We start from the raw sequence: 66,564 nt of genomic DNA, 5'->3' as shown, positions 1-66,564 counted from the left end.
CCCGTTATGTGGTCCGGAAGGGCCTTTGGCGTCACCCTGGCAAACCCAACCTGAGGACTCAGTGCCCCGGTTTAGGGAGCGATTTTTCCCTTTTCCTCAGGATGGTCCCTCGGCCAGATGAGGCGGAAGGTGGGAGGCCGGGAGCTCCGCTCTGCAGAGACCCGGCCTGAATTCCGCCCGCCGTCGCTGGCCGGTGACTCTCCCCTCTGCGGCCACCGTGTCTCCTGGTCAGTGGGGATGATAAGGGACTCGGGGACATGAGGCTCTCAGGGGGCCTGTGGGACTGGGGAACCTCACCTGGCATGGGTCCCTTCTGCTGCGCTGCCTGTCCGTCCCAGGGCCACACTCCTGGGTGACCCAGGGTGGCCCACACAGGGCTTCCAGGGTGTCCTCCATCCTCTCCAAGTCCGGCCCAGCCTGGGCCGCAGGAACCTGTGCTGCCTGTGAGGGTGGGGGAGGAGCCGGCGTCCCAGGGTCCTGCCAGGCCCTCGCCTCTGCGGGCAGAGGCGGGTGGCTTCCGGTCCCACCACCGAGCTTCCTCCCATTGGTTCACTCTTGCTGTTCTTTGTTTCTGTGCCTGGCCCCCTGAGGCCTGTCCGTGGGGCTCCCTGCTGCATCCCCAGCAGGTGCCCCACAAGTCTTTGGGAGCCAATAAATAAGAGAATGAACAAGTAAGGGGATAAGGGAATCCCCCTTACGAGTCCAGAGGAGGAGCCTGTGGGCCGTATGAAGCCTGCCAGCTGGCCGGAAGTCGGGGGACCATCGGAGGGCCTGGCCTGCTGAGCTGGGTCCACTGCCCACAGGAAGGGACCGAGGGGCTCTGGAGGTCATTGGGAAAAAGTCCCCAGCAGGAATGGTTGACATGGTTCTGTGCAAGCACAGCGGCTGGGGCTGGGGTGGCTCTCCGCATGGACAGCCAGACACAAGAATGCCACAGTCATCGAAACGGGCCAGGCGCAGCCCACCTGCCTGTGGGCCTCAGGGGCCTCTGCGGGTCTGTCTGCCCTCCCTCTCCATTTCTTCTTTTTCCCCTGGAGACCCCCTTCCGGGGCCTGGGCGTCTGAGCTCTTGCCTGTGCCCCCTGTGTGCATGCACACACACACTCACTCAAACGAGAGGGTGGCGCTGGGGCGAGGAGCAGCTCCCCAGGATGGGGGGTGAGTCAGAGTCCCATCTCCATTCATAAACCGCAGTTAAACTCCAGGTGAATTCATGACCTAAATAGAACCAAGGAGCACAGGGGCCGTGGTGGGAGCGGAAGCCAGGCATCGGAGATGAGGGAGAGCACCTGGGTGAAGAAGGAAGCAGAGACACTGCCCAGGACCGCTGGGCACGGTTATGCAGGCTGTGCACTGCACAAGTCTAGGGAGCGCCAACAGCACTGACCACGACTAGAGCCATCCCTTCTAGAGTGAGCAGAACCCATTCTCTGACCTTTGACCCTCACCACCCCCTCCACCACCCAGAGGCCTGGACAAATATATGAGTCTTGAATGAAGATGAGGGCCCTGGGGGCCGGCCGGTGGCGCAGCAGTTAAATTCGTACGTTCCGCTTCTCAGCGGCCCAGGGTTCGCCGGTTTGGATCCTGGGTGCAGACATGGCACCGCTTGGCACGCCATGCTGTGGTAGGCATCCCACATATAAAGAGGAAGATGGGCATGGATGTTAGCTCAGGGCCAGTCTTCCTCAGCAAAGAGAGGAGGACTGGCAGTAGTTAGCTCAGGGCTAATCTTCCTCAAAAAAAAAAAAAAAGATGAGGGCCCTGCTGCCTCCAGATGAGAGGTCAGAAGCAAAGTCCCCGAGCTCACTGCAAGCTGCTCGGCCTCTCCCCGCCTCTGCCTGGATGTCAGCCAGGTCACTGCCAACATCCACCTGAGTCACAGCTCAGGGCAGGTGTGGCTGCCTGGTGACCCATCCGGACACCAGTTGCCGAGCTAATGAGCTTGGAACGTGAGCTGCAGCCCCACTCACTCCTCCTGCTACCCTGCAGTTGTCCCGCCCCGTGCTGTCCCCTGGGAGGGCCGCCAGGCCCAGCAAATAAAAATACAGGACGCTGGGCACAATTTGAACTTCAGATCAGCAAGGAATAATTTCTTTAGCATAAGTATGTCCCGTGCAACATTTGGGATATACTTATACTAAAAAGATGTTATTCATCATTGATGTGAAATTGAAATCTAAGAGGGTGTCCTGTGTTTTATTTGGCGACTCCTTCCCCAGACTAGGCCAAGTCCCCTACGCCTACCCCGGATTCTCGGCATTCTCCGTGCCACCTGCCAAGCTCGCCTGGCCTCGGCAAACGGCTGGGCAGCACTGCCCTCTGGTGGACGGATCCCAGGAGGGTGGAAGCAGCTCGCTTCTGTGGCCCGGTTGATGGGCACAAAGCTGCCCCTTGAACTGTGAGCAGGGAGTGGGCTCTGCTTGGTGCCCACTCTAGTGGTCGGCCTGGAGCATCCCTGAGATGGTGCCCAGCGACTCAGCGGCTCAGCCTGGACCAGGCTGCGAAGTTGCCTCCAGGTGTCCTGTGTTTAGGGGGTGGGGGCTGCGGCAGGAGCATCTCTCCCCCCAACTTCCGCCCCCATGAGCTTCATTCCCTTCCTCCCACTGCCCACCCCAGTGGATGAGTCCACCAGACGGGGTGAGAGCTGCTGCTCCCAGGGCCTCGGCCGGTCCCCCGGGGGCACAGGCTGTCTTCTCCTGTCCCCTCAGTGCACACGGTGGCTGCCAGTGTCGTGTGCCTGTGGCACACGGTCGGCTCCTTGGAGGCTGGGGGCAGCAGAGCCCCACAACCAGCCACCACGGCTGTGGGCACACAGTGCTCTGTCGGCTCCTTGTGTCTAGCACGTGGGAGGTAATCGTCCTCCCACCCCGCTTCCTTCTGTCTCGCTCTCTCTTCCCTCCTCCCTCCTTTGTTCTGCACTGATGCGTCTGTGCCCGTCCGTCCTCTGCCAGTCAGTGCTGGTCCCCCCAGCGTGGGCCTGCAGTGGAGCCTGTGGGGTTTCTCAGCACGTGGCCCCACGGCTCCTTCCTCCATAAAAACATAAGGAAGATGACGTTCTGTGACGGCGTTGGCATAAAGACGGATGTTAACATTCAACCCTAAAAGTTCACTTTTCCCCTTCTGATTTGAAAGGAAGCGAAAACACTTCCGAAGGCCCCCAAAAGTCTGTGCGCCCTGGGTCCTGAGCTACGGGCCTGGTGGACCATGGGCCTTTCACAGGCACGTGGGAGGGTCCTGGGGCGTCACACCAGCCGTGACTGCACCCTTTCAGGTATGTGTGTGGTCAGACCGGTTGGGCAGCCTCTCTGTGCCCAGAGGCATCCTAGCCAGCAGAAGGGCTCTTCCCAGTTACCCTGGGGGTCCTGACCCACCGCACCCCTGGGCCCTGGGTTTTGTAAGACCAGCTCGGTGTCCAGGTAGACCCAGCAGGGCAGCAGCCGTGACGCTGTCCAGAGACAGGTGTCACTGGAAACTAGGGGCAGAGTGTGCCTGCAGGCCAAGGGGGTGAGGGCTCTGTGGCGAACCTGTTCCCCTCTGCCTGAGCCCCTGGGGGAGGGGGAGGGGGGTCCCCTGCCTGCCCCAGCCACAGAAACCCCTCTAGGGGCCAGCGTCCGGGAGAGGGCCCCACCTGCTTTGCTGGGGATGATGACCCTGCCATCTGAATAGAATAACCACCAAGGACAGTGGCTGTTTGTTGAGTCCCAGCCGCCCTGGTGCTCACTCTCAACACACCAGCTCCCTAGGGTTAGCCGGGCACACCCCAGGAAAGCGAGGAGCTAGAGTCGTAGACGGGAGGGGGCGTGCGTGAGGGCCTGCAGGTGCCCAGCCCAGGGGTCCGTCCTGGTCGGGGCCTCCCAAGGGCACCCAGAGAGTCTGAACGCCGTGCTGCACTGCCCAGACCCAGGTGAAGCCAGCCCGGGGCGCAGATCCTGGGCCCTGCGTCATCCCCACGTGTCCAGGAGAGCTCCGTCCCCGCCCTGTGGCAGGCCCAGGAGGAACAGAGGGTGGGTCTGTTTTCCTACCTTCTTCGTGTGTGGCACAAGCCCAGGCCGGCCCAGGGAAATGTGGCCTGGCTGGCAAGACAAAACATAAAGAGGCTTGGCAGGCACCCAGCCTCCAGCCCATGGAGATGGCACTGTCCCAGGAGCCCGTCCTGCAGGCTGCAGGGCTCCGTCGGGGGCCCGGCCCACATGCTGCGCCCTTGGGGGAGAGCCCGCCTTCAGAAAGCAGAGCCCTCACAGAGCAGCCTTGTGGGCGAGGCCTCAGCCACCAGGGGAGGATTTGTGGGTTCTGATCCGTCCGTGGTTGTCCCGCGGAGGAAACTCAGGCCACCACCTTTAGGGAAAATCTCCCCTTCCCGCACCGGCCCAGCCCCAGCCCGCGGGGCCCGCGGATGACGGGGCAAGCTCTGCCCTCTGAGTTTCTCTCGGTGGGATGTTCACCACGAGGCCAGGATGCCCACACCAGGGAGTTCACCCCATCACTCTGCCTGTTGGAAATTGGAGCGAGCTGGTCTCCCCCGGCAGGGGCTGGGCGACACGTTGTCCCGCAGTCCACGCGCACTTATAGTCCCTGTGTGTTTGCACGCGCACCTGCACACGTGCTCAGCTCCCCTTTCACAGAACAGGACCGCGACGTCTGTTCTCCACCTTGCTCTGTCGCCGCCACAAAGTGCCTGGGGGTCTCCTGGGGTCAGGCCAGCCGGCACCAGCTGCATAGTGTGCCACCGTGCGGGGATCCAGCCAGCCCTCCCAGGGGGTGCCCCCATTTTCAATGGGGCAAATGATGGTGCCGTGGGCCCCCCGCTGGGGCAACTTCGCTGTGCTGAGAGCCCCCTTCCAAGGCCAGTTCCCCGGAGTGGCTCTGCTGGCTGTCCTCGAGTGCCGACGGCTCATGCGGAATGGTGCTGAGAGAGCCGTCCCAGATCGAAAGCCAGGACTCGAACCTGCACACCCACAACAGCCGAGGGGTGGACACAACCCAAGCGTCCATTGGCAGAGGAACGGGTGGACGAAAGGTGGCCCATCCACACAGTGGGTTATTACTCTGTTCTGACGCACGCTACAACGCGGGCGAGCCTGCAGGACATGGTGCTGAGTGCGACAGGCCAGACACAAAAGATCTAATCCTATAGGACTCCACCTACATGGGGGTCAAACCTGTAGAGACAGGAGGTGGGGTGCTGGCTCCGGGGCTGGGGGAGGGGAGGGGGTGCGTGTTCAGTGGGGACACAGCTTCAGTCTGGGAAGATGAAAGTCCTGGAGATGATGGTGGGGACAGCTGCACGACAATGGGAACGAGCTTACTGCCACTGAACTGTGCACTTAAAAGTGGCTAAGAAGACGGGGCCGGCCCCGTGGCTGAGTGGTTAAGTTCGCGTGCTCCACTGCAGGCGGCCCAGTGTTTCATCAGTTTGAATCCTGGGCGTGGACATGGCACTGCTCATCAAGCCATGCTGAGGCAGTGTCCCACGTGCCACAACTAGAAGGACCCACAACAAAGAATATACAACTATGTACTGGAGGGCTTTTGGGAGGAAAAGGGAAAAAAATAAAATCTAAAAGTGGCTAAGATGGTAAAATTTCTGTTACGTGTATTTTACCGCAATAAAAATAATAATTAGGTGCCGGCCCCGTGGCCTAGCGGTTAAGTTTGGCGCGCTTCACTTCAGCGGCCTGGGTTTGGTTCCCAGCTGTGGACCCATACCACTCGTTGGTGGCCAGCTGTGGAGGGGACCCACATATGAAATAGAGGAGGATTGGTGTGGATGTTAGCTCAGGGCGAATCGTCCTCAACAACAACAATAATAACAATTTAAAAGTGTGGTCAGGTGTTATCCCCAGCAGTGGGGCCGCCTTCCCCACCCCACCCCAGCCCAGTGAGCTCAGAACAGTCTGGGGCGGCTGTCCCCACCTGCAAGTCGGCTGGTTTGGGAGGTGGTCTTGCGAGGTCGTCTCACCTGCAGGCGTGTGGCGGTGCCCTGCCTGGCGCATCTGCATCTCCACGTTCCTCGTGGTTCTCTGACTCCCGTGAACGGGGTGTACCCCCTGCCTGGCTTCCTCGTCTAACACCGAGTCAGAGAGCGTCCAGCATGTCTTCACCTGTATCTGCACAGCCACGGTTTTTCATCCTTCAAGGATGTTGTCATTTAACAGAGGAAGCCCCACCCAGCAGCCAAGGACTGCTGGCCCCTGTGGGGCAGCCAGGAGCGGTGGGGAGGCCAGGCCGGGGGAGCAGGGCCCGGGCGTCACCAGCAGCCGCTCCTCCTCCCTCTCCTCCAGCAAGGCCCAGGGTTGCATCAGGAGAGAGAGACAGAGAGAAAGAGAGACAGAGAGAAGGAGAGACAGAGACAGGGAGAGACAGAGACAGGGAGAGACACAGAGAGAGACATACACACACAGAAAGAGACAGAGACAGACTGGGGGTCCTGCCCCGGCTCCGGCCTCTCCGCCAACCCCATTCCTGACTGATGCCTCCTCACTCTGGTTCCCCTGGACCTCCTTTAGGACTCAGCTCTGGAGCCCCCTCCTCCAGGAAGCCCTCCTGGGTTTCCCAGCTCAGGTGCCCCTCTTCTCTGTGCACATGTCTCTCTGCCTTCGCACCGGGCGTGTAATCCCCGGTTGTGTGTGTTTGGTAAGTCTGGGGCCGGGTAGTAAGCATGCTTCCATCCTGAGCGCCCACCAGTGGCTTCTTGATAACTGACTGACTGAATTCCAAGAGCAACAAGAAATTCCTGTCTGTTGCTCTGGGCAGACTACCTCCCTCCTGCCCTTGTTCAAGCTGATTCATCTCTCTACTGGTCCCTGGATCTGGGGGTCCTCGGCTCTCCAGGACACCCCCTCTTTGGGAAAGGTGAGCATGCTCGCCAGGGCATGGAGCCGCGAGGTGAGGTAGGAGCAGCTCGTCTTAACTGATCCCGTACTGAGGGCAGCCCTGGACGGTGGGGCGGTGGGTGCTGGGACTCAGCGGCCTGAAGCCATCTGTCTCGAGATCGTGGACAGGCCAGCAAGCAGCAGCTGCACATTCTCCACGTCCCAGGAGCCCTGGGAGGGCCAGGGGAGACCCAGGCTGGCCACCTCCCTCAGGGGCACCCCCTTCCTCCCCCTCGTCCCCACGGCCATCTCCTCCCTCCTCCACGTCCACCTCCCCCGGGGCGTCCTCCCTCCCTCTCCCCCATTCCCCCATCCTCCCCTAGAGGGTGAAACCCAGATCTCTCAGCTTCCATCCCCTTTACAGTCTGGGCTCTGCTCACCCACCAAGTCACCTTGTCACCTGCCCCAAGCCCCCAACTCCCCATGTCACTGGACGCTCCCTCCCCATCTTCACACAGGCTGCTCCCCAGGCCTGTGGGCCCTTCCTGGCCTAGAAGACCCCTACCCATCCCTGAGGCCCAGCACGATGTGCCTCCCCGGATGAGACCTTCCCCCACCTGCCTCGCCCCCAGGACTCCACCCATGGCGCCCCCTCATCGCTTGACACCACAGCTGGACTAACGTGAGCTGTCTCTGCCGCATCATGAGGGGTGGGCTTTGATTTTGGTTTTTAGGGCAGAGGTTTGGCTTCCTCATCTTTCTATCTCTAGCTCCTGAGTCAGGGTGAAGTCCTCAGTGAATACTGAATGAATGAATGAATGAATGAACATCTAACTTCTGATCCTTCCCAGGGAACAAAGCGTCCTAGAGCTGCAGGGTGTGTGGAGTTCACAGAGCACGTGTCTGGCACACACACCTCCACCTGCCTTCTGGAGCCCAAGGCAGACATCACTAATGGCTCACACCACTTGGCTCTGGCCTCAAAACCCCTGTGAGCACAGCCCACCATGCAGACATCACCAGTCGATCAGCCAGCGCACGTGGTGAACTGGATTTCCCTCCACCCTCTAGAAAAACACGTGGGGGCCGAGGGAGGACCCGAGCTCCCAGAGAAGCAGCAACGGAGCTGCTCACCCCTCTCCACGGTCCCGTCCTTCCTCCCTTCGCACGTCCACTTGGCTGCTCTGTCCCCACGAGTCCAGCCTAGGGTTCCTGGGGTCCACAGCTGCCGTTTGTCACCCCGTCTTCTCGCTGCCCGTAAGCAGGTCAGTCTTTGAGTTGAATTCCTGTTTGCTTGACCTTAATCTGTGGGAATCCTGGCGATGGAAGTCAGGGTGAGGGGAGGGATGGTCCCCGTGCTGCCAGGGAGCCAGGAGCCCCGTGGAGCTGGAGTCACCGTGCTCCCGACTGCCTGCAGTGGGCTGGATGATGGCCCCCGAAAGACGCGTCCACATCCGCACACCCAGAACCTGTGAGTGGAAACCTCGTTTGGAAAAAGGGTCTTTGCAGATGTAATTAAGTTAAAGCTCTTGAGAGAAGGAGACCATCCTGGATTATCTGGGTGGGCTCTACGTCTAATGACCAGTGTCCTCATGAAAGACACACAAGGACAGACAGACAGACACAGGGAGCAGGCCATGGGTAGACAGAGGCAGAGACTGGAGTGACACTACCCCTAGCCCAGGGGCACCTGGAGACAGCAGAAACTGGGAGAGGCAGGAAGGACAGCCCCCCGCCCTCGAGCCGCCAGAGGGAGCACAGCTCTGCTGATACCGTCAGTTTGGACTTCTGGCCTCCAGAACTGGGGGAACAAATTCCTGTGGTGGTCAGCCACCTTTGGCGCTAATTTGTTGCGGTGGCCGCAGGACACTCACTCTTGCCAATCTCTGCTGGTTCCAGAACACGGAAGATAAGACAAGCCAGCTGCCAGTCCCGGGGAGCTCAGAGTTCATGGGTATAAGAGGGAAGCAGACAGTGTGCACCAGCGTGGGGACAGGAGCGGATGGGCTGGGGGCGCAGGAGCAGCAGCTGGCTCAGCCTGGGGTGTGCTGTAACCAGGGCTGGCTTCCTATAGGAGGTGAGGTCTCACCTAAGACCCAAAGGCTGAATACCAGGGCGAGAAGTGGGAGAGGAGTATTTTAGGCAGAGGCACGGCACGTGTGTGGCCAGAAAAGAGAGGAGGCTGCTTTTGAGAAGCGACGAGTTCTCTGTGGCTGGAGTGTGGGGTCCAGCAGGGCCCCTGGAGAGACAGGGCAAGGGGCTAGTCCCGGGAACCTTCCAGCTCCTGCCAAGGAGTGTGGACTGGTCGTACTTTCCAGAAGCTGAGGGATTTTTTAGATGCCTTTTGGACTCCTCGTCACTTGCTCGTCTTCCTCCCGGAACGTTCTCCTCATGGGAGAGTCTGCTCCATGCGCCCAGTTCCAGGAGCACCCGTGTCGGTGACCTCTTGCTGCAGAACAGAGCACCCAAAATTCGCAGCCAGAGACAACAGACAGCTGGGCGGGTCTGGGATCCAGGCCGGCTCAGCTCTGCGGTCCTGGCTCGGGGTCTCTGCTGCCAAGACGTCCGCTGGGCCCCGGTCCTTCTCAGGTGACATTATTTATTTATTCTTGCTTACCTGAATGTTTTTAATTGAGATGAAAGTCATATAACATACAATTAACCATTTTAAACTGTATGATGCAGTGGCATCTAGTACATTCACAATGTTGTGCAACCAGCCCCTCTACCTAGTTCCAGAACATTTTCATCACCCAAAGGAAACTCCACACCCGGTAAACAGGTGCTCCCCGTCCCCCCTCCCCCAGGCCCTGGCAACCACCCATCTCACTCCTGTCTCTACGGATTTGCCTGTTCTGGACATTTCATATCAGTGGAATCAGAGACCGTGCGGCCTGTCGTGTCTGGCTTCCCTCACTCGGCCTCATGTCCTGGAGGCTCATCTGTGTTGTGGTAGGTGTCGGAACGCCACTCCTTTTCATGACTGAGTAATATTCCATTGTGTGGCCAGACAAACACCACAGACTGCAGGGCTCAGAGAACAGACATTTATTTCTTACAGGTCTGGAGGCTGGAAGTCCGAGACCAGGGTTGGCTCCTGGTGAGAGCTCTTTCTGGCTTTCCGACGGCCGCCTTCTTGCTGTGTTCTCACGTAGTGGGGAGAGGGGGAGGCACAGACAGACAGACAGACAGCGACAGAGAAACCAAAGAGACAGAGGGAGAGAGAGAACTCTGGTCTCTTCTCATAAGGGCCCTACGCCCATCAGGGCCCCACCCTCACGACCTCATCTAACCCTGGTCACCTCCCAAGGCCCCGCCCCCAGCACCGTCACATGCGGCTTAGGGTCTCAGCATGGGAACTGGGGCACCACGCAGCCCACAGTGAGGTTGCTGCCCACTTTTTACTTAGCAAATAGCAAGAGCGGGTACCATCAGCTAAAAAGGAAACGAACACAAGAGGATCTACACACACACCCCCCCTTAAAAAGTCCTGCAACATGACCAAAATTTTGAAAAGACACGTGGAAGCTTGCCAGATTGTCCCCATGTGACACCAAAATTATCACTGTGAAAACAGTTGCGGGCATTTATTCTTTGACCCATCCTTCTCACCACACTGCTTTCTTCCAAGTTACTAAGCATCCTCTCAGCAAGGAGGCCGCCCCTCCTGCCCCCCGCCCCGCCCCGGCCTCATCGGCGGCCAGCTCGCCCAGTGGTCAGGGAGGGGCTTCCCGAGAAATTCCAGGGAGCGGGCGCTGAGCCTGCTTCCTCCCTCGTGCCCCCCTTCTTAATTATAAAAGCAAGTTTCGATCATTTAGAAATGCAGAAATACACATGCCTGTTATTGTAAACTGAACACGAGCCCCTCTCCTTCCCCCAAGCCCGGCCCCCAAAGTACCCACTGTCACCAGCCTCTTTCTGAACATAAACATGCACACACGTATGCTGGTGTGTGTGCACACGCACACTCACATGCACACATGCTTTGTAATAATAAAAATGGTACCAGACCGGCCCCATGGCTGAGTGGTTAAGGCTCCATGTGCTCTGCTTCGGCAGCCCGGGTTCGTGGGTTTGGATCCCAGGCACAGACCTTCACCACGTGTCAGCCGTGCTGTGGTGGCATCCCACGTACAAAGTAGAGGAAGACTGGCACAGATGTTAGCTCGAGGATAATCTTCCTCAAGCAAAAAAACAAAAAAAGAGGAAGATTGGCAACGGATGTTAGCTCAGGGTAAATCTTCCTCACTAAAAAAAAAAAAGAAAAAAGGTACCATACTACGCATACTGCTGTGTAACTTGTTTTTGTCGTTTCCTGGGTTGCATGGTGCTCCCTCATCCAGCTGGAACCTATGAGTGTGACCTTAAGTGGAAATAGGGCTTTGCAGACATAATTAGGTAAGGATCTCGAGAGGAGGTCACTCTGGATGACCTGCTGGGCCCTGGGGCCAGTGACCGGCGCCCTTAGAAGAAGAGGGGAGACATGCAGGGGAGAGGCTGCACTGCTGTCCAGGGATCAGCAACGCTCACCCCTGCAGAGACACTGTCCCGTGCCTGGGGAGGTGGTCCCGGGCCCTGACACCCTAGGTGCCCCTCTCACCTCACCTCCACCTGGGGAGGTGGTCCCAGGGCTCTGAGAGCCTCTAGGCTTCCTTCCCCTGAGAAGCCCCCACCCGTGCTGAGAAAGTGGCCCTGGGCCCCTGAGAGCCCTGGATGCCCTTCTCCCCTGTACCCCACCCCTGCTGGGGATGTGCCCTGGGCCCCCAGAAGCCCACGCAGGCCCCCTTGCTTGGACTCTCTCTCCCGGCCGGAGTGGCCTCTGAACTGCACATCCACCAGGCGGGCTGGCCGTGCACTTGTCTATGGCGGTTCTGGCGGCTCGGAGCTGAAGTTCAAAGTCCAAACCCCTCACTGGGTCCCCCCTCAGGACCCTGCTCCCTACCTCAGGCCTCCATCCCGACACTGCACACACCACAGCAATGCATGCTGTTCCACGTCTGCCTACTCTGTTCCTCTGCCTGGAACACCAGTCCTCCCCCGGCCCCACTCCCATCCTCTGGGCCTCAGTGCTGACACTGCCTTCCCCAGGCCTGGCCTGGGCCTGATGGCGTCCCCACGATGCACTGGGCTCCCCATTCTCCACACATTCCAGAACTGTCTGAATGGAACTGTGTGACCCCTGACCTCAGCCCAAAGGTCATCAGGGCCTGGGCAGTGGGATGGGCCACATCTGGAAGGGCAATCTGCCTGGGGGCCTAAGTCTCCATTTCTCCACTTTCCTGCAACATACTTGTGCCTGAGACTGAGGGACATCAGAACCCTGGAGTTTGAGGGGTGACACGCGGCTACTCAGAGAAAGACTACGTTTCCCAGCCTTCTTTGCAGCAAGTAAGGTCATATGACTAAGCTGTGGCCAATGGGATGTGAGCAGAAGCAATGTGTATTTCCAGGTCCTGTCCTTAAGTGGAAAGGCATGCTCTTCACTTCCCCTTTGCCTTTCCTCCTTTGCCTTTCTGGAGTGTGGAGGTGATGGCCGGAGCTGGAGCAGCCACTTTGGACTGCAAGACAAAAGCCATGTCTTGAGGATGCCACACAACAAAGCAGAAGGAATTTTATCCCTGACAACGTGGGGTCTCAGTCCTTGGATGCTTATATTCAGAGTGTTACATGAAAGACAAATACACTGCTCTCCTGATTAAGCCAATTTTATTGGGGTCCCTTGGTGAAATGTGTTTTATTTTCCCTGACTCTTGGGCTGTTTCCAACGTGGCCACTTGGTCTGTGTAATGTGTTGAAAAGTGTCTCCCAGATGCATATTCCCTGGAACTTCAGAATGTGGCCTATCTGGAAGTAGGGTCTTTGAAGGCCATGTGAAGACACGAAGACAAAGAGGAGACACACGGGCGGACAGCCATCAGATGACAACGGAGGCAGAGACTGGAGCCACGTGGCCACAAGTCAAGGAGCAGCAACGACTGCTGGCACCCCCGGAAGCTGGGAGAAACAAGGAAAAATTCTCCCTCCAGCTTTCGGAGTGATGGCGGCCCTGCAGACACCTTGATTTCGGACTTTTAGCCTCCAGAACTGTGGGAGAACAAATTCCCTGTGTCCTAGGGCACTTGGTCTGCGATATTTTGTTACGCAGCCCTAGGAAACCAACGGAGTTCACCGCATGGAAAATTACAGGTTAAAGACTCCTCTCTTTGGGCCACGGCCCCGGGAAATGAATAACAGCTGCTGGCTGAACTGTCTGGGTCACGTGTAGATGCTCACGGCGGGACCTGCTCAATGGGACCGACTAGAATGAAGCTGCTGCTGCGGCCTGCACCTCCCAGCCCGCCACCACTGCCCCCTGCACCCATCATGGCTCTGCGCGTGGTGACACCCAACATCACAGATGGGGCGCAATGTAATGGACTTGGTAATCCTGCTGCAGAGGCAACCGCCGCCTCCCAGACAGGACTCTTCATTTGTCTCGCAGTGGGGGGGGGGGGGGGGGGGGGGGCGGTCACTGCATGGGGCGTGGACCCCCGGCTCCAGGCTAACTGGCTCCATCAGACCTCGACCCCCCTCAGGGCTACAGGTTGTGCCTCCCCACCTCCCCACCCACTCGTCACGGTGCTGCCGCTGCAGCCAAGCAGCTGACTGGCCGCACCATCGCGGCCTGAGACCAAGGGGGGTCATGTTCTCGGCTTCCTCTGCAGTCTGACAATGGTGCTTTTTTCATTGCCAAAATCACCCAACAGGGGCTGGTGCTCAAGGTGTCACGGCCCGCAGAGCCTGGCGTTGCTGAGCTTTGCAATGGCCTTCTCCCAAGTTCGCTCAAGAAAATTTCTGACTTCACCTCTGTCCCCTCCTCCTGGCCCACACTGCTTAGTCAGGCAGCTCGGTCACTGCACGTGGCTCTCCCCGGCGAGGAGCACCTCCGCTCGGCCACCTCCTTGGTAATGACCAGGATGAGAGGGGGCTGTCGAGGTCCTTTGTGGATATTCAGGATTCTACCCCGACCCTCGTGAGCAAGACGCCGTTTCTTTCTCCTAAGGGTGCCCTTTGGCCAGCCAGCGTGGTCCAAGAGGGGGCCAGGAGATGCAAACTGAACTCTGGTCAGCTACCTGGACTCTCCCGTGGGACCGACATGGCCTAGTTCCCAGGATGACAAACACTGGGTTGAGGACATTGGGCACCCAAGGGTGGGCCATGTGGTTCAAAGTGTGGGGTGTAGTGGGTCTCGGCAAGTTTTATAAAAATGCCCATGTCCCTTTTGCACTTGACCTGTACCAGCTGGGGTCCCATCAGGAGACAGAAGCCACACAGCGATCTGAATGGGGACGTTCACTACAAGAATTATGGACGACGACAGAGGAGCCGAATTATACAAGAATTATGGCCATGCGGAGCAGACACAGGAGTCCCCTCCAGGGCGGAGCTGGAGTCCCCTGCCCCAGGATGAGAACTTGCTGGGAGGGTGCCACTGTGGCTCATGGGACAGCAGAGAAGTCCCTGTGGTGCCGGCAGAACTGGGGAAGTCTGCCCTCTGGAACTTGCTGGAAAACCCCCTTCCAGGAGGCTGGGGAAGCAGCTCACAGGGCAGAGCCTCCCTGGAGACTCAGCCGCAAAACCACAGATGCGCTGGAACCACTGGGATCCGTGTGCAAAACACTCGACAAACAAAACCCCAAAACGAAACCACTACTTTGACCCATAGCCTTGTGCCAAAATTTTAATTTCACTCAAATTGAATCGTTGACCTAAATGTAAAAAGCTAATACTATAAAATTTCCAGAAGAAAACACGTGAGAAGATCTTTGTGACCCTGGTTAGGAAAAGGTTCCTTAGAAATGATACATATGAACTGCACAAACTGTGAAAGTAAAGAACGGACACACTGGACCTCATCAACATGAAGACCTCGCGCCCTGTGGAAGACACTTAAGAAAACGAAAAGACAAGCCACAAGCCTGGGAGGACATATTTGCAAATCACATATTTCTGAATGTACTGGTTTCCATAAGACATAAAGGACTCCCAAAACTCAGTAACAGGGAAACAATACAATACAAAAGAAAAAAAAATGGGTAAAAAATTTGAATAGACACTTTGCCAAGGATGATAATACGGGTGGCAACTAAGCACATGAAGAAAGTGTTCACCATCATTAGTCGTGGGGGATATGCGATGACAACCACAGACACCACTGCACACCCCGTAGAACGGCTAGAATGTAAAAACTGACAATACCGAGTGCTGGCAAGGATGTGGAGCAACCGGAAGTCCCGGCCCCCGCGGTGGACAGCGTCTTCGCAGTGACACCTCCCCGGCCACGCATCCGAGCAGTCCCTCCTCCTTCTGCACCGAGTAAACGGAAAACTCACCTTCACACAGAAACCTGGACGCAAAAGTTTGTGGCACTCTGTTCCCAGTCACCCCAAGCCTGAAACAGCACAACTGTCCTCCAGCGGGGGGCCGGCTGAGCACGCGGGGCATCTGCGCGGGAGTGGCGCTCGCGGCGGGAAGCGGGCACCGGGTTTCCACGTGCTCTGCCGGGGCGCAGGCCACCCCCGAAGGCTGTCCCCTTTTTATTCCATTTCTGCGACCCTCAGACGAGCCAGAGCTTGTCAGAGCCGGGGCTGGGGGACGCTCGAGGAGGGGGCCCGACGTCTTCGGGGTGGGTGCTGTTCTGTGGCCTGGAAGCGGAGGGGCCCGCGGGTGCGTCTGCAAACGCGCCAGAGTCACCGGTCAGGAAGGCGCACGGTGCTGGGCTCCCGAGGCAGACGCCGCCGCTCCAGGCCAGGTGGTCGGTGCGGGACCCCCGCTCGCGGCCTCGCCCCGACAGGGCCCCATCCCTGGGCTCGCTGCCCCTCCCGTCTCCCCCCGCGCGGGGCCTCTGCAGGCTGCCTGGCTCGCCTGCCGCCTCCCTGCGCGGGGGCGCCCGCGACAGCCCCGCGCGTGGCAGCCCCGGTCCCTCAAGGGTGCGGGCAGGGGCGCAAGTGACCCGGGCCTCGGCGTCCTCCCTCTTCGCATCGGCGCGGGGGCGCGCAGGGGGAGAGCGGAGAGGGGACGGGGCCACGGGCGCCCCCCAGCCCCGCGGCCCTCCCTCCGCGCCCCCGGCCCCCACCTCCCTCTCTCCTCCTCCCTCCCTCCCTCCCGCGCGCCCCGCCGCGTCCCCTCCCCGTGCAGCCGCGCACCGCCCTCTCCCCGGCCGGCCCGCCCCTCCCTCCCCCGCGCGCCCCGCGGCGTCCCCTCCCGGTGCAGCCGCGTGCCCCCGCCGAGGCCGGCCCGCCCCTCCGTCCCCCGCGCCCCGCAGCGCGCCTCCTCTCCCGGTGCCCGCGCGTCCCCGCCCCGGCCGGCCGTCAGAGGCGCGCGCTCTCGCGCGGACGCGGGCGGGCGGGGGCGCGGAGGGGAGGAGGAGCGGCGGCCGTTGCGGGCCGGCCCGCGGGGCTGAGGCTGAGCAGAGCGGGGCCCGCGCACCGGCCGGGCGCCCACCATGCGGCGGCTGCGGCGCCTGGCGCACCTGGTGCTCTTCTGCCCCTTCTCCAAGGGCCTGCAGGTAGGCGCGCCCCCGGGCCGGCCCGGCCAGGCGCCCACCCCCGCGCGCGGGGCCCGGGCTGCGGCGGGGGCGTGCGCGGCCAGCCGGCGTGGGGTGGGGGGCCGCGGCCGGATTCGGGACCGGAGGGGAAGGAGTGGTGGGGTGCGCGGACCTCGGCGTGGCTGGGGGCTGGGAGGGGGCTGTGGGGGCCGGGGTGGCGGGTGCTGATGGGGCGAGCGGAGGGTCCTGGTGTCGCGGAGGCTGCGCAGTGGCGGTCCCTGCCCCCGGGGCCGAGGAAGGCCTCCCCCCGCCCCTGCGGGCGGGACCCTGCTCCCAGAGGCCCAGAAACCACACCAAGTCCGTTCCTTTTTCCTCTACTTAAAAGATAATGTTTGTTTTTTTGGTGTGGAAAACTTGGGACACATCAAAAGCCCTAAGAAGGACATAGCCTCCCCCGCGTCCTTCTCCAGCCACTGAGCTTAGGGGTGTGTCTTGACCCCACCATGACCTTGGCCAAGTCCCCTTCTGCAGGGGAGGCCCTGGCTGCCTTGGGTGCCAGCTGTCGGAAGCCCTGTCACCTCTGCTTTCCGTGGTCCAAGCCAGGCCCGCATCGGAGTCTCAAATCTTCGGGCCCACCCGATGACCCAGATGCCCTCCAGGATGGCCTTGTCAGAGCAGCCCGCACCTCCCTGGCCTTCCCAGGGCTGTCCTGGGGCCACAGCAGGCGGGTCCCTGCCAGGGTCGTGCCCTTGGCCCTGGGCCTGGTTGGCCTCAGCTGCCCTCCTGGGAGAAGGGTGGGAGCTGGGAAACACGCGGGTTGCGTGTCTGTGGCAGACGCCCTCCCTGCCCGCCGGGGGCCTTGGGCAGCATGGTGGTCTCAGCTCAGCTCTGGGCAAGGTGGGAGCTGAGGGTCCTCCGCCAGGGCAGGAGGCTGGGTGTGCACTGGCCCCCACCTTGTCCTGAGGGAGGGGCCTGGACCAGGCTGCTGTGGGGAGGCCCAGAGCAGGGGGCTCCAGACCCTGGGCGCCGGCCTCCGAGCTCCGCCCAGATGGGCGGGAGAGGGGTTCCAGCAGGTTCCCAGTGGTCTGAGCCCCAACCCACCCCAGTCTTAGTGTTGGGACACTTTGAGCCTCAGTTTCCCCGCCTGTGAGATATCCCCCTGGGTTGGTGGTTCTTGTAGGGCACTGGCCCGTGGGCCGTTGACTGTTGGGCTGTTACTGCCCCAAATGACCTTCCCCATCCTCCAAGTGGCTCCACCGGGAGGCGGGGGGCCGGGGGAGGAGCAGCTGCAGGGGACCCGCCGATGAGTAAGATCTGCCCTGTCCCAGAGGCCACCCTGCAGTGTGGAGACAGGCCCCCCGGGGTCGGGGCAGGGGAGCGGCATAGGGGTCAAGGACTGCTCCATGAGGAGGTGCCCGCCCAGTGAGGACCTGGGGGTCAGTCAGAGCTGGCTAGTGGGGGACGGTGTGCTGGGACAGGGGCCACCATGCAGAGGCCTGCAGCCTGGAGGCGGTCTGGTGGGGGAGCGGGCAGTGTCTGGGGTGGGCCCCGCAGGCAGGCTCCTGATCCTGCAGTGACTTTGTGAGGCCGGGTCCGCCCCTGCGTCCAGCGCTGGCTGCAGCCTGCCCTCCTCCCACTGTGCCCCAGGACCCCCAGCGCCGGCCTTCAGGGCTCTCTGGGAACTGAAAGCCCATGCAGAGGGAGCTCACCACGGCCTGGGGCATTGTTCCCCACTAGCCGGAAGAAGCCCGACCTTGTCCTGCCACAACAACCCCCAGCTCCCAGCGCCACCCCCCCCCCCCCACAATGCTGCACTTTCCTGTTGTTCCGTTTGAAGAAATCAGACGGAAACAGGCGCAGTGGCAGGGACGTGGGCCTGAGGCCCAGCCCCTCACCGTGCCCTGGGCCAGTCCCGCTCTTAGTGGCCACTGAGGCTCCGAGCCCGTCCCCAACTCTAGGAGTGCTCCTGCTGCAGCCCCTCCCAGGAGGCCAGCCTGTGGGTGGGTGCAGGGAAGTGGGAGGGGAGGCCCGTGCCCTGTCCTCAGTGCGGAGCCAGTGGCCCCATTTCTTGGGGCCAGTCTCCAGCTAACCGGGACCCGGGACTAACCAGGACGGAGTGCTGCCCGGCCCACAGGTGGCGGGGCGTGTGCCAGCAGTGGCACTGGTGCCTCCTCTTGGAGCAGGCTGGTCTGAAGCCCTGGCCATCCTGCTCTTCTGGTCCCTGGGGCCTGGTCCTTGGCTCTGGGGCTCAGCTGCCTGGTCAGGGACACTGCATGGTAACCCGCCCCCTCAGCTGGCTGCTTGTGGACAGTAGACTGCGAGGCCTGTGCTTTGCCAGGGCAGGGAGTGGGGAGGGGAGGCAGTGCCCCTGGAATCCGGGCTTGGGGGCTGGGTGGGAGACAGCACCCCAGGCCACCTGCTGCAGGGCTCTGAGACCCTCCCACCCTGCGGTTCCACCTGTCAGCTGGGGAAACCTGGCAGAGGGGCAGCCTCCGTGGAGGCAGTTCCCCGCCTGCCCCAGACGCCTGGGCCAGAGCCTCAGGCAGCGGGGCCCGGGGGGCGGGGCTGATTTATTCTTTATTGTGGTAAATTATACATAACATAAAACTCACCATCTTAGCCACTTGAAGTGCACAGTTCAGTGGCATTAAGCGCATTCTCATTGTTGTGCAGCCGTCCCCGGCATCCGTCTCCAGGACTTTCTCATCTTCCCAGACTGAAGCTCTGTCCCCACTGAACACTCACCCCCTCCCCTCCCCAGCCTCGGCACCTCTACCCCACCTCCTGTCTCTGGAGTTGACTCCTCTCGGCCCTCATATGCATGGAGTCCCACAGGACCTGTCCTTTGGTGCCGGGCTTGTTTCACTCCGTGTGGCGTCCTCCAGGCTCATCCAGGTGGCAGCCTATGTCGGGACGTCCTTCCTTCCTCAGGCCGTGTGATCCTCCGTGGTTTGCATAGGCCTTGTTGTGTTTATGCGTTCCCCCACCGATGGACACTTGGGTTGTGTCCCCACTTTGGCTGTTGGGAACGTGCTGCCGTGGGTGCGCGGGGCTGCATGTCCTAAAGGCTCGCAGGGCAGCTGTGCCGCCCGTGTCCTGCCCTCTGCACGAGCGGCCTCCTGGCTCCGTCCACTAGCCCTGGTCTAGCCGGAACTTTCCACCAGTCAGAGGACAACACACATAGGTGGGGATTCTCCAACCTGACCTTGTGTGGAGGTTAAAGGTCATGAAATGAGGGCAAGACAGGAGGGAAATTTGTAAAAAATGCCTTTATTCAGCAAAATAAAGAGCTGCCTACCCTGAACCCCCTGTTATTTTGAAATTTTCGCCTGCCTGTGAGATTTAAAAGTCCGGGAGCCGCCAGTCGTCTGCCCCCACTCTGGAGTGGGCGTGCCGAGGGAGCCTGGAGATGTGCAGGGGGTGACCCAAGGACACCCCTGGGCATCAGGGGCGGGCAGCTGTGGACGCTGGGGCAGGGTGGGGCAGGGTGGGGTGCTGGCTGCTGGAGGGGCCGGCTGGGAAGGCTGGGGTCTGTGAAATGGGGTCCACACACCCCGAATGTGGTGCTTCCTCACGTTCCTCCCTCCCCCCGCAGGGCCGGCTCCCGGGCCTCAGGGTCAAGTACGTCTTCCTGGTCTGGCTGGGGGTCTTTGCGGGCAGCTGGTTGGCGTACGTGCACTACTCGTCCTATGCGGAGCTCTGCCGCGGGCACGTCTGCCAGGTGGTCATCGTAAGTGTCGCCTCGGCTGGGCTCGTGGGCAGGTGTGGGCGGCAGTCCTTGTGCTCCTCCCTGCCCGGTGCCCGCTCCTGGGCTGTGGGCCCCTGGAGGATGTGGCTCTCCATCCTCAGAGGCACCCGCGTAGTGGGTTTTAAGGTGGATCCCATTGCACCGTGCAGAGTTGCCTCTGGCTGGATGTGGAAGAGACTGGGGGTGGCGGGGAGGAAAGGGGGAGGCTGAGGACAGGCCACTGCAGCTGCCCAGGAGGGCATGGGTGGGCAGCTGGGGACAGACAGACAGGGCGCACTCCAGAGATATTTGGGACGGACAAAAGTGTTAGCAGGGAGACTCCGCCGTGGGTGGAGGGCTTGTCGGGGCAGCGAGACCTGGGAGGCAGGAGCTGGGGACTGGCCAGGGGGGTGCAGTGAGCAGACGATCCGAGCGTCCACAGGAGTTTCTGAGCCCCTCACGTGTGTTGGCAGCAGACCCCCAACGTGCAGAGGACTGAGGGGGCCGCTGGGGAGCAGGGGAAGAATAGGCCCCTCCCAAAAAGAAGAAACCACAGCTTCCATTTTCCCAGGGTGCCCTGGCCTTCCAGCCAGCGGGGGTGTCTCCGGGCTGCTGGGAGCCTTCCTGGAGGTCATTGCCATGCCCAGCTCTCCTGAGGCCTGGCCGCGGGGCTGTGGGGACACCCCCTCCTTTCCAGCCTCGTGGGGGTGTCAGCCATCTCAGGTTCCACAGCTTGTCCAAGGCCACACAACAGGAGGTAGGGGGCAGGACCAGGGGTCACAGATCAGCTGCTCGCAGGCCTGGGGGGCTCGGCTGGGGGCTGCCCATTGAGTTCCCAACACCACCCCATCTGCAGATGGAAACAGGCTGTGATGTGAGGTGACTTGCTCATAGCCTGATGGCCACAGGACACCTCAGGCCGCGGGACCCACTGCCCGCCTCAGCTTCTCCGGAAGCCCCTTCCCCAGCCCTGGTGGACAGCGTGGCGGGCAGCGGCTGGGGGCTGGCTGGGTGACAGTGTGCGCCAGAGCAGAGCAGCCTGCTGGCCCTGGGTCACCCCTGCCCGCCCACGTTCCCTGGCAGACCAACCCCCGGAGGCCCTGCAGTTCCGCGGGGTTTCGGGGGGTCAGAGAGACGAGGTGGGGGACGGAAGCGTGTGGTTTTTCTGTTTCCCTTGCTCTCCTGATGAGCCACTGTCATTCTCATGACACCACAGCACCGACGCCTCCTTCCTGGGTCACACTGCTGAGTCCAGGGCCTCTCTCGGCTCAGGGCTGTTACTGTCCTGGCCCTGTGTCCCGGAGGCCCCACCTCGCTGCCCTCCCTCCTCCCCATGCTTGAGTGGCGCCATGTTCTGCACACTCCTTCCCCTCTCCTGCCTCCAGCCCTGGCTCCACCAAGGGCCTGGGCTCCATGGCAACGCATCTATGGCACCAGGAACTCCCTCACACTCGCTCCAGACGGCCACAACCCCCCACCGGAGGGCAGAGCCTGGCTCCATCCCCTCCGGCTTCCCTCGCCTTCTGCTTGGGTCAGCCCAGCCCCCTGGGGTGCCGGGGGCTGCAAGGCCCTGTCCAGAGCTGGGGAGAGGGCTGGGCGGGGCAGGGGGAGGCGGCAGCTATGCCGAGGCTGACCTAATTACTGCTGAAAGCTTCTCCCTGTGCATCTGGCTAATGAGGGGGCCCCCGCAGGCGGGCAGGATGAGCCTGAGGTGACAGACAGCCGTGGTGACACCCCCGTGACACCCCGCGACAGAGGGGCTGGGAGGAGCCTCCCCATCTTTGACCTCCTCACCCGGCTGGCAAGCTCCCTCACAGCAGTGGAAGTGGGTGGCGCCCTGTGGACCCAGCCGTGGCCCTGGGCCTCTGCAAGGCGCACTTGGGGCGGGGGCAGGCCCGCCTCATGTCACGGGCCCTGCTGCTCCTGCTTCAGTCCCCAGGGAAGGGCCAGGCTGGATGAAGACAGAGGTCGAGCCGGGGAGAGCTGGACACCCGCTCAGGAGCAGTTGTGCCGATGAGAAGCTTGGCATCTTTCAGGACGATGGGGACGTGTCGGTGGGGGAGCTGCTGGCTCTGGGAGGAGCTGGTGGCTTTCAGGCCGCAGTGAGCATGAGGCCCCCGAGGGTGCCCAGGCCCCCAGGGTGGCTCAGTGTGGCTGGAGGCTGCCTGCTTACCAGCTGCAGCCGGCTGGGGCCCCTCTGAGAAGTGGCGTGGCCTAAGAACCAGGGGGCAACTGGCAGATGAGATGAGGACCTCAGCCTGCCCACCCAGAAGTGCAACATGCAAGGGTGGGGGAGGGAGGCCCCTCCAGGGGAGGGCTTGGAGCAGGCCAGGGGAGGAACTCCGAGCCCCCGCCGCCCTGTGCCACTTCCTGGCACTTTGTCCTCTCCTCAGTGTGACCAGTACCACAAGGGCATCATCTCGGGCTCCATCTGCCAGGACCTGTGCAACCTGCACAAGGTGGAGTGGAGGACCTGCCTCTCTTCCGTCCCAGGCCAGCAGGTAAGGCCGGCGGGATCGGGCTGGGGTTAGGCCCCGGGGCTCAGATGCTGAGGTGCAAGGCGAGGGACATATCTGCCCGGAGGATCCCTGTGGCCCTGTCCAGGTGTACAGCGGGCTCTGGCAGGGCAAGGAGGTGACCATCAAGTGTGGCATCGAGGAGAGCCTGAACTCCAAGGCTGGGTCGGACTCGGCCCCCCGGCGGGAGCTGGTGCTGTTTGACAAGCCCACGCGGGGCACCTCGATTAAAGAGTTCCGGGAAATGACCCTCGGCTTTCTGAAGGTCAGTCGGCTCTGCAGGGGGCCACGTCGAGCTCACACCCAGGGACGTGCGCAGAGGGCAGGAGGCAGGCTGGGTGGGGGCTGTACGGCAGCCAGGTGCCTGGCTAGCCTCCCCAGCTCCAAGCAGACGCTCACTTGGGGAGCACCCACTAGGCACGGAGGTCCCTGTCCCCAGGGGGGCATCTGCTGGGGAGAGCAGGGAGCTGCGTGTGCATGGGGGAGGTGGGTGCTGCAGGAGTGAGGTGTGAGAAGATGAGAAGTGACCCATCCCACCCAGAGTGCCCTCACCTCTGTGCTGAGGTGCCCACCCCCAGGCTCCCAAGCACTAGTGGAGACACAGGGACACAAAGCCCCCTGGGAGGGAGCAGCTCTGGGAGAGATGCGAGTGGGTGGGTGGGCTTCGAGGAGGTGGCTGGGGGCCTCCCATGTCCCAGGTTCTCCCTCCATCTGTGTGGTCGGAGGCTGGGTCTCAGGAGCACAAGGCTGGCATCCTGCCCACTTAGAAGCACCTGAGGTCGAGGTCGAGCTCTTGCCGGCTCTGAAACGACCCGGTCTCCTTTTCTTCTGGTCCCAAATGTCAGGCGAACCTGGGAGACCTGCCCTCGCTGCCTGCGCTGGTGGGACAGGTCCTGCTCATGGCTGACTTCAACCAGGACAGCAGGGTGTCTCTGGCCGAGGCCAAGTCAATGTGGGCCCTGCTGCAGAGAAACGAGTTTCTACTGCTGCTGTCGCTGCAGGAGAAGGAGCACGCCTCCAGGCTGCTGGGCTACTGCGGGGACCTCTACGTCACCGAGGGCGCCCCACACGGCTCCTGGCATGGGGCCGCGCTCCCGCCCCTGCTGCGCCCGCTGCTGCCCCCCGCCCTGCACAGTGCCCTCCAGCAGTGGCTGGGGCCCGCGTGGCCGTGGCGGGCCAAGATCGCCATCGGCCTGCTGGAGTTCGTGGAGGAGCTCTTCCACGGCTCCTACGGGACCTTCTACATGTGCGAGACCACGCTGGCCAACGTGGGCTACACGGCCAAGTACGACTTCAAGATGGCCGACCTGCAGCAGGTGGCGCCCGAGGCCGCCGTGCGCCGCTTCCTGCAGGGCCGCCACTGTGAGCACAGCTCGGACTGCACGTACGGGCGTGACTGCAGGGCCCCCTGCGACAAGCTCATGCGGCAGTGCAAGGGTGACCTCATCCAGCCCAACCTGGCCAAGGTGTGCGAACTGCTGCGGGACTACCTGCTGCCTGGCGCCCCCGCTGACCTGCACGCAGAGCTGGGCAGGCAGCTGCGCACCTGCACCACGCTGAGCGGGCTGGCCAGCCAGGTGGAGGCGCACCACTCGCTCGTGCTGAGCCACCTCAAGACGCTGCTCTGGAAGAAGATCTCCAACACCAAGTACTCCTGATGGGCGGCCCCAAGGTTCCCACACCAAGTGCGCCACTGCTCTGGCCTGGCCCTCCTGCCCCGCTCCCCCCCACTCACAAGGAGCCACTCTTGCCCTTGGGTCCCCTTCCCTCTTCCCCCTGCCACCCCACAAAGGACAGCACCACAGGAGCTGGGGGCCCTCCCTTGCAACCAGATCTGGGGCAGTCGCATAGGTTCCTTCGCCCGCTCCGCCCCTTCCCTCCCCATGTTTTCCAGGGCAGGAAGGAGGACCTGGAGCCTGACCAAGGGCTAGCTGAGGGTCAGGCCAAGTTGGCTTTTGTTACTTTGAAGAATATATGATTTAAACACACACTTTTCCTGTGAGTACTTGAGTACCCCTCACCCCACTGCGGACCCCTCCATCAGTCACTCAGAAGTGGTGGCTTCTCACCTCCAGTCTGGACAGAAGATGCAGCATGCAGACCCCAGGGGCAGGGGGCCCTTCCTGACTCCCAGAGCCACATTCTGGGGGCCGGGGTGACTGACTGGGACAAGGTGACAGGAATAGGATGCTGGAAGCTGCCTGGCTCCTGAAGTCTCTGATGGCCAGCCCCCAAAGCTGGATTATGGCACGGTTCATGGTGAAGGTTGTGGACCACAAGAAAGAGGGGTTCTGGTAACAAGTGGTGAAGCACGGATTTACCCATTCATGAGAATTTCACCTTCTGCATTAAAAACTTTCTCCTATAACGCTTGGTACACAACAACACAGCCCCAGTCTAGGAATTACTTTTTTAAACGGATTTTAATGAACCACTAGAGGTAAAATGCATGATCTGAGGAAGAGCCCAGCATCTCATTTTCTTTGTCCGGCCCCTCCCCAGCAGAAGCCCAGGAGCCTGAGCCCCTGCCCCACGGCGGGGTGAGGCGCCACCCAGAACACACAGCTTTCTCATGTCCAGGCCCAGTTAATCGGACTGTGAAGAAAATGCAAGCCGAGATACAGTTTATCCAAGACCAATTTACTCTCAAGTTTTGCCTACACACTTTCCTTGAAAATGCATTAAACCACTCCTTCAATCTGTTTCACACCTTTTGTGTAAAACATTTTCCAAAATTTCGACTGTAATACCCGTGTTCTTAGAACTAACTCTTAAACTTCACCCTAAATGCATTAACTTTTTTCCATCTAGATTTCCCCCTTGTGGGGGGAAGAGAATCCACGCACAGTGAAGAACAGTTCAGGGTGCCAGGCTCCGGGCAGTGCAAAGGCCCTGCCTGCGAGATTATTCATCCCCGCACGCCCAAGGGCTGGAGGAGGAGGAGGGCGCCGAGATGTGGGGGCTGGGTAACCCTGTGGCTGAGTCTGCTCGCCCGTTGCCCACAACAGATGGCACAGGCTGTCCCTCGTCCCCTGATGCCGCTCTGCAGGGACACCCTCTGTCAGCTCGCTCATCTTCCTCCAAAAGCAGAGCTGAGTCCACAGTGGCCTCCCAGGTGCCTTTCTGGAAACACTCCTGTTCAAGGAAAGCACAGCCACCGGGCCCCCAGGGCACCTTGTCCTCTTCACCGCACTTCCTGTCACCTTTAGTTCCCTTGTCTTCTGGAACTGCCTTGGCCAACGCTACTCTAACAGTGCCAGGCGCCTCAGCCCTGCAGACCCCTCCCGACATGCCTACTTTCCGCCCAAAATCCCTTCCTAAGCCTACTGAGTCCTTCCCATCGGAGGACGCTTCACGGCTGTGATTTCCCCAGCTCTCTTGGACGCGCCCTGGCAGCAAAGTGCTGAGACAGCAGCGTGACAAGTCACATCTTCTCTGCTGTGTCGTGAGCCGGGGGAACCTCCCTCCCCTCTTGGCTCTCTGCCCTCGACGTGCTCTCCTGGAGGACCGAGGACGCCCACCTGCACAGAGACAGAAAATCTCTGAGATGACCCACTGGCCGCGCCTCTGGGGCTGGATAACAGCCCCAACCTGGTCAACAGTCAAGGCTTCTTACCTCAGCTTGGAGACCTCAGGACAGCAAAGCACGGAGGTTTCTGGAATGTGAAGACACGGCTGCTGGAGCCACCTCCGTCTTCTCCCCACACGTGCCAAGCCCAGCTCCCCTTCTGAACATTCTACTGGCCACCCAGTTTCCTGTCAAAAACAAACAGACACGGCCTCGTGCAGGTTCAAAGACTGAAAACAAATCCTCAATGCTATGAAAACATAACCCCTGTAGCAACCTTGTGTCTGAAACAAGCTCCTACTTAGCTACCAACCTGGAGGGCCGACAGCCCCAGCCCGAGCCCAGCCTGCATCCCCGACTCCAGCCCTCCCAACACCGAGCCAGATGCTGGGCTCAAAGCGGGTGGGATGCGTCCACCAGCCCCTCGTCGTCCTCCCTCGTGATCAAGCCCACTTACTCCCGCAATTCCATCGTCACCCCAGCCCCACGCGTCACCTTGTGCATAAGCCACAGGAAACTCAAGTGCACAACAGAGGGGAGGGGGAAACTCGAGCGGCTGCTCAGTCTTGTGCAGCCAGAGCAGCCACCAGTTCAAGGGGATCATCCTCGTAAGAGCTGCGCCCCTGCAGGAGGTGGATTAGGGACCAAGCATAAAGACAGCACACCCCACTCTGCTAGTGCTGCCGCAAGCACCGCCGCCTGGGCAGCTCCTGCCCCTCCCCGCGTCCACCTCCCACACCATGCGCACCAGGGCTGGTCAGTGTGACCCTAGAACCAAGCAGGACTGATCACACTCCTGCCCCGGCTGCCTTTCACTCACTGGGGGAAGCCAGGTGCCACCCTGGAGGACCCTCGGCCTCCTGCCAGCAGCCAGAGTGCACCATCTCGGAAGCAGCTCTTCCTGCCCTGGTCAAGCCTTCAGATGCCCCAGCCCCACGAGAACGCCAGCCTGAACGTCCGAGTCAGGCCAGCCCTAGCCACAGCCACAGCGAGGCAACCAATGTTTGCTGTCATAGTTTCTGGGCAGTTCATTAGGCAGCACTAACCATCCCACCACCTAACTTACAGGTGAGGGGATCCAGGGCCGCTGACAGCTAGCCGGCCTCATGAGAGGACAGCAGGCTTGCTGCCACCCAGCTCTGCCCACGGAGATCAGGGCGGTTTCCCTCTCAGTGACACCACCAGATATGTGGCAATGTATCATACAATGCACTTGGCAAACGTGTGCTCAATTCTCAGTCTCCTCTCGAAGGCACAGGCGCCACACCTGGACGCTGAGGAGACGTGCCCGCTGGGGGCCACCTGTTGTACCCGACGCCAGCACAAGCCTGAGCATGGCAGAGGCCTCAGAACCACCCACTGCTCACTTGGGAAAAGCTGCAGACGAGCACCCCCCCCCCCCGGGCAATGCAACGCCAGCCCCCTCACGTGGGTGGCAGGGCCATGGCGCAGACCCTCGGCAGCCTATCCATGCACCTTTGCCAGGCAGTGCCTTTCCCGGGTCAAGGGCTCATCGTCATTTCCAGGCGGCTGATTGGCTACCCCATGAGCTGATGACCCCAACAGCCAGCCCCCACTATGAGGATAAGGGTCCAGAAATGTTGTCAGAGCCCCCCCCCAACCCCCCCACAACGTACCTGTCCTGAAGCGAGTCCTGACGGGACAGCGCACACATCTGCAGATCTATTCCACTGAGCAGCTGCACAGCACCCAGCCGGCCCACAGCTTCCTGGGCCTCGGGATCTGAAAAGGAGAGAACAGTGCGCTGGACCAGGCGTCTTACCTTTAACATGGATCCCCCGAACAGGCTTCAGGGAACCCAACCTGGAGATCCCGAAACTAATGGGATTCCCCAGCGGGGTTTATCACCCTCAGCAGTGCCAACACTCAGGGCCCTGCAGTCCTGCGGTGGGGCTGCCCCGTGCACTGAGGAGGTGCAACAGCCCTCGTGCCCACCTGTTTTCCATCTGCAGGCATTGCTGCGCAGCCCCCGGGGAGGAAGGGAGGCCGCACAAACTGCCCCTGGTTGAGAACCACTAATCTACAGCTTTTCGTCGATCCTCAAACGTAAATGTTTCAGGAAATAAAAGCAAAGTGTCTCACTATGTTTTGAATTTAAAATCAGTGAGTTCTCTGGCCGAGCAGATGGCTCTAGATCTGGTCTGGTGGTGATGGCGTCGAGCTCTCGGGCAGCCATAGTTACACCTGCTACCCCATGCCCCAGCATGCCGGTCTGGACGATCGTTTCCAGAACAACCGTCGGCCCACAGAGGGGCCCCGACTCATCTCAACAGGACAAACGCAGGAGCAAACCTCTGGCCTTCCTTCCAGTTCCCACACTGGCCAAACCACCTCCTGCTCCTGCTAGCGCCATGCCTGTCTCAAAAGCAATGATGCCAGAGAGGACACAGGCGGTTCACACCAGCTCCACGTTCTAGCCAGGGAGGCACGTCACATCTGCCCACAGACTTCTAAGAAGTCCCTTCCAGACAGACCTACAGGATTATCACTTCCTGGAAAGAGACCCTCCTGGTCAATCCCACTGTGTCAAAAGCTTGCCACATGCTTACATACACACATCTCAACCAATCCTCTGAACAAGCCTCATTTCATAGAGGAAGAAATGCAAACTCAGTGGTTCGTGTCTGGCTCGGGTTCCCAGCTGCAAGCCTGGACGAAGGTCTGACCGTAGGCTACTCGGGAACAAACGCCGCCTGGCGGCAGATCTAGGAAATGTCAGGCTACAAACCATTCTTAGTGCTCACTGTTCTGAGCACTGAGCGTAGAAATAGCCACTTGCTCTTTGCCCCGACGTCACAGGTGCAGCAGAGCAGCTGCGTCTGTGGTGCTGGCAGGTCCAGCATCTGCAGGGCAGTCACCCCTACCCTCCACAGGCAGCCAGGCTCCGCCTCACGTGATGGAGCTGGCCTTTGCCTCTCCTCTTACCTTCGTCTGGATCGTGAAGGTCATTCATTCCAGCCAACGTTCACCCCTGGAGCTGATGTTCCCAGGCTGTCACCTTTTTCCCTGTAATAACAAATAACAAATACACTTGGCCCAGAATCAAGTAGTCAGGTGGTGCACAATAACATGTTGGTCAATGGACAACAGTGGTCGCAGACTGTTGGTACCGTACAGCCCAGGTGGGCAGCAGGCTATACCATCTAGGTTAAGTACACTCAACGACGTTCACAAAAACGCCTGACCGCCTAACAACACATTTCTCAGAGCATGTCCCCCTTGCATTAAGCAACGTATGACTGTGTAATAGATGCTGGCTGCCCTTGTTACTATTAACCAGATACCAACAAATCTTCTCTACTCCTCCTAGATAATTCTGAAACACCTGCCCGCCCTCGACAAGGTGTGTAGCACAAATTAGCCACCAAGCATCCTACTTTATTCTCCCACCGGCAGTACTCAGAACTCATGATGCCACCATCACTTTTCAGACCCTCCATGGCCAGCCCGAAGTGAGGATCGAAGGACTGAGGCTGCCTCGGGCCAGCACCTGGCAGGTTGGTGTCTGGTGAACGTGGCGGCACAGCGCAGCCAGGAGGGTCCTCCTGAGAAGCTACTGACCAAGGGACCCGAAGTCCACCAAACAAGACGGGACAAGGTGACACAGGAAACAATGCTCTGGAGTTTTGAAAACTCTTGCGTGCTGGAGGAAGCTGGCACAGCTGGCCTGCAGAACTGTCTGTCAAGTTTAAATCCTGCAACTTTATTTCTAGAGTTTCCAGCTGCACCCGCCCAGAACACTTGTTTTTAAGCCGCAGAGTAGCTACCTATGAGTGCTTTGTATAATTCTAACCCCCCTAAGATAACGTGAATTATTTCAGACCGTCAGGTGGCATTATTCAGCTCAGCCCCTCAGAGGAAAATTCTGGTGCCACCATTTTTTCTCACTCAATGTGAAGCTCTCCAGCAAGTCGGCCTCAGTGAACCCCAACCGCATTTCCCACTCGTCGTGTGCCAGTGGCCCACCCCTCCCTCCCGCTGTCAAGCGCATGATAACCTCGTGATCTGAGGCCACGTGAGACCCAGGGAGAATCAGAGCTTCTACACCACAGGCTTCAGGTTGCCAGTGAACGACACCAACAGCCCAGCACACTGTCAAGTGTCAGACTATTCATCATCCAGGCGTCCACAGGCCAGAACACTGAGCGTAGACAAGCCTCTCTTCTCTCTGCCACCCAATGACACAAATGTGACACCGCAGCCACATCTGTAACGCCTCTAGGGGCAGTGTATACGGGAGGTCAAATAAATAGTTCAATTTCTTATTCCCCGACCATAGGATGTCATGGCAAACGGGTTGAATTTGCAAAAAGTTATGCTTCAGGGGCGAACCTGTTGCAGCACAAACGTGTCTACTCGTCCGGGACCCCAGCATGTCCTTCCAGGCCCTTCGTTTCCAGCAGGCAAGCTCCCTAGAGGAAAAAAACCCACATGACAAGAGTCTGACGCGACCACATGGAGGCACTTCACCCGGACTGTGTTTTGCCCATTTGGTCTCCTGGGAGACCCTGCACCAGGCCTACATGTTTCTAGGAAACTCCAAACCCAGTTACTCTCCCCGTGTACTGCCTGCTTAACCGGGGGTGCCTGGGAAAAGCAGGTGACAATATAGCGGCAGCGTATGAAATACAATAAAGTACCAGCCGCTGTAGCCCACTGCAGACATCAGGTGACCAAGGGACCCGGACTGTGAGCAGTCACCCGTCCCAGCAGGAGGCCACCTCGCCAAGCGGGAGCATTCCCGCTCCCTGTCGTTCAGAAACGGCCTAACTGTAGACAACGGGCAATAAGCAGTGGCAGTCAGCCCGTTTCTTAGAATAAAAAGGAAAGCAGGAGCATAAGTGACTCTCGCAGCCTCAGTTAGAGGAGGCAGCCGGCGCTACAGGGTCGCCACCGCGCCCCGCCGCATCCGCCACGGCCTGCGGCCACCCCGCCACCCCGCCTGCAGCCGCGGGGCTGGGACAGCGCAGGGAGCGCGGGCGGAGGGCGCCCTCGGCCCGGCCCACGAGCCCGCTCCCCGCCCCGGCCCCCCGAGGGCCCCGCTCGGCCGCCCCGCCCGTGGGGACTCACCAGGCAGCCCCGGAGCGCCCCGAGCGTCCAGGAGCGGAGAGGCTGGCGGAGGGCGCGCGGGCGGTCAGCACCCGAGGGTCCGGCCCGGAGCCCGCGCGACTCCACCATGGCTGCCACCTTCGCGGCCACCGCCGGAAAGAATGCGGGCAAGCGCACCGCGCCTTTTATAGGGCGTACGGCGGCCCGCGAGGGCCAACCGCGCCCGCCCCGCAGCGCCCTCTGGCGGACCCGCCTGGCCGCGCCGCGCCGCGTGGTGCTTCCCGGCGTGCGCTGGTGCCCGGGCTCCCCTGTCGCGCCCCTTGGGCTCCCCTGTCGCGCCCCCGGGGCCCTTCCCAGAGCCAGCCAGGCCCAGCCGGCGGGAACTCTCACCCTCCTGCCCCGGCCTCCGGCTCGGTCCGATGGGGGCGATCCCTGTGCAGCCGTGGGTCCTCCTCCTACGTAGGGTGGTCCCCACCTCCCATGGCTGGCAGGACTGCGGCAACCTATGCAAAGCCCTACGACAGTGCCAGGCACACAAGACTCGACAGTGTCTTCCGCAGTCCCGTTCTCCCACCCCACGAGCGTCCCTGAAGCTGGGGCCACTCCTCTATTCCCTGCAGCAGGGCCTCCTGCTCTCTGGGGAGTCCTGGTTGAGCTGCTCCCGGCCCCAGTCCCTTGGAAATCTCTGCCCCGGGGCTCAGCAGAGGCCCTGCCAAAGGCTGCACGGAGGATGCTTTCCTGCAGGGAACTCCGCCTTCACCCCTTCCGGAGCCCTCCTAGGTGCAGCTTCTGATTGATACTGTGGGTGGCAACATTGTGCTTCCTCTTTTCTGCAGAAGCTTTTGAGGTGGGTCAGGAAAGGCCCACCATGGATTCATTAGCCCCTGATGCTTCTCACAAGCGAACAAGTTGTTGCTAACCTGGGCAGCTGTGGGGTGACCTATGGAGCTGGCTGCACCTCAGTGTAAGTTCTTGCTAACGAGGCGCCCGGGTGAGAACCCTACAGGATTCTCTGTGATTACCAGTGTCAGCCCTGGAAGCAGAGAGGGGAGTCCCTCCCGGCACCCACACCTGCCTCCTGGGTCTGGCCATTTGGGCTAGAGGCTGGACGTCCCCTTTGGCCACCTGGCCATGACTATTCCCTGCAGTACCCCAGCCCTGGGCAGGCGGGGTGCCCTCGCCTTGGAAGTGCAGTACAGACAGAAGGAGCAACAGGGACCTGGCTTCCTGGGGACCTGGGGACAGGCTGGGCTGGTTTGAGAAAGGAATGAGCTCTCCCCTCTCATCCATCCCAAAGCCTGGAGGAATCTTTGGTGAAGGGACCAGCTGGGAAGCTAGAGATCTAATTCTCTGAGAAAGAAAAGTTTCCAGAACTCTGGAGAGGGACTTCCCAGGCCTGCCGCAGAATACCTTGGCGACCTGGACCCAGTGCTCCCCAACCCTGGCCCTGGCCCCGGCTGACTGACGTGCTTCTGTCCTCGAAGCAGTTGGCCACCCTGTTGAACTGGGTGACGGCGGTGCAGATGGTGGATCCCAGTGCTCCTTACCCTTCTTGTCCCACTGGGACCAGATGGAGCCCAGGCAGTGGTCGGGCACCCCCTTCTTGAACAGCTCCTGGGGAGCAGAGGGAGTGTCACCTGGCCCTACCACACCCCAGAGCTCAGCGTCCGCGGTGCTCCCAGTCCCAGGCAGGGTCATTGGTCAGAGCTGGAGCTCAGGAAGCTGAGGACACGGCTCGAGCCTGTGGGAGTCCCTGGGTTTGTTCTTGCCCACTGTGGGCTCCCAGCACAGGATGGCCCAGGACTCAACACTGTGGGAGGGGAGGGGCCCTGTCACCAGCCCAGACTCCCTGACTCCAAGCCCAGAAGGCGGCTCTCGCCTGCCCATTCGGAGTGGACGTCTTCTACCCCAACCAGCCCTGCACTCTGACCTGCTCTGTCGGGGACTCAGTGCTGTTTCTGCTGTTGGCAGCCCGGTCTCTCAGCAGCGGCCCTGGCCGGGTCAGCCTTGGAGAGTGGAGGTCCGCGCTGCTGAGCCCGTGCAGCACCTCCCTCCCTGCCGCCACGGCCGCTCGGCTCATGAGCCCGTTGGGTGAAGACAGGGCGGCTGGGGAAGAGCTGACCACGCTCACAGACGGGCCGTCCTGTGCTCGTGCTTATTAAAATCCTCCTCTGCTCAGGTCCCCCTTTGATAGCCATTGACGTGGGACTCAAATAGCCTCACATTTTCGGCCCATTCAGAGAGGCCCATTCACAGGCCTCTTCCCCAGATGTCCTTGTCACCAGTCTGGTTCCCTCCAAGTCCCTGGTCATCCGGATAAACCATTGGCCCCACACTCAGCACAGAATCTCTCATCTAGATGCTTCCCCTTCCAGGCAAAATGAACAGCCAGTGGCTCTGCGTGCAGTTCTCCCACTGGGAGGATGTCCCCTCACCGCTGTCCGTCAGGAGCACCCCAACGGGCTGGAGTGCGGCAGCTGTCCCCTCGGGTGGTGTCTGTGTTCCGAGCAGAACCATCTGGAATCCAGGCCCAGGCTTTCTCTTCCTTGTCAACTGGTCCGGGGAAGTCCTGAGGCCCGAGGTGCAGGCCGGGAGAGAGAAGGTGGTGTGGCAGGAGGGGGGACCGGGGACATCCTCTTGAGCCTGAGGGACAGGCCGGGAGAGAGAAGGTGGTGTGGCAGGAAGGGGGACCGGGGAAGTCCTCCTGAGCTCGAGGTGCAGGCTGGGAGAGAGAATGTGGGTCAGATAATGCCCAGTTCATGATGGCAGCTCAGATCACGTGGTCACCTGGTGGCCCATGGTCAAGCATTCCTCCTCTGCCAAGGCCCAGCAGTCGGCCAAGAGCCATTTTGCCAAAGACAATATTCTGCAGAGGATGGCAGGGCTCTGCTCCAGAATCCCAAGGGCCCGCACTGTGACTCCCCTGGAGGGGCTGCCAGAGGCCGCCAACAGCACTCCCAGCTGCCGCTGACCCGCACCACCATTGGACCTGCCGGCTCGTGCGGCCCCAGTGGAGAGCAGCTTGCACAGTGGCCTGGACCTGCTGAGGAGCCTTCTCTCGTCTGGGCCCCATTCGACACTGGCAGCTTCTTGAGTCACTTGGTAAATGAGCCAGAGCAGTGTGCTCACATGAGGAACGTGTTTATTCCTAACTGAGAGCGGCCCACACTGGCCTTGGGTCCTTTTTTGGTTGTGGGAGAGGCCAGTGTCAACAATGTGTCCCTCACCTTGGAAGGGCTGTTTTGCCATGCCCACACCACGGGACCCCTAGAAATTTCACTGAGGAAGGAGGCCCCGAAGCTCTCATTGGGTCCGTCTCCCACCCTCTGACATGCAAACGTCTTACCAGTAAGTCTAGACTAGTTGCTGCTTCTTGCTTCTTAGACCCCATCAGCATACTGTCCTCAATGAAATGGACCAGTGTCCTGTCTTGTGGAAGGAAAGGTGCCCGGGATCCCTGAGAACTAAACTGTGACATCAGGCTGCGGAGGTAATGCACCCCTCAGGCGGGACAGTGCCTGTGTGTCGCTGACTGGCCTCACAGCTGACAGCAGACTGCTTCTGGGGTCTTTGCTGAAAGGGATGGGAAAGGCGGCAGCTGGATCAGGGGTTGCATGCTGGGTGGCAGGGGACGTGCTGATCGGCTCAGGCAGTGAACCCACACATGGTGCAAGCAGCTCCCAGGGCGGGTCACGCCCCAGGGAAGCTGCTGTAACCGCGGCCACCCTCCAGGGCCCACAGTCTGCGGCACAGGCTCCATCGGTGAGAAGAGTCAGTCTAGCCCTCGCTGGCGGCTCTCACCTCTGTTCCTCCGGGAAGGCGGTGTGGCTTCTGGTTGGCTGTTTCCTCGGCTGAGGCAGTGCAGGAGGGCGGTGATGCTGGGTCCCGAGGAGAATCAGGAGCGCCTTGCAAGGCCCCTGCTGCAGGGGCTTCATTCCAATGTGCCCAGGCCAGGCAGGGTTCGTGTCCTCCGGTGGGAAGGAGCGGCCTCCTCTCCTGGAAGGAGCACTCCGTGGAGGTGAAGAGTCCGTAACCCCGGCTTCATCAGCATCCTCCCAGATGCCCCGTTCTCAGCATCTGGTCCCACTGCTTCTCGGTCAACACCTTCACTTTGGCAGGAGGGAGACCTCCCCTTGAGGCTGGGATTCCTGAGGTTGTTGTTCAGCCCCTCGAAGGGTGAGGCTCTGTATGGGATGTGCATATACGGGCGGAGATTTACCTTAAGGAAGTAGGTCATGTGACTGTGGAGGTGCAAGTCCAAAATCTGCAGGGCAGGCCACAGGCTGCAGACCCAGAGAGGCTGATGTTGAAGCTTGAGTCTGAAGGCACTCTGGAAGCAGAATTCTCTCGTTCCAGGGGGACCACAGTTGTTTTCTCTGAAGACCTTCAACTGATTAGATGCAGCCCACCCATGTGATGGAGGGTTGTGCTCACTGATGAAGCTTGACACGTGGCAGGGCTGAATTAATGTGTGCTGAGTGAAGGATGGAATGAGTGGATGAAACCACAGAACAGGAGTCCTTAGAGGATGAGCCTTTATTCATAGTGGGGTCGGAGGACATCACAGCACAGGCCTCAGGTAGTTGCACGGAGCCTGTCCAGCTGTCCTTCCAGCGCTGAGCCTCCTTCTCCTGCGACGTGCTGTCGTCCTGGATCTTCTTCAGCTCCTCAGATAGCAGTGAATATTCCTGGGAGCAGGGCAGCAGGAGGGCGCCTGAGTGCCAGGACCCTGTGGCCTGGAGGACCGCCGTGACAGCCTGGCAGGTGACTCAACATGCTCCAGGCACCGGACAGAGATCCACAAGTCATTCCTCAGGGAATTCTCCCAACAACCCATCAGGAGGCCCATTATTTCCCCATTTCACAGATGGGGAAACTGAGGCTCAGAGCCTCGCCTGGGGTCACCAGCCAGAGAGGGGCTGAGCAGGGACTGGAACCCCCGCCTCCCTGACTTTGGGTCATTCTACCTGCTGTCCTGCACTGTGGCCTCCTGAGGCTCAGGGGTCCTGCCGGCCTGGGGACCACACCCTCCAGGGCTCCAGCCCCCACGGGACTCAAGGGACAGAGCCGCCCCCTCTGCCTGGGGCTGGGCGTGGTGGCCGGGGAAGGGCTGGCCCTGGGCACCCTGGGCCCCCCCAGTACCAGGGCCAGGCTATACCCCACAGGATGGGGTCTCCCTGGGCACCAGGACCGAGGCTTCTTGGACTCTGGAGCCCAGAGGTCCCTCCCACTGCTCGAGCGGCAGCCCCGTGGGGTCTAACGGGCCCTGGGCTCAAATCCTGGCTCTGCTGCTCTGTAGGGCACAGAGGGGCAGGTCTCTAAGCCTTGGGGTCCTCTTGGTAAGATGAGGACAGCAACCCCCGCCGTGGGCTGTGGGAGGAGTCAGCGATAACTCGCTTGGGGAACAGAGGCCCGGTAAGGACCAGTCACCGTGCGCTGTTCCTGCGCATGTGACCCCACTGAGAGCCCCCCGCTGCCCTCGGCCAGGGCCTCCCACCCCACAAGAACCCCTCCTTCCACACACACACATGGAGAGGGGACATAGGCTGCCAGGTGGGATAAGAGTGGTGGCCTGCTCTGGACTGGCCTGCCCTGGGCCTCCTTGTGTTACTTTGGGTCCCTCTGGGTAAAGGGCCAGAGGCGTCTGGGGTGAGACGGGACCCAAGTTCTGCACCGTCGGAAGATGCTCTCACCGCGGGCTTCCCTGAGGCTGCGGCCTCGGGACGTGGGGATGCAGCACGGAAACACATTGGTCACTCCACCCTCTCCAGCTAAGTGAGCTGAGGGGGAACTGTCTCTGGGATGTGGGTGCCTCATCCCTGGGGTGCCATGTTCTGTTGGGCTTGGTGAGGTCACTGCCTGGGGTCCCCTGACCGATGCTTCCTCCTCACACAAGACGTCCCCATGGTCCCCTGGGCTGCTGACTGCTCGCCCTCCACCCCCCGCCTGTCCACACACAGTCACCCCAACACAGCCCACCCCACAGCCCCCGGGGAGGCCTGGGTGCAACCAGGGCCCCAGCTTTGAGGACGCAGAGCCGGGTTCAGACCTGGGTCCTCCTCCTCCCCAGTGACGTCACCCTGGACAAGCCGTGGGACTCTCAGGCCTCCCCAGTCTCCCCAGCTGCACAGTGGGGGTCGTTCTGGCATCTGCTTCCTAAGGACGTCATCAGGTGTACAGACCTGTCAGTGCGTGCAGAGCCTGTCAACCTGTGGGCTGCTGTCACATGTGGCTCGTGCACAGACCTAGCAGCAAAAGGATGACACAAGGGCTGGGTGTACAGAGAACGGAGCCACACAGGCCTGGGTCTGCTCTGGGGTCTGGGGAGTCACTTCCCCTCCCGCCTGTTCCTGGTCCCCCCGGGGAGGGTTGAAATGAAGTGATACTCAGACATCGTCCCCCCAGCATACAACCTCCCGGCTCCTCCTATTCTGTTTAGACTCAGGTCCAAGTGCTCATCTCAGCCTAGGTGGGAGGCAGCCCCCACAGTGGCTCCCAGCACTCTGTGAGTCTCTCTTTCTGACTCTCTCTGCATCTCCTCTCTGTCTCTGTCTATCTGTCTCTCTCTCTGTCTCTGGGATCCACTGTTCTGGAGAAGCAAGATCAGATATTATGAGCTGCCCTATGAGGCCCCAGCTCAAAGAACTGACAGAAGGTCACTACCCACAGACGGTAAAGATCTGGGACTCCCCCCCATCCAAATGGAATCCTGCCAATGCCCCGTGAATGATCTCAGAGGCAGACCCTGCCCCAGTTGAGCCTCAGTTGAGACCACAGCCTCAGGCTCCTGGGAGACCTTGAGGCAGGGGCTCCCAGCTGAGGAGCCTGGATCCTGGTACAGAAGCTGTGAGATGGTCAATGTTCTTGTAAGCACTAAGTTAGGGCAGTGCTGTCACACAGCATAGGCAGCCAGTTCCTCCCTCCAGGCCCGGGCCTGGCCCTGCCCTCCTCCTTCCTTCCCAGACCTTGTCCTCTGCAGGCTGCTCTGGGGATGGCCTGGCCCAGGCAGCCCCCTGGGCACCTTGGGGACCCCCTGCCCACCAGCCTGGCATCTCTCCCCCTCCCCATGCTATGGGCCCTGCGTGCGGCTAGGGGACTGGATGTCCCTGCCCCACGGCAGAGCCTCCTCCACCCCTTTCTTCTTTCCCCCATCACTTCCCCAGGGTAGGCTCCCCTTCTGACCCCCAGCCGGGCAGTCAGAGTGTGTGTGTGTGTGTGTGTGAGTGTGTGAGTGTGCCCACGTGGCGACATGGCCATTAAAACACAGATGGAACAAAACCAAATGCAGATGCTGCAGGCAGACCCAGCCTGGGGGACAAACTGAATCAGGATGTCGTGTGACGTGTTTCATCATGTGGAAATTAATAAAGAAACCTTAACTAAACTGGGTGGGGAGGGCCTGCAGGGGGAGCTCTCATACCCCATTACACACATCAATCGCACAGAACAGGAAGAGACACACACTTGCATCTTGGACAGGAAGTAAAACTACTTTACTACAGAAGGAAGATTTCTCTGCCGACCTAGCAACAGCCCAGCCAATCAGAAACCCAGCAGCCCAGCCAATCAGAAACACTGCAGCCCAGCCAATCAGAAATGCCACAACCTAGCCAATCAGAAACGCTGCAGCCCAGCCAATTAGAAACACTGCAGCCCAGCCAATGAGAAGCTGTTGCTGCCCTGGTCTGATCCTCTCCCCAGCAGACTTTCCTTTAGAGCAGCCCCGCCCTCTGCCCCTTTTCTCTATAAAAGCAGCTCCCTCCCGTGTTCTCCAGATTTGCTTATGGCTCACGGTAGTTTGCGTATCTGAATTGCAATTCTTTTGGCCGTTCCCAAATGAATTCATTTTGAGGCTCTGCAAGTCAACGGTCAGGACCTCTGAAAGATTTAAGGTGTGCCAAGTAGATTTTCGGGCTGTCCCAGAGGGTTCTAGGCTGCTTGAGACACAGTCCGTCAGCAAGCTGGTGACCCCAAAACTCTCATAATCAAATCTGGAGAAAGAGGCAGTTTCCTAAGGAACTGTGGATGTGGCTTTTGGCACCTGGAGTAAATCAGAACCAGGTACATAGAAAACCCACAAAGCACTTGAAAGAGCTGTGTTGGCAAAAGCAGTGACTGGGTGGTGCAAAGAGGAGAAAGGCTCTGATTTCCACAAGGGATCAGGTGCAGGTCCCAGCACCTCCTTCAGTGGTGGCCAGAGCGAGTGAGGGGCACGTGGAAAAGGAAGGGGGTCTCAGAGGACAGAGCCAAGAGGTCAATGGACCATGACCCCAACATAAACTTCTGGGAACACCCCACCCCCAGAGTAACGAGACCCGGCAGTGTTGTCCCAGCGGGACTGCAGAACTGCCATGGGCCGCGGCTGCTGTGTCCCCCATTCTTCTTTCTCATGCAGGGCGTGTCGAAGTCATTTGCCCTCTGTCCCACCGTGGGGGGTGAGCATGTGGGAGTCCGATGACTTCGCATTTAGTTCAAAGGCGTGCAATCTAGAGGAGCCGCTGAAGGATGTAGACCCCAGGCCCCCAGATTCAAGCCCGCTGCCCTGATCTGAGGAGGCTTGGGGGAGCTGAGACGGAAGGTGGGGTGAAGACACGACCCGCAGAGGTGGCTTGAAGGATTGTGGCCGAGAGTGAGAGCTGGTGCAGACTGTGCGTGGGGGCTGGCCTGTCCCCCCTTCCTGCCCCCGCGCCCTTAGCCGAGGGCTTCCCACTGGAGAAGCGAAGTGCATCTCCCGGCCTCCTGCCTTTGGGTTTGGCACTGTGACTTGACTCAGAGACGAGGCGAAAATGACAGTGCGCCTGTTCTGAGTCTTTAAAGGACTCGAGTTTTTCCTGACCTGCTGTGCCTTCGTCATTGCTGTGGGATGAACATGTCTTGGTTAGCCCACCGGGTAAAGGATGAGGGACGTGTGGAGCAGAGCCACCTCTGATGAGCCAGCCCCAACCAACCCACCTCCTGGTTGCACCTCCAACCCAAACTGCAAGAGCAAACCCAGCGGAGATCGGCAGAGCCGCCCAACAGAGACCCACCAACATCAGCCGGTCCCAAGCTGACACCCAGATGGGAGAGCTAAGTGACCTTGTGTTGCTTTATGGCTCAGAGGCTTTGGGGTTGTCTGTTACACGGTTGTGGCTGACTGATTCCATCCTGTTATTTTCTCCTTAGATGATCTCATCCGTGCTGTGACGTCCATTACCAAATACAGATCAGGGACTCCAGAGTGTCTCTCTGCCACCTAGATCCCCGCTCTGAACTCCAGCTCCTACAAGACACTCCAACAGGGGGCCCTGGAGCTCCTCCAACCTCAGCCCCAGCCCTGCTCTTCTGGGGTTCCCTCTCCTGGGACTGAACCACCTCTCTCGCCTGCCTTTCCCACCATGACGTCGCCCTTCCGCATGGCCCCTGAGTCCACGTGCTTCCCTCCGTCTCCAACACTCTGGGGTTCAAAGGTAGTTTCCTCTTCCGGGGATGTCCTGCTCCCCCAGCCCCACCATAACTTACTTAACTCCCACCACTCTCCGTTTCTCAGCTCAAATGCCGCTTCCTCCAAGAAGCTCTCCCTGACCCCTCCTCCCTCACCTGGAGAGAGTCAGCCCTGCCCTTGTTCTGCACTTGTTGCCTCCAGATCTGTTTCTCTGAGTCTGTCCTCGTGTGCCTGGGTGTCTGCACAGCGTCCGCCTCTCCTGATAAGGCATTGGTTCTGCGGGGACTGTGCAGATTTGCTCCCTGCTCTCCTCCAGCAGCCAGCACCATGCCTGGCACATGATAGGTGCTTGGAAATGTTTGGTCAAGCAGTGAACAGCTTCCTGAGGAAGTGTAGGATGTCAAGGACACAGAGAACGGTGGCATAGACTCTACAGAGAAGGCACATGGCAAGGATGACACTGGACCAGACCGTGGTCTATTTCACAGCAGATGGGGGACAGCAGCATCTTTCTGCCATGTGGTCTGGAGGACACAGGAAGAAGGGGTCTGGCTTGGCATCTCCTTGCCCAGTCAGCTCGATGATCATGAAAGATTCCTTTTGGGCTAGAGCCGTGGCCCTGGGTTCCAGACCTTCAATGTCCTGGGGTCACCAAAGGCTTCTCAACAAGCATATGGGTATGAGACCTGCAACCTGGAACAACACTCCGGGGGTCTAGGGGGACCGCAAGCCAAGCCCCGAAGGAAAGAGCAGGCGGGCGGCTCCCTCTCACGGCAGGATGGTGTGCGCACAGGAGGCTGTGGGAGAGGAGAGAGGCGATGAGAGGGCTGGGGCCGCTCTCAGGGAGCCCACCTCTGCCCGTGACACGTGCTGGCTCACCCTCGTTTCATAAATGCTAGTCTTGGGCACCGCAGAGGGCAGAGCCACGCAGCCCCTGGTCCTCTAGCCACAGCCTCAGCGACCCGATCAGACAGAGCATCTGTGCCCTGGGCACCGCCTCTTGCTCCCTGTGCAGGGCCTGCCGGGGTGACAAGCTGATGCTGGTAGAGGACCAGGAGGCGGGCATGGGGACGCACATGCAGGCGTGCCTTCACAGTTGGCTTCAGATCTTTAAAAAGGTGGCACTGTCATCCTCTCATCTCTCCTTCCCCATGTGAGTCAGCTCTCTAGTGGGATGGGCAGGTGGGGCCAGGACGCTGTTGTCCTGGACCCAGAGCCTTGCAACTGTATTTACCGTCTTTTGGGAGAATGGTTGCACTCTTTGTGAGCTCCAACATCTCACACGTGTCTACGAATTTTTTCATGCTTGGGAAGCTGGATGTGGTCTGTCTGCCTGCGGTTGGAAAGCAGAGTCATGTCAGAGTTTCCAGGTCCGGCCATTTGGGGCTGCACCGGACCCCCACAGCCCACAGCCTCAGGGGGCATTTCCCACGTTCTCCAACAGGGCTGCTCATCCCACCCACTGGGGTGCCTGGAAGTGGGGTCATGCCCCTCCCCGACCCCGGTCACTTCCACACCACCCAGCCCACCCCCAGGCAAAACATCCTCAGGGCTCCACATCCAGCCTTTGCTGTCACCACTGCCTCTCCTCCCCTCCTCCCACTGTCAGCCTGTGGGGGGCAGCTACTTTTGCTTTCTGACTGCCCCCTTTGCAGTGGCCAGTGGCCTCCCCCACTCACCGTGCTGTGGTCACCTCCAAGACTTGCCTGTGTGGTCTCGATGTCCAGGGCCCCAAGCTCTGTCCACCCACCCCAACCCAGCCCCACGTCACCCCTGCTGCAGCCTGCACCTCCTGGGCTGTGACTGACCCCTGTGGACTGCATGTTGAAGCCCTGTGTGATGGGGTCAGGAGGTGGGCCCTTGGGAGGTAATTAGGGTCAGACGGGGACGTGAGTGTGGGGTCCTTGTGATGAGACTGGTGCCCCTGGGGGAAGAAGGAGACCAGACCTCTCTCCCCAGGCATGCGAGCACAGCGAGAATGCGGCCGTCTGCAAAGCAGGCAGAGGGTCCCCGCCAGGCCCGCAGCGTGCTGGACCCTGAGCTGCTAGGACCACGTGTCTGCGTGGAAGCACCCGGTCTGTGCTGGTCTGTGGTGGCACCGAGCTGCCTGGGCAGAGGCCTCCCTCTTGCCAATGTCCTCACCTCTGAGCTCCACCCTCCTCGGTCCCCCTCTGTCCCCCTCGGTGCCCCTCCCTGCCCGCACCCTCCACACTCGCTGCCCAGGAGGCCCAGGCCAGGGGCTGGGGGCGGCCGGACTCACTGAAGAGCAGCAGGGTCTTGGAGGAGCGGCCGGCCCGGCCCAGACGCAGGTGCAGGAGGCCGGAGCTGTGGTCGGTGCACAGCACGCCGAAGCCCTCCATGCCCTTCACTGCAGGGGCACAGGGCACAGAGCCGCTGCTTGCGCCTGGACCGCCCGCCCACGCACCGGCCGCCCAGTTGGGGTCTGGAAGGGGTCGGTCGCAGAGCCACCTGATCCTTCTCTCCAGGCCCAGCCTGGGCGCACGCGCGCCATGTGGCTCTGGGAAGGTGAGGCCCGGGGACCACGGCCAGCCCGGCCACCCTGTGCTTGGGTGTCTGTCCTGCCTACCCACGTTCTCGGGGGCAGAGGGGCAGCTGGGGGCAGTGTGGTCAGGGGCATCACGTCCAGTGTCTCGGTGGCCTTAGCCAGGACTCTCCCACCCCAGGTCTTTCTTCGGGCCGGGCCATCAGACGTACGGGTGTTCCTGAACACGGCCTTCTTCCTGTCTTTCCGCAGAAGTAACGTGTGGGACTGGCACCCCTGCGACCTGCAGGGCCGGGGTGCTGAGAGCTCGCGGCCAGCGAGCCCCTTCTTGGCTCAGTTGTTCTGGAATTTTCCAATTTGGACCAGGGTTGGTGGGGTCCCATGGCATATGGGAAATGCTCCAAACAACCCCACCTGCCGAGTGCCCGTGGTTGCAGAGGCCTCTCCCAGGCAGCCTTCTCGACTTTAGGGGCAGGAAGTGATGGCGGTTGGGCTGTGGGGATCCCTGTGGGATTTCCAGACCCACCACGGGTCTGGCTGCCCCTCACCTGGGGAAGGGGAGATGCAGCCAGGGGTCTGCGAAGGGCGTGCCAGGACCCCACCCTCGCACACTCACCGGTTGAAGGCGAGGACCACCTTCAGCTGGCCCGTTTTGTGAACCCTCACCATGCACGCCCCCAGCTTCCTCTTGTCTCTGCTTGGCAAGAATCCTGGGGCATTAGAGGCGATGGCAAGAATGTACCAGAACCCTGCAAACTGCAGAGAGGGAGGGGGAAGCACAGAGGTTAGTTCCCAGCCTGGACCCCAGAACTCATGGGACGAGTGACACTTGCCTGAGGCCCAGCCCACCACCAGAGTCCACAGCTGCCCACCCCAGGCCGTGGAGGGCAGGTGCCCAGCTGGTCCGGCCCGAGGCAGCACAGGGCTGGGCCGTGGGCATTGCGTGTGAGCTGGCTTCTCACGTGGTCCTCCTGGGGGCCCATCCTTCCAGCTCACCCCTGCACCCTGCCCACTGACTGTTCCTGCCACAAACCCACGCTCCCACAGTCCGCTCAGCCTGTGCCCACGGCCGACCCCACCGGAACAGTCCACCCAGGCAGTGGTCTTGTTATTCCAGAACATGCCCTGCTCGTTCCGCCTCCCCTCTGCCCACCTGGCATCTCCAGGTGACCTCAGGCCGCACCTGTCTGGGGCCCTCCACTCTGCCCACTCGTTGGGGCTCTCGGCCCATGGAGCCCATGAACCTCCTATTAGCCTCAGGGTGCTGCCCGCTCTGTCCGGATGGCCCTTTGAAGATTTCTTCTGGGTGCCCGGGCGCCTGGCCCCGGGGACTGGGATCCCGTGACTTACCTTGTTCCAGTTGAGGTTGTGGGCCTCCCTGGGGATCTGCTCCTGCGGCTGGGACCCCACAGCCAGCACCAGTGCCAGGGCCAGAACGGGCAGCAGCCGCCCCGGCCCCATCCTCGCCCTCCTCCCTCAGCTGCCCCAATGCTGCCTTTAAATCTCCCTGCCCACCTGGCCCAGCCGTGGCATCCAGCCAACCCGGAGTCTCGGGCCAGCCTGGGGTGGGCCGACGGGGAGGGAGGGGGCTTTGGGTCCTCTCCTCCCCAGGCACAGAGGGCCGGCCCGGGCACTCAGCCCTCGGGGCAGCACAGCCGCCAGTGGGCACTGCCTGTCTGGGAGGCCCCTGAAGACGGAGCCTCTGTGCCCATTAAACGCTCACCCCTTCCCCTCCCCCAGTCCCTGGCACCATCATGCTCCTGAGGTCACTCCCTTGGGCTTGGGGTCACCAAATGTCTCTTGGAGCTGTCACACCCCGGGCCTCCTGTTCTAACCCCCCCAGGAGAGAGGCACATAGCGCAAGTTGACAAGAGAAAAAAACAGAAGTGTAAAAACAGCAAAGACGGAAGTCAACAACCATGCAGGCAGAGGACGTGATTGTATATGTAGAAAGCCCGAGAAAATAGACTAAAAACCAACTGTGAACAATAGAAATCCAATCAGTTATAAGGATATAAACAAATTATTAAGTGAAACATTATCTTTCATACATATGAGACCAACAAACAGTTACAAGTTATAATGAAAGTCAAGGCCTTGTTTGAAATGGCAAGAAAGATCCAGAGAAAGAAACCAGCTCCGGAGAGACCAGTGGAGACACACACACGGAAGCAGGAAGAAACTACAGCGAGGACGGAAATGGAAGGGAAACAAAGTCAGAGGGAGAGAGGAGGGAAGAAGGGGGTTTGGAGACATCCCGGGGCTTCCTCTCCAAGCTGGGAATCGGCTCTCGGGTGGGCGGCAGCTGGGCCCTCAACAGGCAAGGCCTGGAGCCCAGGGCAGGGCAGGAGTCGGGCAGGAGCCAGGCAGGAGGGGTCCACTGCAGCTTCTTGGAGGGAGCAGGGCTCCCAGGGGCCCCCAGGCCCTGCATGGAAGGGCAGTGCCACACCCTGTGAGATGCCGCAAGATGCTGCTGGTCGGCCAGCGCTGGACCAGCTCCAGACGGGGGCACACAGTCGGGAACCTTCTAGCCTGAGGCCAGGAAGACTGTAGCCTTTGCCCCACGGAGGTTGGGGACAGACAGGTTTCCTCCAGGAATCTTGGCAGGAGACTAGCAAAACGTCCACAGAGCCAGGGGCTGCCCGACCTACGACACTCACGGGTCGCCTGCAGGTGGACGAGCCTGGACTGGGCCCCAGGACGGGGTGCAGGGCCCTCACAGCAAGGATCCACAGAGCTCTGACTGCGGGCGGCTCTCCAGGATGAACAAGGTGCAGGAGGCGACAGAGGATGCCATGGACTCAAGACGACAAAATGTCCCTTGAAGAGACGGTCACAGGACAAAATGAGACTGTGGAGTGACAGTACACGGTTTACACATGGAGAAACTAGGGAGACAAGGTCGAGGAGAGAGAGAGCCCCCAGAGGAAAGAAGAAGGCGGAGAGAAGAGATCTCAGGGTCCAGAGCTGAGCAGGAGGCCGCGGGTGACAAGAAAGGGCCTGGGGGACGCTGAGGGGTCCTTGCGTGCGGCTATTAGACATCCCAGAGGAGACGGGAGACTGTACAATCTCCCCAGGCTGCAGAAATCTCGCAGGCGTTGGGGAGCGCAGGTTGAAAACGCTCAACATGCTGTAAGGCATGAGAGAAGACCCGGGCTGGGCACGTCCTGGGAAGCTTTTGGGCTCCAAGAATAGAGGATGTTTAGAAACTACTGGAAAGGAAGAAAGAGCATCCGTAGACTTTCCAGAGAAGAGGAGCGGCCCCCAGGAGCCCTGCAGCCCCCAGGATGCAGGAGGGGTGTCCCGGGACACGCGGACACCGTGGAGGAGGAGAGCCGGCAGCTCTTACTGCCCCAGCGCGTCGTGGCGGAGGCCGGTGGCCGGGAGGCCTGCGACACATGGGGCTCAACCCTAGGGAGAGTCACAAAGCAAAGGGGCAATTAGGCAGCAAAAGGCACCTTGTCCAGGGGCATTGAGGCAGGTAAACGCACCCACCCCACGCCCCCACGTCTCTCTGTGTCACTCCCTAGTGGTTTTCTATTAAGGACTCATGGCTCCCCGGGTCATCCACTTCATTTACCCACAACCCAGTATACTGTGTGTCAATTTCTCCATGTGGTGGGCTGAATGGCAGTGCCCAAGATGTCCACACCCCAATCCCCAGAGCCATGTGCTGCCTCACATGGGACAAGGGACTTTGCTGATGTGAGGAAGGTAAGGATCTGGAGATGGGAGGTCATCCTGGATTATCCGGGTGGACCCCATGCCACCACAGGATCCTTAAAAGAGGGAGGCGGGAGAAAGAGAGAAAGACAGAAGAGACAGACAGAGAGAAGAGGAGGGGGCGGAGAAAGTACAAGAAGGAGAAGGGGATTCTAAGGACACGGGTGGAGGTCCAGGGAGGAGAGAAGATGCTACAAGGCCGGCTGTGAAGGTGGAGGAAGGGGCCACGAGTCAAGGAGTGCAGAGGCTTCTAGAAGCTGGAAAAGCCCAGGAAATGGACTCTCCCGGAGCCTCCAAATGGAACCCCCTGTGGACACTTTCGCTTTAGCCCCATGAGACTGATTTTGGACTTCCGACCTCCAGATCTATAAGGTAAGAAGTGTGTGCTGCTTCGAGCCCAGAGTTTGCAGTCATGGGAACTCACCCCCCGTAGCGCTGATGCTCCCTGGGCGCAGCGACTGGTCACCTGGGCTCACGGCCGGAGCTCCAGTGCACGGTCAAGTCCTTCGGTGTGCTACGCGGTCCTTCAACAATTCTGGGATGCACGGAGTCGTTGAGTCTCTTCAGCTCTCAGATTGTGGATCTCTCCAGGAGGATGGACACTCCGCCTCAAACAGGATCACTCTGAGGGCTCTGGGCGGTGTGAGACCCCAGGGCCCAGGGCTCAAGAGGCTTGGTCCACCTTGGTTGGGTCCCTCCCTCCGGCCTGGCCGGGGTTTGGGACCCAGGCCCCACTTCTCTCTCTGACGCGCTGCCCCACAGCTCTCTTCCTCTCGCCTGTCCCTGGGCCTCAAACAGCTTCAATCCCGTTGGCAGCTTCAGCCCGAGCCCCTCTGAGGCCCCTCTGAGGTCATTCTCCTCTCACACGGGCAGGGTCAGGCACAGATGTGAGCCCTGTCAACATCCAGACAGTTCACGGCTGTGCGTCCCTGGGCGTCTGGCTCTGCTGGGTGGGGACCCTACACAGAGAATGGGGACATTTATGTGATCTCAGGTGAAGAGGGCACCTCGACCACCCCTGCCCAAGCTGCCAAACCTCCCCAAACAGAGTCACCCCTCCTCCCTCCTCCCTTGCCCGAGAGCACTTGACTTGCCGTCTTGGAGATCCTCCATGAGGAGCTACGTGGGACTCGATTCTGAAGGTGCTACCCCAGGAGAGCTGCGTGCTCACTCTGGGTGGAGCTGAATTTGTCAGTGCGTGTGTGCGTACCAGAAATTCTGGATTTCACGGGCGACCTGGGCAGCCGGCGGCGGCTCCCGCAGGCTGAGAGCTGCCTCGTGGTGGCACTCAGAGGTCGAGATGCCAGAACTGCTTTTAGCATAAAATGGAGAAAGGATCCTGCATTGACCAGAGAGTCAGGAGGGAGGAAGCATGCAGCCATCCGAACACAGTTTAATAGAAAGAATTGATAATTGGTTACACAGGGGTGGGTACGAAAGGTGAAGAGAGCTGCCCAGGGTACAGAAACAGCAGGTGTCGGAGTGCCCCTCCCCGAGGCAGAGGCCGAGCACCCCGTGTAGGAACAAAGGCGGACGGGATTCAGACCTCGCAAGAGGGGGTGACCATGGCCCCTGGAAGGCAGAGAGGTACCATGGTTGGGTGGTGGGTTAGGGAGCCCATGGAACTCACTGGAAAGCCGCCAATGGGGATGCTGCTGAACTCACTGGGTGAACGCCCCTAGGTGTCCTGTTTGCCAGCCCAGCATCACAGGAGAAAGAAGAAGGAAGAAGAAGAAGAAGAAAGAAGAAGAAAGCAGACACCCCGGAACCTGGAAGGGGCCCCTCCCTCGCAGTGCTCTCCTGCCCCCTCCACTGACGAGCCTGACACGGGCGGCTGCGGAGGAGAAGCATCCGCAGGCTGCGGCCGCGGCATCACGTACAGGACCAGGAATGTGCATTGAGACCGACGGGCATCGTCCACAAGTGGGCAGAGTCAGACGGCGAGGGACAGCACGAGGGGGCGCAGGCATCGTGTGCAACCTGCGTGCTCACGTGGCTTCCCCGATTGTCGACTTCTCATCCTTATTATTTCCCTTCTCTTACGTTGGGCATAAGTTGCTTTTTTTCTCTTAGGGTTAAGGCTTTGCCCGTTGACTTAAGCACGTCTTTTTTTCTAACAGAACCATTTAAAGCTATGAGATTTCCATCCCTGTGGCTTTGGGTTCCGTGAGATTTGAGCTCTGGGTTCCCGCGAGGGGAGGCGCAGCCACGGCACGCGCTCCACCAGACCTGCCGCGGTGGCCTCCACCAGGTCGTCGTTGGCTCCTCGTGCTGGCGGACCAGCAGGTACAGAAAGGAGTTGCTTCCTATCAGCCGGCTGATTGGCCCTGATTATTGTGAGCTTCTCGAGTTGCTGCCACTTCATAGAGGCAGAGGGGAGCAAGCCTGGAAATCGGGGGCTCACTGGAGCGCCTGCTGTGCTCCCACGCCCAGGGACCACGACGAAGCAACTGGAGGGGCCCTAGTCCAGGAAGAGCTCAGAACCAGGGCCTTGGACCCCCAGAGGTGAGTGTACGGATCAACCCCACCCCCCTGGCAAGCAACCTCAAGAGTGAATGGGACCCAGACATGGGACAGATGCCAACGACATCTCAGAAGCCATCGCAGAGCAGGGGCTGCCGCTTCTCCTGCTCATCTTCGCGCCAAAGACCTTTTCCCCTCTGAAAGAGCTGTGATGGCCACATCTGTGATGCTTCATGACAGGGGCTTGGGGCTGAGTGTGTCTGAGCAGTGTAAAGGTGGGGGCAGGCAGTAATGTGAGGGCCCCACCCTGTTCCCCAGGCTCATCCTTGCTGCGCACAGGCAGCTCCCTACTGCGAGGCCCTGTGACTCCTCGCTTGGTGGCCTTCTCTGGGTGCAGGTGCACGCTCAGGCCAGCACAGTGCAGACCAGATTGCTGGCTGGTCACGTCCCTGTGTCAGCCCTCAGCCAACCACAGGCCGGACTGACAAGTAGAACGATCTGAGTGCTCCGCGCGGGGTCGGACTCTGGGGAGCCTCACCTAGGACCCCACGTTCTGCTTTCTCTTCATCGTGACTCTGCACAAAGCTGGGTGAGATTCCCCAGATCAGCAGTGACACGCAACTCCACGAGCAGATGGAAGAATTTGGTGACTTGGGCCATTTCTTATCTGAAGCGAGCCCTCTTCTTGGGATTGTAAAGTGCAGGTCCTTTACTAAACGGCAGCAAGTTCCACTTCCCTTCATGGCCAGGCAGCTAGCACCTGTCCGAGCCTCCCCCAGGTAGCACTGTTACCTCTGCCCAGACCACGAAAACAGCCCTCTGAAGGGGACCAGCGGCAAACATGCTGTCGGTCAGTCAACACCCCGAGGAAGGTAACGGCACTTGGTGGGCTTCTCATGCTCATAGCTTTTGTCTTGAAGGCAGGCCCCTGTCTCCACCAGGAGGAGCAGATAAGCCTCTGGTAGAAACCCTGTGATCTTGCTGCCTTCATGAACCAGAGGACAGAGTCCCGGGTGAGTAGAGCTGCAGGAAAGTGAAGGAGGAAATCCTGGAAAGCAGAGAGCTGGAGAGGGAGAGCCCCAAGTTCTGTGCATAAGCTGCCCCCATCTCAGGCTAACCCCTCAATCACGGACGCACAGGGCAGGCCCCAGGGAGCCCAGCTAAGGCTGGAAGAGCCGAACCGAGATGTGAGCTGAACTGCCACCAGTGCAGGGGAAGCAGAGCTGGCAGTTTGAGCTCAAGTGTCACAGGTCACACGTGTGCAGTCCCATGGACCAGGTCCTTGCCCCTGACCACACGACCACCAGAACCTGGCTTCGTGGGCGTCAGGCCTGCAGAAAGCCCCCAGAGGACCCTCGGCAGAGTGGCAGCACCCAACCCTCCGCCTGGACCCTCATGCCCATTGGACTGCACCACCCACCACAGAGAACCAGGACGCTGCTGGGTCCTCCCGCCCTGCCCGCCCCAGCTTGCCTACATCCTCCTCATTCCCAGCCCACCCGACGGACCCACAGACAGGCAGAGGCACCGGGAACTGCTGAAGCTCTTTATGCGGAACCAGGAGGGGGATGCAGGGCTGGGGAGGAGGGGGTGGGGGTGCAGGAGGGGTGGCAGGAGGTGACCCAGGCCCCCTGGTCAGGGGCTCCTTCTGTGTCTTGCAGGACGGAGGGTCCTGGTGGTGCCGCCTCAGGGCTGCTGTGGAGCCACGGTGCCCCCCGTCCTGGAGAGGGGGGGAGGGTCAGTGAGACCAGGACGGGGGAGGCCGGGAGGGGCTGCCGTGTGGGAGCAGGTGCCGAGGTCTGGGGGTGCCGTGTCGGGGCAGGTGCTGGGTTCTGGGGCTATCATCGGGGCAGGAGCCAGGCTCTGGCGGCTGCCATGTGGGAGCAGGTGCCGAGGTCTCGGGGTGCCATGTGGGGGCAAATGCTGGGCTCTGGGGGCTGCCGTGTGTGGGCAGGTGCCGAGGTTTCGGGGTGCCATGTGTGGGCAGGTGCTGAGTTCTGGGGCCACCATGTCGGGGGAGGTGCTGGGTTCTGGGGCTGCCGTGGGGGCAGGCGCCGGGTTCTGGGGGCTGCAGTGTGGGGGTAGGTGCTGTGTCCTCAGGCTCTGGCCGCTGGATCTGAGGACCTCGAGGGGACCGTCCTGTAGGCTGCCCGCAGCATCCACGCTCTCGTATGAAAGTGTGTCGGGGCCACTTCCAGCCAACGGGAGGGCAAAGAGGGAACGGGGTTGCTCTCTGGGCTCTGGCTCTGCCCACCCCTGGGCAGTGACCTTGGGTAAGTCACTGAAACTCCAGTTTCCAAAAGGACATGCAGTTGGTGAGGACCCCAGGAGGTCTGAAGTACCCCGCTCATGGGTGCCGTATTTCTGAATCTTTTAAGCAGCTCATTGGGTAAACAAAGTCACGATGACTACTCAGGGGTGAGGAGGGATGTCACCCTTGCTGGCAGGCACACCGCGGTGTCAGGAGCTAAACAGTCTCCCCCAGCACCCCAGCCCCTGGAGCGCTCACTCCAGAGGGATTTCCTCACTGCCGGGCACTGCTCTGCGAGACCGAATCTGCAGGCGAGGCTCAGGGGCCCGGGCGACTCCAGGAGCAGGCTCTCCACCAGCCTGGCCGAGAGGGTCTCCTGTCCCGGTGGGAGCAGGGGTGGGAGATAGACCACACGTCCCTAATCGCTTACCCTAATCGCTTCCTGGAGAGCAGGTTTCTGCAGAAAAAAGGAGACACACACGGCTCAGGAGACCCCAGAGAATCAGTCGGGGCCGACACGTCACGTGACCCCAGGAAGGACATTTAGCGTTCTCTAAACTCGCTCTGCTGTCCGTCCCAGTGCGGGGCCCGGGCAGGATCAGGCGAGGGTGTCCTCCCTACCATGGCGCGTGAGCGTGAAGATCTTCTCCGGGTCGAACCCTTTGTCTCTCGCGAACGTCTTAAAATCCTCCAGGGCCCCCTGGTTGTTCTCCGCGTCTCTTCCTGTCGGTGAAATCGGGAGACGCGAGGGTGAGGGGCAGAACGGGGGCAGGCTAGCATCTCCAGCCCAGCCTGAGGCAGAGATGGATGGGCCGCAGCGAAGCTCGGGCAGGAGACCATGCACCCACGTTGGGGCTGGACCCCGAGGTCCCTCCGGCCGGGAGGAGGGCTGGGCTGGAAAGAGAGGACTGGGAGCTGTGAGTGCCCAGTGGGCGCCGTGCGGCAGGCCTGGGAGGAACGGGGTGCTCTTCATGAGCACACCTGGGGGTCTCCTGGAGTGAGGACGACCGGCAGGACCTGCCCAGCCACAGAGGAGAGCACTTCCCCTTGGGGGCCCCTGGACCCCGTGCCGTCCCCGCTGGACTGACTTCTGCTGCGCTCCTGGCGGTGGGGAGCATGCAGGAGAGCCCCTGGGGACCGCTTGTCTTCAGGCAGAGACAGTCCTGACGCCCCAATGCCTCCTTGAGCTCCCCCCATCCCGGAATTAAGCCCCAGGAGCTGGAATTTCCTTCCTGAGGTGGACGCTGCAAGGGGTGGTCCCTGTGAACGAGTGGCCCACCCAGTGACCTCTGTGACATTTGGATCCCTGTCCCCACAGTGGTCCTCTGCCCTCCTGTGTTCCCACTGCAGACACCGAGACTGGGAAACCCGGATCCTGAGCTCCAGGGATGGGAATGAGTGCTCCCTTCCGGAAAAGCAGTTGGAAGGAGCCGCCGGTGGCTTCTCCTAAGAGGAGGAGGCACGGGGAGGAGGGGGAGGGAGGAGGGTTTGCAGGCGCTGGGATGCGGGACCCTCACCCACGAGCTTCGCCATCCGGATCTGCTTCCCCCGGAGCTCGCCTTCACAGTAAAGAACGTAGTGGTCCATCACGTTCGACGGCGAGATGTACACCACGCGCCTGCCCTCGTCTGCGGAAGGACGGTGGCACGAGCTGAATAAGCCATGTGACCCTCCAGGAAGACCTGGAGCTCGCCCAGCGCCCAGCCTGGCGGACCCTCCAGTTTCCACATGCTCCCAGCTGCTCAGGCCGTGAGGTCTCCACCTCTTGAGGACCCAACACACCGGGAGAGCCCCATACTAGAAAGAGGGTCACATGCCCAACCAACGGACCACAGAGAGGTTTCGGGGCATGGGGTTGGAGCATGGGGTGCTCAGTCCCCAACAACCAGGTACGACTCTGCTCCTCGCCCCTGACGTGGGCACAGCCATAACCCAGCGGGGCCCCTGGGCGGTCCAGTCCCTCCTGGGACAATGTGTCCCTCCTGGCTCTTAGTGTCAAGTGATCATATCTTCAGGGCAAACTGACCAGAGGGAGAGAGGGTGTGCATTTAATGGGGTCAGAAAGGAGCGGGGCTTCTCAGGCTAAAAGGCCTCCCCAGAAATGCACAGGCTGCCCCCGGCTCCCCCAGTGTGTGGGGCGCCACCTGGCTGGGGCTCCAAGACTCACCGGCCGTGTATTTGCCGGGCTCATTGGTTTTCTCCAGCACCAGTTTCGTCTCCTGGCACTGACCCCTCACCCTGGAACACAGAAGCCACGTGGTGATGCTGCCCTGGGTGTGCCCACTTTGGAAACACAGCCAGCCCCCGTACTGCCCCTGCCTCGGAGCAGCCGTAGGGCAATGCCCATAGCAGCAGCCTGGGGTCCGAGGTGGGCCTGGTGGGGGAGCACGCTTCTCCCACCTCAAGTCCAGGCACTGGCTGGGCCTTCAGTCACGGGTGACAGCTCCCTGGGGCTCCCTCCGGGCGGGGGGTGGGGTGCAGCCTCTTCAATCAGCCAGCACTGCCCCTCACGGCCCACGAGTCCCATCTGCGGCCCCTCCCCTCCTCAGTGCCCTAAGTCTGGGGGTCTCTCCCCTGCACAGTGCCCCCGCATGAGGCACCCTCTATGGCGGTGCTCCCCCAAAGCTGCCAGGGCTGAGTGTTGTAGGAGGGCCTGAGAAGGACACCGGCGTGGTCTGCTCGCCTCACAGATGCTGGCTCTCCTGATGTGGGGAGGGAAGGCCGAGGGACGTCGCCAGCTACCAAGCCGGCTGACACTCACTTCACGGTCGCTTTGGCCTCCAGGTTGCCCCCCTCCAGGACCGTGAGGGTCATGGGAGTCACCAACTCAGGCTTCTCCCCGGGAATCTCCTGGTCGGCGGTCACGGCCTTCAGATACCATTTCCCTGAGACCTGGGGATGTTCCCTCCATCAGAGCTCCGGCCGACCCCACGGCCTCCCCCTCCTGCTCTGCAGCCCCAGACTCTACCTCATCCCCAGGGCTGGGGGCTTGGAGCGCTTCCCAGCCCACCACTCCACCCAGCACAAGCCCGGCACCCTCGCCAGACCCACCCAGATGCCGGCTCCCGGCCCCTGCAGGTCAGCGGGACCACCAGTGCCCTCGCTCCCAGGGGCCCTCTTGTGTCCTGGGGCCATCGGGCATAGACCCCTCTGTCTGACCGTTCCCTCAGGGCCAGGGGTTAATGCCTGATCCTAAAATGAGTGTCTCTGCCCCTCCCCACACCGCCTCCAGCCAGCCTGCCCCATCTGGGCCTCACGTCCGGAGTCTCCTCGCCCAAGGCCAGGGGGTCCTGGGCCTGCAGGGCAGCAATGAGGCTGAGGCCGATGGTCAGGAGCAGGGTCTTCATCTCCAGGGGTCTGTGCTCACGGCCACCTGACAGGTCACTTGCTGGGGTCGGAGAGGCTGTGCTGGCCTCTCACACAGCCGCCCTTTATACCCGCTGGCCCAGGGTCCCGCGGGAACTTGGCACAGACAATTGACAATCCCTTCCTGGCCATAAACCGTGGCCAGTTCCGCAGTGGAGCAGATGAAATGTCATTATTGTTGGACGTTGCTGAACGGCTCTGGTTAACCACGAAGGGTCATCGAGGCAGCGCCACCATCTAGAGGGACGGATCTGCAGGCAGCATCGAGGAGGGGCAGTCGGAGTGCAGGAGTGGAGGCTTCCGTGAGCAGAGGCACCGAGGGACGTGAGCAGTGCCAGCGGCCCCCCTCCCGCCTGTCACCGCAGGCTGGGCTGACCTGCTCGCTGCCAGAGAGGATGTGGGCTGGACCTTAGAGCCACAGGCTTGGTCTCAGCTGGCCCTCCTGGGTCAGGCTACTTAACCTCAGATTCAGCATCCAGAAAGAGGGACCTACTATGTGAGCGTGATGACGGGTGTGTTTAAAGAGCATGTCTACACTCCTGACAAGATGTGCAATAAGTAGTCACTTTGACACACCCTCTCTGTTCCACGTACAGAGGAGCAGCAGATGAGAGATAAAGAATGCAAACCAGGACAGGTAGATGGAAATGTGAACATATGTATACACACACACATTCACACACACGTGCCACATATGCATACACATTCACATATGCCTACACGCAGACACATATGCACACAGACACACGTGCATACACACATTCACACAGACATGCATACACACTCACACACATACACACACGTTTACACATATGCATATGCATTCACACACAGATACACACATGCATACACACTCACACTCATTCACTCAAACATGCACATACATACATGCTCACACACACACATCAAATCAGGACGCAGGAGCAGCACAGCCTGGTGAGTGGGGCTGCAGCCCTGGCCCAGGCAGGTGAGAGGATGTGATGTCACCTCCAAAGCAGACGGGAGACGAGCTGTCTTCCGAGCAGCGACTTTCTCTGTGAGTCCCCACACCCCCCTGTCGGGCAGCAGAACAGACGCCTGGGCCGGGGGTGGGAGGCAGAGGCTACGACAAAACTGGCAGATGGAGCACGATGACAACAAGGCGACAAAGGGGCAAGCGTGCATGGGTTCCGCATCCCGCCCGAAAGGGAGCTGGTGCCCCACGCTCCAAATCACCCACAGCAAGACCAGGTGAAGAGAGACAGGCTCAAGGTGAGCGGTCTGGACCGGAACTCACTCCGGGGAGCGGGACGAGTGAAGACACTTTAGAAGAGGAGCGTGATGAGGACGCCTGGAGACGAGACAGGACGAGAAACCGTGAAATGAGAGCGGCCAGAGCGTGGACAACGAGGAGACAGGAAATAGGAACAATGATAAACATCGAAGGTGGACACTGTAGCAAATGGAAAACTCAAAAGCCAGTGAAAGCAAGCTGCACACGTGAAACTGGCTCTTTGGGGAAAACACATTAACTAGATCGACATCTAGGGAGACTGCTGGAAACATTGGGAAAGAACAACTGAATGGCATCGGGAGTGACGCGGGACGTGAGCTGAGGCAGACGAGAGCGGCTGAGCGGCTGTGCAGGTGTGCGGATGGCAGGCAGGCCGCAGGGGTCAGCCTCGGAGACCCGGGCGGGGGGAGAGGTGTGGTCACAGGGCGACACCGACAGCTCAGAGGGTGGAAGAGACGCCCAGAAACAGCCCTGGGTGGAGCCGGGAAAGCAGGCGCACAGCACAGCGGGCAAGAACCCTTGTGGGGAAAACACTACAGGAGTGGAACTGGGTGTCCACGCGGGAAAGACACACAAGCTCACCTCCCCACCTCACATCGCTCACAATTATTCCAGCCGGATTAAAAGGCTTACGTACGAAAAGCAAACCTTTCAAACCCTGTAAAGGAAACAAGGGCTGACACCTTTGCGGCCCAGAGACAGACCCCCCCAGCTGTGAGGGAAGCGCTGAAGGGACCACAGAGGTCAAAGGTCAGCCTGGAGGGAATGTCTGCAATGGGCGCGACTGCTGTGGGGCTTCGAGATGGAGAGCACACGGACGGACAGACGGACGAAAGAGTTAGGAAACGACAACCGGGGGAGAGCAAACGGGACAGGCAATCACGAGGAGGGGCTGGGGCCGCGGGGCTCCTGAGGGTGCTCAGCGTCACTGCCGACTGGAACCAAGTGGAGACGCCGTCTCGGAGCCCCTCTGACAACAGGCGTCGCTGGGATGTGGCTCTCGGCAGCTCTCACCGGCTGTGGGTGGGCGTGAACTGTGCCCCGAGTGAGAGCAATGGCAACCGCCAGCAACGTCGCAGGCTCGCATGCCTGGGGTCCCGCAGTTCTGCGGCCTCACACAGACACTAGACGTCCCCCTTGGGCCTCCTCCACGCTGCAGCCAGGTGCTCCCGTGATCACGAGATTCTGTCAATTTGTGGAGCCATCTCTCTCCTCGTGTTCAGGGGCCGAGGGCAGTTTTGGGTTCAGTGGGACGTGTAGAGGGTAACGGTCACTGTAGTGCCGAGCTGGCTTCCCGTGTCGTCTTGGTTTTCGGGAATATTCCTGCCGCTGCTCTGGACTGACGCACATGGCGTCCTGACCCACCTGTGTCGGCTACGGGTCACAACTCAGAAGGCACATGAGCGGTGGGGGGAGACACCAGCTTCATTCTGCGCGAAGCCCGAGGCGAGTGTGCGGTCAGTTCCCTCACGCCCCCGGGGTGGACGCCTGTGAGCCGGGTTCAGTTCTCAGTGAAGTCTGGTCAAACGCGAGCCCGCTCTGTCCCAACTGCTTGACGGTGCAACGTGTGTCAACGCACCACACGCTTTTATGCTGTTTAGATGGAAACCACGCAAAACAGAACTGATCAGAATTCTTATTTATGGACCAAAGACCCACAGCAGAACCACAGTGAGCACATACATCCGTGTCGGAAGTTACGTGTCTTCTGCATCCCAAGATCAGTGATGAAAAATGAATTTCAATCCCCCGTGCGGGGCAGAGTGTGAGTTATCTTTACGGGAATAGTGGAACAGCAGTTTCAGAGGAATCAGGAGCAGCGGCTGAAAGACCAGGAAAAGGAGGTTTCTAGAGGTGGGCCGGGCGGCAAGGAGTCGGAGTGGCTGGTGGTTCCTGGATTTGGTGATGTTCATGGTACTTATCAGCTTTGTGTGTGTGTGTGTGTGTGTGTGTGTGTGCTCTGAGCTAACACGTGTGCCCATCTTCCTCCGTTTTGTATGTGGGACGCCGCCACAGTGTGGGTTGATAGGCAGTGCTGCGTCTGCACTCGGGATCCGGAACCTGCAAACCCCAGACCGCCGAAGCAGAGCACGTGAACTTAGCCACTCTGCCACCGGACCAGCCCCCTTATCAGCTCTTTAAATATGTGAGTTTTCTGAGTCTTTTTCTCACTCCAAATAAATATTTCTCATATCTATTTTGGTTTCATAATTTTTATTATTTTTGCTCTAAACCAGTCTGTGCCAGTTTGTCCATGTGGAGCCTCCTTGTCTCCTGACTGGCCCCCAGAGGCTCCACAAGTTGACCCCGTGACCCCCGCCTGCCTGAGTTGGGGCGTGTTCGTCCACCTCCCTGTCCTGCGTCCGTCCAGCCTCTGCTGTCGTCCTGCCAAGCCCAGAACAGCCGCCACCTCCTGGGAAGAAGGGCCTGACCGCCTGGCCTACAGCTGCACCGCCCTGCGTGTCCCGTGTCACAGTGCATGGTGCGTGTCGTGAAGGACCCTCGTCACTCGACGGTTCAGATCCTGGCCTCTCCCCACCTCCTGGGCTCACTCGCTCCCCCAGGGCTGGGCTCCCAATGGCCTTGAACTTAACCCAGCTGAGCCGAATCGACTTAGCGTGAGCTGATCTGCACTTGACCGCAGAGCCCAGGGTGCGGCCGGGAAGCCGAGGGCCCTGTGTTTGCCCAGGGGTCTGCTTTCAGGAGAGGTTGTGCTTGTTTGCGTTCCGGCTCTTTCTTCTCCTTGAGCTCCTGCAAGGCCCTTGGCTTGTCAGAACACAGGAGCCCTTTGTACCGCCAGTTTGTTCCGTGTCACGGTGAATGTCACACAAACAGGAACGTGCCTGGAGGCCACCTACACCCGTGTCCTCCCGCCTCGGCTGCCAGGTTGATGGCAGTAGACGTGGCCTCCTGCAGAGGCTTTGCCAGCCTTCCGCTCCTGCTCCGCCAGCACAGAGCTCCTCGCAGCCTCATCGCAGAAGGCGGATCCCAGGGAACGGGGATTCTGAAGGCAGCCCTCACCCAGGGTTGGCGTCTGGGAGCCACGTCGGGGGCCCTGGTGCGGTCAACACAGGGTCCTGGCAGGACGGCCTCGGCCAGCCTGGGCGCCTTCAGCCCGCAGGGGTGGAGGGGCCTCACCGTGAACACGCTAGGCTGGTAGCCAGGCTTTTTCCTGGGGGACTGGACCCCTTGCTCTGCAGCTGGGAGCTTGAGGGTCAGCCCGGGAACCACCCCTGAACTATACTGCAGGGTGACAGCCTGTGCGCTTTCCCTGACGACCCTGGGAGTCAGGACACAGAGCAGCAGCGGAGAGGGAGGAGTCACAGCAGGGGTCTGAAGGGCGCAGCCTGAAACTGCCCCGCTCGCCTCCTGGACGCTCGGCCCAGCCGGCCCCCAGGCCTCGGGCCCTCCGCCCCTGGAGCAGCCCCCCACCCCCCACACAGCTGCTGGCGGGAGGCTGAGGTGTGCAGGTGGGGCCCTGAGACCGGCCTGAGAGGAGGCCCCACCCTCCGCCTGTCTACATGAGCGCCGGCCCTCCCCCAGGTGAGCTCCAGGAAGCCCCTCCCCGGGCTGGCGCTGCACAAACATCCTGTGGTTGGAAAGTGCTTTCTGGGGAAAGGCACGGAGACGCAGACAAAGATTTACGGATAAAACCACTTATGCCAGTCTCGTAATCGTGAAATTTAAAAACGACCTAAATGTCCGAGATATGGGAATGCATGAGTAAATAACGAGGTAGCCACAGGGTCGAAGTTTTATAGTGTCTTTGATCTTTTGCCATAACCTCGATTTTCAAAAAAACAATTATTTTCAATATTGAAGATACATGAAGACAGATTTAACATTTTAATTGTACTCTGATCTGCTCTCATCTGCCGACAGAAGCACATTCAGAAGCACGTGGAGGAAGACGTGATGCTCCCGTCACCGTCACCCACCACCCAGCGCACACAGGCCCCTCCCCGTGGCTGACCACGGCTCACACCTTCCAGAACTTTCCACCTCCCACGTGCACGACATTCTAAAAGCGGGCCTGTTTTACCACTAATGTGACTTTGATGTGTTCCACATGAAAAACACACCATCCTTGGAACACATTTTGAGCAGAAGCAGGATGAGTCTCATTAACTGCCGTAAGTGGAATTTCTGGACCAAGTGGTGCCCACGTGGTGAATGTCAACAGGCGTCCGAAGCTCTACAAAACGTCTGCCCCTGTGTCCTCCCACTGCCACCTACGGGACCACCAGCATTCATCCAGGGCTGACGTGTGCCCCTTGGCTTTGCCCCGACGAGGAGCTGGAGGAGGGCGGGGGGCAGCAGGTAAGGGGCAGCTCGCTCAGAGCCCGTGCAGACGCAGACGGGCTCACACCCAGCGGCCATGGCGCCCTCCGTCTCCCCAGGTCTTGCAGCGCCTTCTGCACGAGGACCCCCTGCACCGCCCACGGCCGGGCTGGGCCGGCACTTTGAAGAGGTGCCCGGAGCTGAGAAGGACTGAGGGGCTGCCCCCATCTCAGGCTCACCCCAGCACACGCCAGGCACGGCCGCGTCTGAATTGCCACATCCTTGAAAATTCTCTCTAGTTTCTTTCCTTTCTGGTTTGCGAGCCCCTGGTGGTACCTGCCCATGAGATGACCCCACCATGGACCAAATACTGATAGGAAGGCGGCCCTCTGGTGTGGGGCTCACCCAGACAGGATTTTTAACTCCCACTTTTGAATTTTCAGCATTTTCTGATTTTTGTATAATCAGAATCAAAAAGGGTTGTTTGCATTGAATAGAAGGCGATATATTTGCACTGTAAATTTACATTTTTAAGAAAAAAACGTCAATTGCCTATAATCTCACTCCCCCTCCCCCCCAAAAAAAAGGTCCTCCCCGGGAGTTTGTCTGGGCTGCTGTTCCCTGCTGGTCTCAGCCTGTCAGCAGCCAGTGTTGGCTGGACCGGCCCCTGTGGGTCTCGTGATGACAGCAGGACGCCCTTCAGCAACAACTGTGAGAAGTAAACGTTTCCTACCGACAGGACCTGGCAACTACACAGCACGCCTGGCCACCCAGCGAGGCCGCGGGTGGAGGGAGAGAATGCGTGCGAGGGCCTGGGGTTCGGCCTTTGTTGGGGTCGAGGGTGGGGCCTGGAGTTTCGTGGGTTCTCTCTTTGTGCATTTAAAACACAAGTGCGAGAATTTAAAGCGCGGGAAGAGAAATTGGAATTAACCAGGATTTCTGGAACGCGGGAGCCTCGGTGGGGGCACCGGTCCTTCACCTGGTCTGCGGCTGGCAGCACGCGTGTTGGAGAACGTCCTCAGAAGGAACGCCTCTCAGAGACGGACGCCTCGGCAATCGAGGCTTCAGTCAGGCGCTTCTGTTATAAAAAGGGGAAACAACAATCATCGGGGCTTAGGCTGCAGTTGCCATTAGGTACCTGATTAATCTGGGGATGATCAAATCTTTGCCGTGGTTTCTCCCTTTCATGCTCACTCTCCATTTAATCTGTGCCCGTCGTGTGCCTCAGGCAGTTGTTGTTTCCTTGCAGGCATCGAACACGTTCTTTTGGGTTTTCCCGGGCGTCTTAGAGTCCAGTAAGTGAGCCGGCTGACAGTGTCCTTGGGCCGCAGTGCACGTTGGGACCACGTCCCTGCAGGAAGCCAGGGGTCTGACAACACTGTTGGTGGCACTGTTGGTGGCACTGTTGGTGGCACTGTTGGTGGCACTGTTGGTGGCACTGTTGGTGGCACTGTTGGTGGCACTGTTGGTGGCATTGTTGGTGGCACTGTTGGTGGCACTGTTGGTGGCACTGTTGGTGGCATTGTTGGTGGCACTGTTGGTGGCATTGTTGGTGGCATTGTTGGTGGCCGCCCGGCGTCCAGTCCTCCTCCGTCCTTCCTCCCACACAGACCAGTGTCCTCGTGGACGCTGATGGCTCTCCCAGCTCCAGGGTGAGTCTGTTTCATTAACGGTGACCCCATCCCTCTCGTGGTGATTGTTCCGGAATGAGCCAGGGAGACGTGAGAGGAGACACGGAGAGGGCACCTGAGAACCACAACAGGAACCCCCGTCAGGACAAGCCAACTCTGTGGACCTTTGAGTAGAGGCATGGAAGCTCCCAGGTCCTCAGTGACATCATGGGAGGCTGCCCAAAGCTTAGACTCCAACCACACGAGCCGACATGTGGCCGGGTTGATTCAGCAGCGTGAGGCAAAGCACAAGGGCTCTGGGTGCGTGACCTGGCGCGGATGCCGTGAGGGTTGGGATGGCTGGGCTGTGGACAGCAGACAGCGAAGGTGGTGTGGGTGTGAGGGTGGTGTGGGTGTGAGGGTGGTGCGGTCACGACGGTGTGCACATCAAGGGAGAGGTGGGTGCTGGGCAGCAAGAGGTCAGGAGCCGTGAGCTGGGGGGCTCTGCACCGGCCACGGTCAAAGGCAGCGTCCCTGCTGATTTCCAGCCACAAGGAGAGAGGCACCTGGACAAAGCAACAGGATGTGTCTTGAAAACTGTAGCAACTGACCTTTAAAACTCCAGAGGCGAACCGTGCCTATCTCGAAATGTTGAGGTCCTCACGCTCAAACGATTGTTTCTCCGGCCCCGTGGAAAGCCAGCATCAGCATCTGTGTGCACGCTGGCTTCACCGGCTTGGCTGTTCCATGGGGAAATGCACATCACAATTACGCGGTTCACCGGCTCCGTGGAAAGACAACATCAACATCCGTGTACCCGCTGGCTTTCCCTGGCTCGGCCATTCTGTGGGGCAGTGAAGCTGGTCGCTGGCTCGAAGCCCCCAGCGTTGGCCACCAGACAGCGGGGCCAGGCACTCCCAAGGGTCAGCTCACCCACCACCAGCTTTCCGGAGGCTGGAGACAGCAGGAGCTTTGTCTTCAGCAATCCGCAGGCTTCCGTCTGCTCTCTGTCTGGTTTTGGGGAAGGGGAGGTGGTAGGTACCGTAGACACAGTCAGAGAACTGGACGGTGACCGAGCTGTAACCCTCAGTGACGCCTCACCTTGAGCTCTGCTCCAGCCCCCGCAGGGGAGCAGCCTTCTAGACACTGCTGTTCAGTTCCGGGAGGATTTTTAGGTCCTCTCTTCATCCTTTGCCTCAGTCAAGGCAGAGACTCGCTTCTAGACCTCCTGACTACTGTCTTCTAACGAGTTTGCTGACATGTGCTTTACATTCCAGAAGACTCGTCCATGCTAAGTGTACGATTCAATGATTTTCAGTACATTTGCAAGGTTGTGCAGCCTTCAGCAAAATCTAGTTCTAGAACATTCCTGCCATCCTAAAACGGTCCCTCCCTTCCACCAACAATCAATTCCCAATCCTGCCTCAGCCCCTGGAAACCACAAATCTGCTTTCCAGCACCGTAGATTTTTCTGTTTAGGACATTTCATGTAGGGGAATCACACAGCATGTGGCCTCGCATCTGGCTCCTTCCCTTCAGCATCATGCTTTCAGGTCTCACCTGTGTTGTAGCGGGTGTCTGTGCTTCGTTCCTTTTCATGGCTGAATGACGTTCCATTCTATGGATGGACCCCATTTTGTTTGTCCGTTCTTCAGGTGATGAGCATATGAGTTGTTTCCACCTTTGGCTGCGATGAATAATCCTGCTATGTATGTTCACATACAAGTTGTCGTGTAGACATGTGCCTTCGATTCTCTCGAGTCTATGCCTAGGAATGGAATTGCTGGGTCACATAGTGACTCTGTTTACCCATTTGGAAAACTGCCGGGTTGTTTTCATGGTGGGGGCACCATTTCACATTCCCACCAGCAGTGCATGGTGGTCTCAATTTCTCCACATCCTCGACAACACTTGTCACTGTCCCTTTTCTTGACTGATGCCATTCTAGTGGGTGTGAGCTGGTATCGCATTTGGATTTTGATTTGCATTTTCCTAGTGGCTGATGATGCTGAGTCACTATTCATGTGCTTTCGGCCATTCATATATCTTCTTGGGTGACATGCATATTCAAGTCTTTTACCCATTTTTTAGTTGAGTTGTTCATTTTTATGGCTTATTATTATTGCTTATTATTGAGTTTTAAAAGTTCTTCATATATCGTTGATACAGGTTCTTTATCAGATATATGATTTAAACATATTTTTGCCCAATCTGTGGCTTCTCTTTCCACTTTCATAATAGCGTTTTTTGAATCACAAAAGTTTTTCATTTTGATAAGTCCAGTTTATTTATTTTTTTAAATGAGTCATGCTTTTGGTGACATATCTAAGAATTCTGGCTAACCCAAGGTCATGAAGATTTTCTCCTACGTTTTCTTCTAGAAGTTCTATAGTTTTAACTCTTCTATTTAGGTTTATAATCTATCTTGATTCATCTTTTAGTATGTTGCAAGGTGCAGGCCTAAATTAATCTTTTTGTGAGTGGGTATACAATTATCCCAGCAGAATTAGTAGAAAACAGTACTCTTTCACTGTTGAACTGTCTTGGCACCTTGTCAGAACCAGTGAACCATAAAGAGAAGGGATTATCACTGGAGTCTAATTTTACTCCATTGACCTGTGTGTCTCTCCTCATGGCAGCATCACACTGTCTTGATTGCTGGAGCTTCATAGGAAGTTTTGAAAAGAGAAATATAAGTCCCCCAACTTCGCTCTTCTTTTTCAAGATAATTTTGGCTATTTGGGTCCCTTGCAATCCTGGATGAATTTTAAGATCAGCTTGTAAATTTCTGCAACCCATTCCTTCCCCCGCCCCCAATCCTACTGGGATTTAGACAGTGATTGAACTGAATCTATATATCGATTTGGGGAGATTTGCCATCTTGACCATATCGAGTCTTCCAATCCATGAACATGGAATATCTCCATTTATTCACAACATCTGAATTTCCCTCAGCAACGTTTCGTAGTTCCGTGCACAAATCTTCCACTTCTTTTGTTAAATTTTTTCCTAAGTCTGCTATTCTTTGGGGGCTATTGTGATTGGAATTTTTTCTTGTTTTCATTTACAGTTTGTTGCTAGTGTGTAGAAATACAACTGATTTGTGTATTTTGATCTTGTATCCTGAGACTGTGTGAACTCATTTACTAGTTTTCATAGTTTCTTGTTGTTGATTCCCTAGGACTTTCTACATACAGAAGTATGTTGAATGTGAATAAAGACCATTTCATTTCTTCCTTTCCAAGTGGGAGCTTTAATCTCTGTCTTTCCTCTCTCGTTTCTGGCCTTGGCTTTGGTGCTTGTTTGTTTTTTGGCCGTAGTGTACTAGCTGGAACCTTCACGCATTGGGGGGACCTTGTTGTCAAATGCATAGGCCTCTACAATGATTTTATCTTCCTGAAGAATTGAGCCTTCATTCATCATGAAATGTCCCTCTTTGTCTCTAGTAATATTTCCTTTGACCTAAAGTCTATTTGTCTGATATGAACGGAACTCCTCCAGCTCTCATGGCTATGTTTGCATGTGTCTCTTTTTCCATCATTTCATTTCAACCTACCTGTGTCTCGAATCTGAAGCATTTCTCCTGCAGATAGCACGGAGTTGGGTGGCGGTTTTCCAGCCAGTCTGAGAGTGTCTGCCTCTCAGTTGAAGTGTTTGATCCATTTACATTTAATGGAATTACTGCCATGGTTGGATTCACGTCTGCCCTTTTGCTGTTTGTTTCCTGCATGTTCCTCTGTTCCTCCTCTATTGCCTTCTTCTTTACTAAGTAGACACTTAGTTAATATTTTCTGCACCCTCTCCTCCTCCTCTCGTCTCAGACTCCCGTGTGAGGACTGAAAGGCCCGATTGTGTCCCACAGCTGTGAGGCTCTGCTCCTTCGTCCTCATTTTGTTCTGTCCTTCAGGTTGGATTATTTCTGTTGATCTGCCTTCAGAGCTTGCGGATTCTTTCCTCTGCCACCGCAGATGTACTGCTGAGCCCTTCTAGGGAATTTTTCATCCCAGTTATGGTACTTTTCAACTCCAGAATTTCCATTACGTTCTTTTTTATATTTCTATCTCTTTATTTTCTCTACTTCATGAGTCCCCCAGGGATACGTGGGAGCCATCAAGGCCCCCGTGTCTGTCTTGTTGCCTGGTTCTCCCTCTTACGCTTCTGGCTAGTGGGCGGCTCTGTTGCTCAGTCCATCCTCAGGCAGCTGCACACTTGACCTTCCACGACAGCTTGCCACTGAGATGACTGCTATTTCCAGAGATTCTTAGGGGCTGGGGTTTCCCTTTCAGATAACAAAAATGCTATTTTAAACTAAAAAACCCAAAATTAATCAGTCCTCTCTTAAATGTGGGCAGACACAGGAAGCACCACCAATTGCATGATTCCATCTATAGGAAACATCCAGAACGGGTAAAGGACAGAGACAGGGAGCAGGTCAGGGGTTGCAGGGCC

At 59.4% G+C, this 66,564-nt stretch overlaps 3 protein-coding genes and 2 non-coding genes across 8 annotated transcripts; 1 reads left to right on the top strand and 4 right to left on the bottom strand.

The window, feature by feature from the left end:
- Positions 1–16,192: 16,192 nt before the first annotated feature.
- Positions 16,193–25,290, top strand: DIPK1B (divergent protein kinase domain 1B). 2 transcript variants are annotated; one of them, XM_070596341.1, is made up of 5 exons: positions 16,193–16,361; positions 19,936–20,070; positions 22,461–22,568; positions 22,651–22,848; positions 23,429–24,571. In XM_070596341.1, exons 1-5 carry the CDS (start codon positions 16,299–16,301, stop codon positions 24,239–24,241), a joined length of 1,317 nt encoding a protein of 438 aa, XP_070452442.1. In that variant the 5' UTR covers positions 16,193–16,298; the 3' UTR covers positions 24,242–24,571. The 2 variants fall into 2 exon arrangements, with proteins under 2 accessions (XP_070452442.1, XP_070452443.1); XM_070596342.1 differs by having other exon boundaries at positions 16,194–16,361; positions 22,672–22,848; positions 23,429–25,290.
- Positions 25,291–28,882: 3,592 nt separating this feature from the next.
- On the bottom strand, positions 28,883–29,016 carry LOC139079780 (small nucleolar RNA SNORA43). Its single transcript, XR_011533715.1, has one exon. It is a non-coding gene; the product is annotated as a small nucleolar RNA SNORA43 (small nucleolar RNA).
- A 1,254-nt stretch (positions 29,017–30,270) lies between these two features.
- Positions 30,271–30,401, bottom strand: LOC139079783 (small nucleolar RNA SNORA17). The gene has a single exon (XR_011533717.1). It is a non-coding gene; the product is annotated as a small nucleolar RNA SNORA17 (small nucleolar RNA).
- Positions 30,402–41,100: 10,699 nt separating this feature from the next.
- Positions 41,101–44,765, bottom strand: LOC103545285 (epididymal-specific lipocalin-10-like). Of its 2 annotated transcripts, none has more exons than XM_070596340.1 (6): positions 44,499–44,765; positions 43,765–43,904; positions 43,361–43,431; positions 42,906–43,013; positions 41,880–41,978; positions 41,101–41,442 (listed from the first exon to the last, which is right to left on the bottom strand). In XM_070596340.1, the coding sequence occupies exons 1-6, from the start codon at positions 44,607–44,609 to the stop codon at positions 41,414–41,416; spliced, it is 558 nt and encodes a 185-aa protein (XP_070452441.1). In that variant the 5' UTR covers positions 44,610–44,765; the 3' UTR covers positions 41,101–41,413. The 2 variants fall into 2 exon arrangements, with proteins under 2 accessions (XP_070452441.1, XP_070452440.1); XM_070596339.1 differs by lacking the exon at positions 44,499–44,765 and adding an exon at positions 43,982–44,460.
- Positions 44,766–50,895: 6,130 nt separating this feature from the next.
- On the bottom strand, positions 50,896–55,258 carry LCN1 (lipocalin 1). Of its 2 annotated transcripts, XM_070595944.1 has the most exons (7): positions 54,843–55,258; positions 54,347–54,477; positions 53,753–53,823; positions 53,103–53,213; positions 52,207–52,308; positions 52,016–52,042; positions 50,896–51,054 (listed from the first exon to the last, which is right to left on the bottom strand). In XM_070595944.1, exons 1-6 carry the CDS (start codon positions 54,930–54,932, stop codon positions 52,017–52,019), a joined length of 531 nt encoding a protein of 176 aa, XP_070452045.1. In that variant the 5' UTR covers positions 54,933–55,258; the 3' UTR covers positions 50,896–51,054; position 52,016. The 2 variants fall into 2 exon arrangements, with proteins under 2 accessions (XP_070452045.1, XP_008509992.2); XM_008511770.2 differs by lacking the exon at positions 50,896–51,054 and having other exon boundaries at positions 51,700–52,042.
- Between the last annotated feature and the right edge of the window lie 11,306 nt (positions 55,259–66,564).

The sequence above is a fragment of the Equus przewalskii genome, chromosome 26, assembly GCF_037783145.1.
Source record: "Equus przewalskii isolate Varuska chromosome 26, EquPr2, whole genome shotgun sequence".
Classification (NCBI taxonomy): Eukaryota; Metazoa; Chordata; class Mammalia; order Perissodactyla; family Equidae; genus Equus; species Equus przewalskii.
This window is presented reverse-complemented; position numbering and strand designations above follow the sequence as displayed.

Coding starts and splice junctions, on each gene's coding strand:
- DIPK1B (XM_070596341.1), top strand. CDS start 16,299: ATGCGGCGGCTGCGGCGCCTGGCGCACCTGGTGCTCTTCTGCCCCTTC. Junction 16,362..19,935: donor CCTTCTCCAAGGGCCTGCAG/GTAGGCGCGCCC, acceptor CTCCCCCCGCAG/GGCCGGCTCCCGGGCCTCAG. Junction 22,569..22,650: donor CTTCCGTCCCAGGCCAGCAG/GTAAGGCCGGCG, acceptor ATCTGCCCGGAG/GATCCCTGTGGCCCTGTCCA.
- LOC103545285 (XM_070596339.1), bottom strand. CDS start 44,131: ATGGGCCCCCAGGAGGACCACGTGAGAAGCCAGCTCACACGCAATGCC. Junction 43,432..43,764: donor GTGGTCCTCGCCTTCAACCG/GTGAGTGTGCGA, acceptor CCGGCCCTGCAG/GTCGCAGGGGTGCCAGTCCC. Junction 43,014..43,360: donor GGCCGTGTTCAGGAACACCC/GTACGTCTGATG, acceptor GTGCCCCTGCAG/TGAAGGGCATGGAGGGCTTC.
- LCN1 (XM_070595944.1), bottom strand. CDS start 54,932: ATGAAGACCCTGCTCCTGACCATCGGCCTCAGCCTCATTGCTGCCCTG. Junction 54,478..54,842: donor TGGGCGAGGAGACTCCGGAC/GTGAGGCCCAGA, acceptor GAACATCCCCAG/GTCTCAGGGAAATGGTATCT. Junction 53,214..53,752: donor GCCCGGCAAATACACGGCCG/GTGAGTCTTGGA, acceptor GTCCTTCCGCAG/ACGAGGGCAGGCGCGTGGTG.